At 43.7% G+C, this 71224-nt stretch overlaps 2 protein-coding genes and 2 long non-coding RNA genes across 15 annotated transcripts; 3 read left to right on the forward strand and 1 right to left on the reverse strand.

Annotated features, from left to right (window-relative positions):
* Window positions 1-10183: 10183 nt before the first annotated feature.
* On the forward strand, window positions 10184-23377 carry Cd5l (CD5 antigen-like). Its single transcript, NM_009690.2, has 6 exons — window positions 10184-10332; window positions 13179-13214; window positions 18093-18413; window positions 19844-20182; window positions 20752-21072; window positions 22507-23377. Exons 1-6 carry the CDS (start codon window positions 10305-10307, stop codon window positions 22518-22520), a joined length of 1059 nt encoding a protein of 352 aa, NP_033820.2. The 5' UTR covers window positions 10184-10304; the 3' UTR covers window positions 22521-23377.
* Window positions 23378-25251: 1874 nt separating this feature from the next.
* Gm31940 lies at window positions 25252-29906 on the reverse strand. 2 transcript variants are annotated; one of them, XR_867410.3, is made up of 3 exons: window positions 29390-29906; window positions 28363-28447; window positions 25252-25564 (listed from the first exon to the last, which is right to left on the reverse strand). It is a non-coding gene; the product is annotated as a predicted gene, 31940 (long non-coding RNA). The 2 variants fall into 2 exon arrangements; XR_001783871.2 differs by lacking the exon at window positions 25252-25564 and having other exon boundaries at window positions 27867-28447.
* On the forward strand, window positions 28656-56270 carry Fcrl1 (Fc receptor-like 1). 11 transcript variants are annotated; one of them, XR_001783682.2, is made up of 12 exons: window positions 28656-28828; window positions 34064-34084; window positions 36891-37172; window positions 37340-37618; window positions 37954-38082; window positions 39049-39073; window positions 41643-41725; window positions 41899-41970; window positions 42533-42564; window positions 53512-53554; window positions 54730-54870; window positions 56116-56270. XR_001783682.2 is itself a non-coding variant. In XM_030252566.1 (11 exons), exons 4-11 carry the CDS (start codon window positions 36938-36940, stop codon window positions 43592-43594), a joined length of 933 nt encoding a protein of 310 aa, XP_030108426.1. In that variant the 5' UTR covers window positions 28660-28828; window positions 33628-33692; window positions 34064-34230; window positions 36891-36937; the 3' UTR covers window positions 43595-44070. The 11 variants fall into 11 exon arrangements, 10 of the variants coding, with proteins under 10 accessions (XP_017175030.1, XP_030108429.1, XP_030108426.1 ...); XM_030252566.1 differs by lacking the exons at window positions 53512-53554; window positions 54730-54870; window positions 56116-56270 and adding exons at window positions 33628-33692; window positions 43517-44070 and having other exon boundaries at window positions 28660-28828; window positions 34064-34230; XM_006501337.3 differs by lacking the exons at window positions 53512-53554; window positions 54730-54870; window positions 56116-56270 and adding exons at window positions 33628-33692; window positions 43517-44070 and having other exon boundaries at window positions 28660-28828.
* A 7442-nt stretch (window positions 56271-63712) lies between these two features.
* On the forward strand, window positions 63713-67090 carry Gm40084. The gene is made up of 3 exons (XR_867411.1): window positions 63713-63863; window positions 64082-64153; window positions 66597-67090. It is a non-coding gene; the product is annotated as a predicted gene, 40084 (long non-coding RNA).
* Window positions 67091-71224: the final 4134 nt, after the last annotated feature.

The following is a 71224-nucleotide window of genomic DNA, read 5'->3' on the forward strand; positions in this document are numbered from 1 at the left end:
TTCACCTGTTTGGTTGTGTTTTCCTGTAATTCTTTAAGGGTTTTTTTGTGTTTTCTCTTTGAGTGTTTCTACTTGTTTACCTGTGTTTTCCTGTATTTCTTTAAGGAGGTTATTTATGTCCTTCTTAAAGTCCGCCATCATCATCATGAGAAGTGACTTTAGATCCATATCTTGCTTTTCTGGTGTGCTGGTGTATCCAGGACTTGCTATGATGGGAGAATTGAGTTCTGATGATGCCAAGTAACCTTGGTTTCAGTTGCTTCTGTTCTTACACTTGCCTCCCACCATGTGATTATCTCAAGTGCTCCTTGCCCTTGCTATATCTGATTGTATCCTGTCCTTTCTGTAATCCTGGTTGAGTCAGAACTCCTCAGAGTTCGGCTTTCTCTGAGATCCTGTTATTCTGGGATCCTGTGATCCTGAGATTCTGGGTGTTCCTGAGAGTCAAGCTCCCTCTGAGACCTTGAGATCCTGGTGTGACCAAGCTTCTGAGATCCTGGTATCCTGGAATCCTAAGATCCTGGGCATGTTAGAGCTCCTGGAGTGGAGACTCCTCTCCTCTGGGCACCTTGGGACTGTCCGTTGAGATTGCGCCCAAGGTAGAGCAGCGCTGACCAGAAGGAATCTGAGCCACTGGTTGGGCGGGGTTCCTGCTTCCCTGGAACCTGCTAGTCCCAGTTACTCCTGGTGGTGTTGGAGCATATGTTGTGTTCCACTCACTAGTGCTCCTAAGATCCTTAGTATGTTAGAACACCTGGGAGTGGAGACTCCTCTCTTCTGGGCACCGTGGGACTGTCCACTGAGATTGTGCCCTTATTTTATTTTTTAAAGAATAATATTATGATTATTTGAATTTCTTCAGTGCCTATTGAAATGTCTCCCTTTAATCTCTAATTTTATTTGTGTGAATCATCTCCTTCTTTGAGAGACATCATCTTACATAAAAGGTATTCCAAACAGATGAATCTAAGAATCAAGCTGGTGCAGCCATCTTAATATCTGACAAAATAGACTTTCAAACCAAAATTAATCAGAAGAGACAGGGAAAGATGCTACTTATTCAAAGGAAAAATCTACCTAGACAACATTGCAACTCTTAACATCTATGCACCAACACAAGGGCATGAAAGTTCATAAAAGAAACACTATTACAGCTTAAATCACATATTAGCTCTCATGCAGTGATATGTTCAATTCAGTACCCCATTATTGCCAATAGACAGGTCATCCATACAAAACTAGAGAGGAATTCTGGAGCTAATTGATGAGATAAACCAAATGGACCTAATAGATGCATATAGAACATTTCACCCAAACACAAAAGAACATGTATGCTTCTCTGCATCAAGTAGTACTTTCTCCAAAACTGACCACATACTTGGACACAAAGCAAGTCTCAACAGAGAATAAGAAAATTGAAATAATACCTTGAATTCTATCTGATCACCACAAGTTAAAGCTGGAAAACATCAACAATAATATAATATAAAGAATCAATAAAAGAAAGAGTTGGTTCTTTGAGAAAATCAATAAAAATGACAAACCTTGTTCCAAATTAACTAAAAGACAGAGAGGGAAGATCCAATTTATCAAAATTAGAGATGAAAAGGGATGGGGCATAGCAACAGACACTGAGGAAATCCAGAGCCATACGGACTTTGAAAACCTGTACTAAACCAAATTGGAAAATCTAAATGAAATGGATAATTTTCTTGATACATATTGCTTATAAAAGTTAATTCAAGACCAGATAAGCAATTTAAAGAGAGCTATAACCCCTAGTGAAATAGAAGCAGTAATAAAAATTCTTTCAGCCTTGACTGGGCAGCACAGTAGAGCTGGCTCTGGTGTCCTGAGTGTGGGTAAGCCAGCTGTGAAGGCATGAGAGCATGGGAGAGCTAACCCTTGGTATCTGCAGCACTGAGTGAGCTAGCCTGGGCAGTGCTGGAGAGCTCGCCCTGGGGATGGAAGTGCAGGAGAGCTGGTAGGCTGACCAACTCAGTTACCACCTAGGCCTAGAGCCAAGGCTTTTGAGTTGTCTCACTTCAACATCTACTTCAACTGTGAACTGCTGAATTTTGTGAAAAGTCTGTTCCTGCAGATTCAGTGCTGCAGGATCTCCATGACACCAGGCATCAACAGGATATCCTAGAGGAGTCCCAGTGATGATCCAATATTGATAGAGTAGTAAAAGCCAGAGGCCTTGAACCAGACAAATGATTCATTACAATGAATATGTGGAAGTAGGGCTGTGTGGGCAAAAGGGTGTACTGCAGGACACACAACTACACACTGACACAACAGTTTCCTAGATGAGGTGTTCTTCAATGCTTTGTTTTGTTTATTTGTTTTTTGTTTTGTTTTTTTATTTTCATTTGGCAGGGAGGTCAAAAGGGCAAAGGGCTGATAGAAGGGATGGGGAGATGAGTGAAATTGGGGTCCGTCATGTGAAACTCACAGAGATTTTTAAAAAGATTAAAAAATAAATTGAACAAATAGATCAATAACTAGAACTAAGTGATGAAAATTGATATCATTAATGAGGAGAATGAAGAATCAGATAAAGAGGAGTCTCAGCACACATAAAAATGCAGAAACACACCCTTGCTACGAATTGACAGGGGTCAGTTGGAGTAAAAACAGGAGACATCTTATAAACAGAAAGGAGACTCTGGAAGAGCAGCTTTGAATGCACCAGTGATATAGGGAGAAAAGAAAAGAAAAGAAATGAAGGAGACGCAGCTCAGCTGACTGACAGGAAGGAGACAGGGCAGGCACATGGCTACTGACTGGTGCCGCACTGGGCTGAGGAAAGCAGAACACCATGAAATATATTATTTGGTGGCCCCAAACAGGTTCAGAGCCTCTGATATGGCATCTCCTTATCCCATTTCAAACATCCAGTGAATAGAAGACCTGGGAGAAAGGACATCCTTCTCTCTTAGGCCTTGTGCAGCAGGAATGCTGCAGACACAGAGAAGGCACATGGGCCCCAGAGGAAAACAACTTGTCCTTCTTGGCCACACAGGTCAAAGCAAGCCATCCTCTGTTTGGTGAGAAAGACTGGAATTGGCCAATACACCATTCCCATGTCAGGTAAGAAATGCCCAGAACAGAACTCTGTGTGTATGTGTGTATGTGTCTGTGTGTGTGACTTTTCTATCATGACAATGTCCTTCATGGAGGGCAGCTCAGTACAATGATGGCCAGCCATGGTGAGGATTCTTCCCAACACAGCAGGACCTCCCTAGATAATGCCCCTTTCCTCTTTCCTCATGACATTGTGCTGAGCTAGTCAGAAATCGTCAGGTGAACGGCCTTTCATCAAGGAAATTTGTGTCATCACAAGGCCTAGGGTAGATCAAAGATGTCCAGGAAAGCAGCCTTGGGGCACAGAGGACCAGCTGGCACTCTGGCTGGCCTCCCCTCTTGCTGCTTCTCTGAGGAATCATAGGGATACCCTCTTTGCTGTCAGTTTTGAATCCCATTGAAAAGAGGAACATGAGTATGGGTTAATGAAGATCAAGTTACTTAAGTATTTGTTACCTAATGCAATGCAGAAATGAAAAACTGATCATGCTAGCAAAAAGCAGGTCAAGTCCTAGCCAACAAACTGCCCCAAAGGGCTATGGCATCTTGCTCATGATTGCATGGCTGGTATGTGGCTGAAGGGAGATGGGTTGAGCATAGCCCTGGCTCTTTGCCTCTCAGCTGTAATGCTTCATTTTAGGGGCAGGTCCCAGTGAGTCCAGGACAGCTCTGGTAGAGCACACTGGGAACATAAAAATGTTGGGGCCAGTTTGGGGGTCAGCAGGGCACAGCTGGCCAGTAGATGCTGCCTAGGCAGCAGGCTAGCAGGCTTCCTCTGTGGAGGCCTCTCTTGGGCTGCCAGCTCCTGTCTGCCGCCATCTTGGACCTCTCACTGCGTGTACCTGCAGAAAAGGAGACTGCTGTGGCTTTGGTGTGACCCCAGGGGAGGCCACAGCCTTCGTGCCCTGTGTATTTCTCAGCTGTTATGGTTTCCCAGACCATCAGGACTACTTCTGGGGTTTAAACTCTTTGGGCGTCTTTCCTGTGTGTGTTTAGAGTGGTGTTGGTTGGTTGGTTGGTTGGTTGGTTGGTTTTTTGGTTTGGGTTTTTTGGTTTTGTTTCCTCAAAAATAAACTTATATTAATACATTTAAAAATTAACTAGAGTTGGAAATAATCATTTTGAATGAGGCAATGTAAACCTTGAAAGTCAAAAGCTGCATGTTTCTCATGTGGGCACTAGCTTCCATTATTTAAATATGTGTTTAAATTGGAGTGCCCATAAAAATTAGGAAGCCATGAAATTTTAAGGGAGTGGGGATAGAATGGAGGACATATGAGGGTAGAAAGGTGAATAATGAAACAGAAAGGGTTATATGGTGTGAAGGTCTTTGAAAATGCCATATGGAAATCTAGATGTTTCCTAAAATACATATACATCCAATGGGGATTTCATAAAATTAACCTATAATGGGGTGTGATACCTACTGCAGATACCATAGCTTATCAATGGTGATGATGATGATGATGAATCCTCAGTGACAGGTATAGGTTACCTCTTTTTAAGTGGTTGGCCAGTGGGTTCCCTAAACAGCCCTTCTCAGACATTATAGACTATTACTATCGGTCTTGGTTACTTCCCAGAGCTTAATGAACAGACCTTGTTGCTGAAGATGCTATATGAGTTATAGGACACAGAAATCAAGCTTTATTCCCACTAGGTAGGTGTCATAGTACTGGACATTTCCATGCACATTATTGGGGTGGTGGGGGGAGCCATCAGCAGCCTTGCCCAGCAGTAAACTCAGCAAGCTGTACCAAGGAGCCTTGAATGATGGATGTGCTGGCTAGAACAATACTTGCATGACCCATATGAGCATAACCAAGCACTTCTGACTGGATTAAAGTCCTGTTCTGCAAGACAGAGCTGGTGCCTTTAATTAGGCCAGTTTAATCCATGGTTATGTAGGTCATAAGTCCTGGGAGAGAGCCTAATAGTATTATTCCGTTAAGTGGGCTTCTATTGCTGTGATAAAACACTACAACCAAAAGCAACCCAGGGAGAAAAGTGTTTATCTTCGCTTACAGTTCTGCATTACAGTACATCACTGACGGAAGTCACAACAGGAACTCAAACATGCAGGAACCTAGAGCCAGGAACTTATGCAGAGGCCATGGAAGGGTGCTGTTCACTGTCTTGCTCTTTATTTCTTCCTCAGCCCACTTTCTTATACCACCCAGGACCTGGCACCACCCACTGTGAACTAGGCCCATTCATCTCAACCATCAGTCAAGAAAATGTACCACAGGCTTGGCTGCAGGCCAATCTGGTAGGGTCATTTTCACAATTAAGGTTCCCTCTTCTAAAATGTCTCCAGCCTCTGTCAACTTGACATAAAAGTCAGCCAGCACTGTGCAAGTAGTAAAACTGCTTATCTCTGTACCCATTACCAGTGAATCTCTCAACCCCCATCAGAGCTTCCTTCTGCAGTGGATGCCAATTAATACAGAGATCCATACCTGACCAGTGCACAGATAATAAAAGACTGTGCAGTGTTCTGCTCTAAATGTGGCATTTATAGTATATCCCATAACCCTATCCCTCAAAAATCATTATGTCATAAGAATTAAGAAAGATTTGAACTTGCATCCTCTGGAAGAGTAGCCAGTGTTTATAACTGCTGAGCCATCTTTCCAGCTCACACAGTGGCTGAACAGTCCATATTGCTCTTCCCAGTACCGCATCAGGTGACTCACAACCACCTGTAACTAGCTCCAGGGAGATCTCTGACTTCTTCGGACAAAATACACTCAGGTATACATGCCCATATCCCCATTAATTAAAAAGAAAATTAAATTTAAAGAGCAAGGTTCATAACAGTACAGAATCTTAAGGGGCCATTTGAAAGGGAAAGAAAGAAGGAAGGAAGAAAAGAAGGGAGGAAGAGAGGGAGGGAGGGAGGGAGGGAGGGAGGGAGGGAGGGAGGGAGGAAAGAAGGGTGGGAGGGAGGGAAGGAGGGATGAGGGAGGAAAGAAGGAAGGAAGGAAGGGAGGGGGGAGGGAGGGAGGAAAGAAGGGAGGGAGGGAAGGAGGGATGGAGGGAGGAAAGAAGGAAGGAAGGAAGGAAAGAAGGGAAGGAGGGAGGAAAGAAGGAAGGAAAGTAGGGAGGGAGGGAGGAAAGAAGGAAGGAAAGAAGGGAGAGGAAGGAAGGAAGGGAGGGAGGGAGAGAGGGAGGAAGGGAGGAAGGAAGGAAGGAAGGAAGGAAGGAAGGAAGGAAGGAAGGAAGGAAGGAAGGAAGGAAGGAAGGAATCGATTATAAGAGTCAGCGGTAGAATTCTCCTGTGGAGTGGTATTTGCTGGACATGACAGGGCTTTTGCATACATAAACTCACAGCATCTGTGGCAGCGTAAACAAGACTTGCACAATATCAAACCAGCCAGGATCTCATTGTGGATGGAAGAGGGGCTCGTGAAGTCCCAACCTTAGTTGAGGAGCTATTGCAATCCAAGGCTCCTGGGAGAGGGCGAGTCAGTTTCCTCAGGAATGAGTTCTCTGAGAGTCTCTCCAGGTTCCAACAGGTGGTCCACACCGGTGCATACACAGTAGGTGGATTCAGTGGGCTTGGGAACAGATCACAGGAACTTTGGAGGTGAAGTGGCTGGGGGAACAGAAGAGGAGGGAATTTGAGGAGATTTGGTTAAGACACATTGTAGGCATGTATGAAATTATCAAATGATAAAAAGGGAGTAAGTAACAGGGTTTAAGTAGGCTACTTGACTGTGGTATGGACAAGAGTGGTCATAGACAACCCCTCTCATGCGCACACAGACAGCCTATTTTCTCTTTGGGTGTTTTTTTTATCTCAGAAGTATAAAAAATTTTCTCTAGCCAAATGTAGTAATGCCCATCTGTAATCCCAGCACTCGAAAGGCTGAGTCAGGAGAATTATCATGAGTCTAAGGAAGGCCAGCCTCAGCTACACTGTGAGCTCCAAGCTAGCCTGACTGTAGAGTGAGACACTCTAAAATAAAAAGTCTAAAAATAATACAGTCTAAAAATAAAAATTAAAACTAAAATAAACCAGAAGTTTGGTTAGCAGTTAAGGACAATTGCTTCTCTTGCAGAGGACCCAGGTTCCGTTTCCAGCACCCCCAAGGAGGCTCAAAAATCATCTGTAACTTTAGTTCCTGAAAATCCAGTATCCTCTTTTGCCTCCAAGGTACACATGTGGTACACACACACAAATGCTGCCAAACACTCAGACTCATAAAAGAATAATAAACATTTAAAATAAAGTAATTTCAGACCTTTACAGCTTTCTACAAGCTCGCAGTCTAACGTGGCCTTCCAGACTTAAGATAAACACTTTACCCATTTTGGCCTCTAACCCAAACACTGAACTTTCTGCTCACATTCTTTTCTCTTTGGACTAGGTCAGTGGTCCAGTGTGCTTGTGAACACTCTTGCTGTCTCTCTGTGTGTGTCTGCTCTCTGTGTCTATCTGTCTGTGTGTCTGTCTGTCTGTCCCTGTCTCTCTCTGAGACAAACTGGACTTAGACTTGTACTCCCATTTCAGCCTCTGGAATGCTAGCCCAGGCCACAGCTCCATGCCGTGTTCTAGTAACAGGTCTCCAAGACCCAGGAGTGGTCTTCTTCCCTTCTGATTCTTCCTGGCTGAAACCAGAACACAAACTCTGAAATGCCATTGTGGGAATTTTTCCTGGAGTGACAAGAACTAATGTCTATTCACCCCAGTTAGGGCACTAGCCCACAGATCGAAGTAACATCCAATCCAGCCCACTGAAGCAATGAGCTTACTTGGCTTGCCCACAGGAGCATGGGTGACCCCCAAATAGCTCTGTCACTGCAAAGTCGTACTCCAGCATGATGTCCACATCTCGGCAGCTCTGTGGATGGAGTCTCTCCTCCTTTCAGTGAATGTTTCACCTCCTATAAAAACTACAACCTGCTGAGACCATTTCCAGTTGTGGGGTGTCCCCACTGGGGTGGGAACACAGGAGGAAGTCCTAGCTGTCATCTCAGGTGAGGCTCTAAGGACCTGCCCACTCTCACCTCCTCTCAGGGAATGTACACAGGCAGAGCTTGTCCAGGGCCTTTCGGGTAATTCTGGCTACACTCATTAGGAGTCTTTCTGCTTGAGGACAATCCACAACAGATACACCATACCATTAGTAGCTGCTTCTGTCCTGTGAAATAATGTCCCTGCTGACTGACGAGCTTGATTTCCTTTCTTTATCTTCTTGATCGAGCTAATAAAATATTTTATTGGGAAAATATTTTGTCTTCCCCCCCCTCAATTTCTTATGTGAAATATATTCCTGAATCACAAGTCTGTGTTCTCCAGGATGCTTTTTGCCCACAGGCTGAGATTAAGACTTTTATTTTTCAAGGATAAATTCTGTTGTTTGTGTCAGGGTCTGGAAGGATTGAGGAGAACACAGAGCATTTTAGTTACAATGTATCCCATGGCCCTAGCACACCAACTCCTGCCTTTTTGCCCTCCCAGGCACCCATCTGCTGTTGATAAATGGACAATTGTGCTTTTGTTGGCTTGTGCCCTACCAAGCTCTGCTACTCTCAGTTCTTAGCCCCTGGTCACCACCTCAGGCAGACGTAGTCACTTCCTACATTGTGTCCTCAAAATTCTTCCATTCCCCTGTCTTACAGCAGATTTTATGACTTATTCTTTTGGGGTTCCAAGCCAGCCCTGGTCACTCTCTTCCTTCAACACATCCTCTGGAGATTCAAGGCTGCTGAAAACTGTTTTTGGAGAAAACGATTGTTAGAACATGGGCCTGCACCTTTAGACCAGACCCCAAAGCCTGTATCATGTAACGCCATGCAGCTTTCTCTGGGACAGGGTTAAGAAACAGTGTGTTCTGTGACTTGACAGCTTTCCATGCCCTTTGTCACCTCTGCTGTGATGAACTAACTCATGTGATGTAGGACTTCCTGCTACTCCTCAGAGGCTATAGAATGATAGACCTTTCCTTTGTTCTTGGGGTGGGCCTGAGCCTCCTCACAAGGAGTTTCTCATAGAGGTATTGTGCAGGCTCCTTTTGCCTCCTCCCACCATGCCCTGTCAGTGTCTCAACCCCGCCCCGCTCCCCCACCCCCAATCTCACTCATAATGGAACTTCTCCAAGTTTTAAAGGGAAACCTCTCCTTCACTGTAAGGTTCCATCAAGTTTAGATCCTCATATGATTGTTTCGAATGTTCTCCCTTCCACCTCAAGGCCCCTTCGTGGTCTTAGCATCTTCTCTTTTTAATAAACTTTCCATCCAAAGGAAACCCTGAATTATGTGTCGGCTTCCCATTCTGAACTGACTGACACTATTATCTTCTTTTACTATTTTTTTAAATAAGTAAACAAAGAGATAAAGGACTAAAACTAAACCCCATGGTAAACCAAGTTTCACGCTAAGTAATCTAAGCTATGCCACCATCGGGGAAAGCTTACTTTGCTAGAAAGAGCCAAGGTTATATCCATGCTTGAAGCTTTATGTGCCACTAAATTAGCTCTTGAAGGGCAGGTGTGCTTAATAATGGAGGACTTGAGAGGGCTGAGCATCCTGATGGATATGCGGCTCAATTTGTTTTTTAACATAATTTAGACTGGAAGAACACCTGAGTTTAGTGAAGGATGTCTGTCCCTCACCACAGGGATTTGTGGCCATCCAAGTTGCAAAGATGGGTACAACTAGCAAACCCTAGGAGAGCAAGCAGACTATGTGTTAGGCTTCTGACCAGCACTCGGGAAGCTGGTTGAAGGTAGGAAAGCCATCCCTAAAAACAGAGATAGATGCCACAATCGTGACTTACATTTGGAAGTCAAGTCATTGCCCCACAGACCCTCAATGGAGGCTAAATATGGTCTAGGCTTCTAATGAAAGAGGACTGTACTGGGGTATCTACCTTCCCTTAGGAAGACTGTTTCTTCATTAACATAGAGCAGAAACTAAAGCAGAGACAGGTTGAGTTAGGCTTTCAGTATGATGAAATCATGATAAGAAAGCCTCCCTCCACCCACATTTTTTCAGGATCTTGGCCACTCAGTCACCTCCCTTCCTCTGGCCATGCTGAACTCAGCACATCTGGCTCTATCAGTCCCACCCCCTGGGCCTTTGGTCATTTGATAAAGCTCCTACTGCACACAGGACCTGCCTCTCTTCCTTATTCTAGTGTTCAAACCAAATACCACTGCCTGAGGCCTACAGCCTGTCTCACCACTCCATCGTCAGCTGCCTGGGCCATGGCTCCATTGTTCAACTTGATGCTGGGTGAGTGTCCCTGCTTCTGTGGCTAATCTTGTCACAGAGGAGGCAAGTGTCTGGGGCTTTCTGGAGATGTTACTAGGAGGATATTCTCCAATCCTGATTCAGGCATCTTTCAAAAGCAGTTTTCTATATATGGTAACTTATTCTAAACCTTAGAAAGCCCCCTAAAGCCATATTTGGAGTTTGCCTTGATTGTCAGATTTCTGTCTATTTCCTTATATCTACACAAATTTTCCTTTGACACACATGTACAATTAAAAAAATGACTGGATGTTGGGTAGAAGTGAGGTAGAGCAAGGAGAGAAAGGACATCTCTCAGGGGATCTGCTTGGCTAGCTCACAGTTACCCCTTGAGAGTATTTTGTTTCTTGTAATAAGACTTTGACAACATCCTTTCCCTATCTTTTTAAAAGTCTTTATTGAAAGAAAGAAAGTAGAGTTGCAAAATAACCATCTCTCATTAGTCTATTAATCTAGCATCCTCTGGAAATGATTCACAGGGTTCTCTAATTTTCCCAAGGTCAGTCTAGATACTGGATAATCTAGAGTTTTGAATTGCAAAGAAACATGTATTTTTAGTCATGGCTCTTAACTGAATTTCTAGGTTACCATACTTCACTGAAGTTTTGCTCTCTAAAGTAAAGATGAAGTTAAAATCCTAAAAAGTTTTAAAAAGGATTTTGTATGTTGTCTGTGTGTTTGTGTGTATAACAGAGGGAAAACTTGGGTTGCTGGTTAACCTTATTTTGAGACCATTCCATTGGCCCGAGTTGGCCAATCAGTCTAGGTTGGTTGGCCGATGAGCACTGGGGAGTCTCCCTCCTCTGTCTATCCAGTACTAGGACTACAAGTTCATGCCCTTCTAGAAGCCTTTTAATAATGTGATTAATATGTGATAGCCAGTGATGTCTGCTGATCTGCTACCCTATAAGTGTCATCCATTTTTAGTATCTTGATTACTGAAAGCATCACTAAAGCCTACACTGTTCTTTCCGCTTCAGACATATATGTCTGATGAAGGGTCTTTACCACATCTTAAACATCTCTACAACCATGCAGAAACCAACACTAGCCTTGCCTCTTGTGGATTACTGTTGAGCCTTCAAGGTCTCACCTGAAGTCTCATTTCCTTCAGAAAGTCCTCAGATCTGTGACAACTGCCCTCATCCCTCCAGTCAACATCAGAAGGCTCCAAGTCATTTACTCACTGTGTCATTTCTGCTCCTGTGTGTCAGCTTGTTACACTCCCTTTCCTTTTAATGTTTCCCTGTCCTGTGTGGGAAGTTACACCATGCATATACATAGTGTAAGTGAGTTTTAGAAAGTTGTAATATACAAAGCCTCAGACTGAGAGTGGCTTCACCATGAAGATTAAGAATTAGAAGGTCCTGAAAACTATTTATAGAAAGAAGTATTTCAGAATTAGTCACTGAGCTATTTGGAGCTATTTGAAAAACTCTAGACTGTTCCACCTATAGGGTTGCAGACCCCTTCAGCTCCTTGGGTGCTTTCTCTAGCTTCTCCATTGGGGGCCCTGTGTATATCCATCCTATAGATGACTGTGAGCATCCACCAGTACAGGGGAATGCCAGGGCCAAGAAGTGGGAGTGGGTGGGTAGGGGAGCAGGGCAGGGGGAGGGTATAGGGAACATTCAGGATAGCATTTGAACAGTACCCCCTGAGCTTGTGTCTCTAGCTGCATATGTATCAGAAGTTGGCCTAGTCGGCCATCATTGGGAAGAGAGGCCCCTTGGTCTAGCAAACTTTATATGTCTCAGTATGGGGGAACACAGGGGCCAAGAAGTGGGAGTGGATGGGTAGGGGAGTGGGGGGTGGTCGGGGGACTTTTGGAATAGCATTTGAAATGTAAATGAAGAAAATACCTAATTAAAAAAAATAAATAAATAAAAGAAAAAAGAAAACCTCTAGACTGGTCCAAAGATATTTGCTCTATTGGGAAAATCCTATAGCATATATGGTGGACAAATTACACAATTAAAAATCCTTGGCTTCTTGGACAACTTAGGGCTACCAGGCTTCACAGTGTGAAGGTGACAGAGAGTATGACTATACACAGATTGTGTAGAAGGAAAAAAAAGTCTCATGTTCCAATATGCCAGATTGGATTACACTAGAATTTTGAACTAAATAAATTGTTGCTCGTGGCCTGTTGATCTGAAGTAAGTGTCAATGAACCACAGTGGACAAGCTGTGAATGACATTTATACTATTAAATGGTGGAGGAAAATCAAAACAAAAAAAAATGCCTGAAATTTAAAATGATGTAGATAAAGAAAGATTTTTGGGAATCTGGCAACGCTCATTTGTCCACGTACACTTGGCTCCTCTCATATCTCAGGGGCAGGGCTGAGCAGTTGTAACTGAGCATGCTGCCTACAACATCAACAATCTGTACTATTGGCTCTGTACAACAGGATTTGCCTACTCCCATCTAAATGCAGGGCCAGAAGCCATAACGGATTATGCCGTTCTGCTTTGCCCACCAGTGACCGTTCCCTGGCCTCCAGTGCTCTTTTCTGACCTAAAATCCCACTGTAGGCAGCTTCAGTTGATCGGTGTAAGTGACAGTGGTAGATGCTGCCTGGTCCCATGCCTGGGGGGGGAGCTGCAGTCACGTGGAATGAACAACTAAGTCAGTAGTTTGCTAAAATTGGCCTCTGTGGTTCCCATGGTGTTCTTTGAGGCTAGTGCCAAGAGAAGGTGGCCCTGAAAGGATGCCCTTGGAGGCTTCGTGCCTTCCACTTTCCCTTAAGAAGTTTGGCAAGGACCTTCTACACATGGGTAATTTGAATGAGGACTTTATAACCTTTCTTTTTTTCTTTTCTCAGCCATCTTGAGCATTTTTGTTGGATCGTGTTTTTCAGGTAAGGATTTTTTTTGGGGGGGGGTCTGCCCTTATTTTGTTTTGTTTCCCTGTTTGTTAAGTTCTCAAGAGGCTTAGGACTCTAGGCTTAGGACTGAAGAAAGTCTGTGGCTTCCTTGGCTGTGTAAATGTTCAATCCAAGTCTAGAGTCTACATCAGCCCATCAGCCTTGTGTGGATGGATTTTCAACTCCAGAATCTAGATGCCCTCAGGGTGATATTCCTGCTAAAGATTCTCTGTGGTCCTAGAAGTTCATCCAACATCCAAACAGGATAGGTCCTCAAATCAGGTCCCTTGTGGACTTGCCCAGAGAAGAGATTGCTTTTGTCTTTCCAGGTTCCCCCATCCATGTTGTTTTCCAGCCCTTTTGGTAGTCTTGAAATAGAAATGCTTCTTCTATGCAGCATGTGGCTTGAATGGCGAAGGGAGCCTGAACGTGGTGATAGCAAGAGCAGAGAGTGGGGAGAGGGGGGAAGAGGGGAAGGTGGAGAGGAGGAACCACAGACTATGATTTCAGTTTCCTTTACGATATCTCTGCATGCTCTACTTTGCTGGATGGTAGAGGCTTCACGAGAGATAGCATCACACATTATATGATGAGATATTCTGCCACATAAGTGCACTAGATGTATTGGGGTGCTAACAGTGTGGTCCTCTGCCACATAGGAGTAACTTGGTGTTTTGGGGTGCTGATAGTGAGGTTCTCTCCATTTAGGTATAACTTGGCATATTAGGTGCTCAGCCAGATGCTGAGCCCACTTCATCTTTTTTTCTTAGTCTCAATGGTTGTTGCCAATGCAGGCACTACCTGCTCTCTTTGCAGTCTCCCCTCATGCATGTGAACACGCACACACGCAGGTATGCACGTGTGCAACCTACTTTCAAGCCTTCGGCAAATAAAACTGAGTAAGGGCACTGGCAGGAAGGCAGGTGCCTTCTGTGTCTCCTCACTTGAGTTTAAATTTCCTCAGCTCAGATATACGCATTCAAGTCTCCACTTACCCCTACTGCACTCTTGGGTTATGTTATCTTTTCTGGAAACTACTCTAGCCTTCTACTTCATAAAAAAAATCATAAAATGAGAATTTTATAATCCCAATGAACTTACTAGCAGCTTTTTCCTGCTATGCAAAATAATGCCAGTCTAGACTCTAATCTTAGATCCAATGACCTAAAGATTACCTCCACATAACTCTCTTGATTTATGTACCCTGATACATAAATGTGACATTCAGATGTTCAACAATGGGTACTTTCTTAGTTTTTTTTATTTTTAAATAAAGCATCCTTCATTTATTTTCTTACAATTCCATATTTATAAACTATGTATCTTAATAATATCCATTCTCAGCATCTCCCTCCCACTTCCCCACGCACCTTCTACATGCCCCACTTCCTCTTTCATGTCCTCTCCTTAAAACAAAAGCAAACCAAGCAGATGGACAATATTCAAAACATTAACAAAAACAAAAACATGCACTGAGTTCAATTAGTGCTGCCTATTGGGCTGTTAACTGATATCGCTGGCTTGATCTTGTGTAGGTCTACTGACCATAGCTCAGAAGACAGCGCTTCACAGCGCTCCTCTGGCTCTTGACCTCTTTCTTCTCCTTCTTCTGCCACCATGGTTCCTGAGGTGCAGATAAGATACCTTATCCAGTGATTACCAGCCGTGCACGGGTGCCTGCTGCAGAGAGAAGGTTCTCTGGTCGAGGTTGAAGGAAGCACTAATCAATGTATGCAAACACAAATATTTAGAAGGCAATTTGACAACATGTCCATTTACTAAGACAATAGTAATAGGTTGCTCTCTCCCTAGTCATGGACTTTTGATAAAGCTTACAGGATCAGGCAAGAATTCCCTCTTGGAGCAGGCCTCAAATTCAACTGGAAAGCAGTTGATTATCCACATAACTTTCCTGCCGCTCCTGAACCAATTGGCATATTTTGCATGGTAAGTCACCTTGTAACAGGCAAGGTCCCCACTAGTATACCATAGATGGCTTTCTCCCTCCTGGGGCCCACATTGTGCCTTTAGGGACCATGAAAGCTAGCAGGGAGGAACTCTTCAGGTCAGTTGCAGCTTAATTTCTCTATATTCTGCGAACAGAGTCTGATGTGATTTCAGCAATACGTAATCTTACTTATGGTCAGTAGTCAAGAACAATGACAGTAGTCTGTGTTGTTCAGGAGCCTCTGGGAGCTTTCTAGCCAGTGACTCACAAGGAGGTATCTCAGACCGAATACAGATTTGCATGTCTTCTAGGGGGAAGCATTATCTACCCGTGCAGGGTACCTGTGTTCAAATTCATCCTTCTTTCTAAAAAGTTGTATTTTTAATTAGCCAGCAAAGTAGCGGATTTCCATAATGGTTCTTCATATAGCTTTGGTTTTGGTTAACCTACCCCATGCCTTCCTCTCTTCTGTCTTCAAGCTCTTAACTTTACTTAAACCTTTAGTCTCCAGGATCCTTCCTGCTTCTACTTTTATTCTATCCTTATATCCCTTCCTTAAGACATCTTCCTCTTCCCCTTTCATGGGCCTTTTTAGCTTTCTCTATAGACATGCCAAATTAAATATACAAACATAAACATCTTATGCTAGGGTAAGAGAGAGAACATGTGGTGTTCATCTTCCTGGGACTTGGTTACCTCAGAATGATATTTTCTAGATCATCAGTTTTCCAACATATTTCCAACATATTCCTTACACAGTCTTTGGCTGGGGCTCATCTCAGCAGATAAAGATCTATTGTGTATATGTACCACATCTTTATTCTTCATTGCTTTGTTGGTGGACATCTAAGTTAATTCTATTTCCCATCTTTTCTTAGTTTTTTTTAATGATTACATTATTTATTTATTTTTTAATTTATTTTTTTATTTTTCAAGACAGGGTTTCTCTGTATAGCCCTGGCTGTTCTGGAACTCACTTTGTAGACCCGGCTGGCCTAGAACTCAGAAATTCGTCTGCCTCTGCTTCATGAGTACTGGGATTAAAGGCGTGCGCCACCACACCCGGCCTTACTTCCACTTTTAAACCAGCATCTCTCTCTACCCTTGGGTCACTTCATAATAGAGAGTTTTAAAAAAACATACCGACAGTATAGAGCACAATGTCACACTTGGAGGAAAGCTCCTGTATTGTGGCGAGCACAGACCAGAACTGATCACGCAGTCAAACTCACACTGCACTGTAAAATATTGTTTCACTTTTCCTGGGAACACTTTCACTGTGAATTCAAAATTACATGTGGATGTGGACACACCAAAGGTCAATGTAGGATATTGAAAATGGCTATTGATTTTGAGGACCGGTGATCCTACACACCCTAACAGTGAAAATTGTGGCTCATCCTAGCCTTTCTCTCTCCGATACTCCTCCTTCCTCATTATACGTCTCACTCTCCCAGATAAAATTTGTACGTATTTTTGTTTTTGTTTTTTTAATTTATATCTTTAGTTTCAATTCATGATATTGCTCCCCCCCCCAAAAAAAATAATAGAGCCAAAAAAGCTAGGCAAGTCAAGCTGGTCTTAGTCAACCATGCTATTCCCAAGTTGGTTCTAAGTTCTGGAGTTTGTGAAAAATTGAGACAGTAGACAGTGGAAAATGTAATCCTCAGGAATTGGATTGTGCCCAGGCAGGCAAGCATATTGGCCTCTTTTACGGTCTCAGTCCTACAAACAGCCACAGATGACCAGTCCAAATGTGGTCTTATCTAATATGTTTGACCTCTCAGTTGATTTTCTTATTGAATGAAGATGTCCCTAACTCAGTTCTCTGCTCCATGACTCTGAGGCTACAGCAGACTTGGCAAGATTGTTCCAAGCAGTCACAAAAGCTCTCAGAGGGAATAAATCCCATCTTGTTCCTCATTCTTTTCTGAGTTGACAAAAACAATCCTGGAAGCATAGAATTGCTCAGTGTTCAAGTCTGATAGACTTGGTTTTGGTTTCCCCAACTGCCTTCTCTGCCCTACTCCCTAGTGAAAGAGAGATAGTTCATGTTTTTATACACAGAGTTTTAATAAGGAGATATAACTAAGTCCTTGATTCCTCAGAATCTATGGAGAGGAGGCTCTAAGGTGCCTCCCTCTTTCCCATAGACCCCTAGCCAATCCAACAGGGTTTTAAGCCTTTGAAGCTCTGACTGTTTTCCTGCTAGATCTCTTCTGAGCTAGGTTTTTGGAGAGGAACAATGTTGTAGGAAACAGCAAAGAGAGGGAAAGAGGGGAGCAGGAGGAGGAAGGGGAGGAGGAGGAGGACTAGGAAGAAGAGGAGGAAGAGAAGGCAGAGGAAGAGGAGGAGGAAGAGGAGGAAGAGGAGGATGAGGAAGCAAAAGGGAAAGGGGAAGATAGCAGAAAATGGGGAAAGATGAGGAAAGAAGCAAGGAAAGAGAAGAAAGTTAATATGCTAACCTCAAATCCTGTTTCACTACTACCTCAGTCCAGCTATCACAAGAGAAACTCAGGCAAAAAAAAAAAAAAAACTGTAAAAATCGCATCCTTACACAGTCCTGGGCTGGGGCTCATAGTGAGCCATTACTTCTATGAGGAAGAATTTTCCTTATCTATGAAATTGTGGGTAGACATGTATTGGCCCTCTCATTCTGACCACTTCAAGTCTTCAACCGGCTTCTTTGTCTCAATCATCAATCTGAAGAGGATATCAGCATCTATACATCTTGAAATGGCCATTCTTGGTAGCATACAATTAAGAGCATAAGCATATCCAGAAGTTTCTTTATGTCTCCTATTCTGATTCCAGCTCCCCATGCTGTTCGTCAAAGGTATTAAGGGTCCCAAACTGACCGCATATACCCCCATGCACCCCTTTGCTTCTCTGAGGCCTCCAGCTAATATCTCATCCCTTTGCAGAGTCTCCAACCAAAGTGCAGCTAGTGGGAGGTGCCCACCGCTGTGAAGGGCGAGTGGAGGTGGAACACAATGGCCAGTGGGGGACTGTGTGTGATGATGGCTGGGACCGGCGTGATGTGGCTGTGGTGTGCCGAGAGCTCAATTGTGGAGCAGTCATCCAAACCCCGCGTGGCGCATCATATCAGCCACCAGCATCAGAGCAAAGAGTTCTTATTCAAGGGGTTGACTGCAACGGAACGGAAGACACGTTGGCTCAATGTGAGCTAAATTACGATGTTTTTGACTGCTCACATGAAGAAGATGCTGGGGCACAGTGTGAGAGTAAGTATGAGAGACTCAAGGGCCATTTTCTAGTATCCTATGCCCCAGATGGTCATTTTGCTAGTCTTTGGTTCCTGCCGTGGACTTTCACACAGTTCTACGATGACAGCAACACCATCCTTTCCCTTTACATGTTACACGTTCTTGATTGCAAGACTTGGATATAATAATAGCTACGATTATTACCTGTATTGCTTCTTCCTTTCTTTCCAGGTATACATGAGATTCAATTTCTCTTATTCGTGGACATGCAAAAAAATCAGCACAGATATGTCAGCCACTGAACATTTGTTCAATGTGTCTGTGTGGGGCTGAGATGGGGTTATGGGAGAACTCATGAGGTTTAATAAGTGCTTTTGTGAACATTTCAGTTCTCAAGTTCTATCAGCTTAATTGAAGAGGGGGAAGATACTGGTGGGAAGTCAAAGCAAGCTCGCAGATAGATGGACACAGGCATATAAATGTGCAATCAATGCAGACACACAAATAGATGGACACACAGACATGTTCCTTCACTGTCCTACATAATTAGCTCCCTATGAATTAATGTGATGTGTGTGTTTTCTCTAAAGGCTGCGATTTAACTACAAGGCTGCCTCTGTCCCCTTCTTTTTGTGTCCCTGCAGGATTTATCATTAGAGAAAAGATGAGCTCTCCCAATGTTAAAGTCTCCCAATGTTGTCATTAGAGACAGATGAGCTCTTCCAGTGTTGAAGTCTCCGATTTTTTAGAAAAGTCAAGGTTTGGGAACATTAGTAAGGGATACTTGATTTTTGCCAACATAGAGCCAAAAATATATTTTGACATTTCTGTTAATATGTGTATTTACTAATATTTGGTGCTTTTTCAACATTAATTTATATATAATATAATTCCATATAATATACATAGATTAATATAATCTATATTATATAAATTACATATAACATATTTTATATTAATTTGTAGTGCCTTTAACTGTCTCTTGTGAGGAGAAATTAGAAGTTGAATAGCGGTTCACACTGTTAATCCCAGCACTTGGGAAGCAGAGGCAGGTGGATCTCTGTGAGTTCAAGGCCAGTCTGGTATACAGAATGAGTTCCAGGACAGCCAGGGCATAGAAAAACCCTGTCTAAAACACACACACACACACACACACACACACACACACACACACACACACACACACACACAAATAGAAAAAGAAAAAGAAAAAGAAAAAGAAAAAGAAAAAGAAAAAGAAAAAGAAAAAGAAAAGGAAAAGGAAAAAAAGAGAAAAAGAAAAGTCGCTACGGAAGTGAGTATGATTCTGGTGGGGGCCTAACCACCGTGTACTATGTGGTACTTACAACCATAACAGCCAAGAACTGAGCCATGTGTAATCAGACTCCCTTTTCTGAAAAGACCATGTTCTGGCATGGAACAAACATTGCCTCTCCTTTTCTTTCCAGACCCAGACAGTGACCTCCTCTTCATTCCAGAGGATGTGCGTCTAGTAGATGGCCCGGGGCACTGCCAGGGTCGAGTGGAGGTGCTCCACCAGTCCCAGTGGAGCACTGTGTGTAAAGCAGGCTGGAACTTACAGGTCTCAAAGGTGGTGTGCAGGCAGCTCGGGTGTGGGCGGGCATTACTGACCTACGGAAGCTGCAACAAGAATACTCAGGGCAAAGGACCCATCTGGATGGGCAAGATGTCGTGTTCTGGACAAGAAGCAAACCTTCGGTCTTGCCTTTTGAGTCGTTTGGAGAACAACTGTACCCATGGCGAGGACACATGGATGGAATGTGAAGGTAATGGCAGATGACCCTGCATCATTTATCAAGTTTATTCACAAGTGCGGTTAAATGGAAACCCAGGCAAACCATACCTACGAAGAACTACTCATGCACTGAAAGGCCATTGCAGAGTTATATATTTGTATTGATTGCCAATTATCTTAAGAATAACTCCCTTTGCAGAGGGAAACACTTAAAAATTGTGTATCGTGCAATCATACTATGGACTATGACAGAGAATGCCGTAAATACGGTATAACTTCTGAGTTCTTCCACCTTTAATAACCACTAGAAATTCATTATATACCTCTAAATAATATATATTTATAAATAAAAATATATGTAGATATTAAATTTAAAAAAATAAAATGAAAGTATTCTAGTCAGGAAAACAGACCTAGCCACGGGGATTGGAAATAGATGAAGTCTTATAGAAGGAGCAGCTGTCACCAAAACACATGGAGAATTTCAAATGTGCTGGCAGAAAGTTTTGGTGATCACGTACATAATCTTATTTTTTTTCTCTCTCTCTCTCTCTTTTCCTTTCATCTTTTATGACACTGCCTTCCTCCTGCAACCTGCAGATCCTTTTGAGCTGAAGCTGGTGGGAGGAGACACCCCCTGCTCTGGGAGGTTGGAGGTGCTACACAAGGGTTCCTGGGGCTCTGTCTGTGATGACAACTGGGGAGAAAAGGAGGACCAAGTGGTCTGCAAGCAACTGGGTTGTGGGAAGTCCCTCCATCCATCCCCCAAAACCCGGAAAATCTATGGGCCTGGGGCAGGCCGCATCTGGCTGGATGACGTCAACTGCTCAGGGAAGGAACAGTCTCTGGAGTTCTGCCGGCACAGGTTGTGGGGGTACCACGACTGTACCCACAAGGAAGATGTGGAGGTGATCTGCACAGGTACATCCTACTGACCTGCTAAAGTCGCACTTCAAAGGGATGAAGTAGGAGGAAAGGCAGCGGCACTGTGGGTCATGGGAATTCCTTCTGGGCTGCAGAGCCAGTGGCGTCTTTACCTGCTCTGTACAAATCTCAAGGGATAGGACCCAGGGTCCTAGCCTTAGTTTTGTGTTTCTTTGGTATGGGGGAGAGGTTGGTAATGGGTAAGGATATGTTTTTATAACACAGTCGTTGAATGTGAGAACAGGAGGATCCATGTCCTTATAGTAAACTTGAGAAAAGTCAGTTAATGTAGAGTTTTCCAAACCATAAAAACAACTTTTAAATCATACGGTAGAACCTAATTGATTGGTCTTCGCTTTCAGTCCCAGATTAGTTCTCTGACGTGACTCCGACCTTCAAATCCTAAATTTGAGCTAACTGTAGAAGGCAGCTTGACCGTACTGTTGCTACTTCCAAAACCTTATTTCTAGAGTGGATATAGGGAGCCCTGGGGCTGGCAGGAAGCTCTTTTAAGAATGTCTGAGAGCATTTGCCAACGAGTACAGAATGCCAGCCCTGAACCATTGGCCTCCTCCCAGAAGCAAAAGAAGAAGAGCAAAGGAGGAAGGCCAGCGTGAGAGGAAGTCAGTGTTACCCTGATTCTAGCTGTAGGGCTGCAGCCCGACTGTGGGGTTAGGAGGGGGAGGTGGCTGTGCAGAGCTCCTTGCTTTAAGCGACTAACTCTAAAGTGAGCTGAGAACTGACTTTAACCAAAAAGGTGGAGTGGGGGGAATAGTTAATGCCCAGAAAACAATAGATTTGGCCATGTTGAACTGTGTACTCTCCAAAAATCTCTGAAATTCAGACAAAAAGACTCTTGTCCCATTAACCTCAAAGGTTTTTGCAAGTATATAAGGCTAAGACATAAATAGAGTCAACCATCTTTCCCCCTGCGTTCTGCATTTATGGATTCAGAAGTGTCTGAGAAGCAATGCTATACCTGTACTGAACACACAGAATTTCTTTATTGCTATTCCCTTAATAATGCAGTGTGACAGCTATTTATACAGTAGTTGTATGGCATTCAGTGTTATAAGCAATCTAGAGATGATATAGAAGGATGTGCTTTGGCTTTGTACAACTGTATGGGAGACTTTTGCTGTACCCGGGGATTTTGGTGTCCCTGGAGATGCTGGCACCAGTTATATATCAGTGCAGAAGGCGACCTGTACTGTTTGTGACTCACAGGGTACATAGCTGTTGTTCCTTTGTAGTATAATAACTCCAGCTTTTGACCTGTCTCATATCATTGTGGAAAGAGTTACACATGTGGTTTAGCTCTTTCCTATTCTGGCCCTTGATCTGCCCCCTTGGCCAGTTTAGCTTGAGTGGAACTAACCTTTCACGAGGTTCTAACTTTGCCCTCACTGCATTTTTCTCTTCTCTTTACAGACTTTGATGTGTGAATTGGATCCCTGCTTGTTCAGTGGGCCCTCATTCTCCCAGTGGTTACATCAGGCTGTGGGCTTTAGACACCTTTCCCTCAGCCTCGAAAGAGTCTGAACATTGTGTTCCTATCTTGATCTCAAGGCTACACGCCCCCATAATCACCTCAAGACATGAGCTGCTGAGCTCCCTTGCTGACCTTTCCAGCTGCCCTAGGCTCACTGTTCACTCCTTGGTGAACAGCCCCCACCTTTACTGTCTCTCCCCAGCCTGCCTGCAACTCTTGGGCCTGCCAGAGTGAGCAGCTGTACAGGCCAGGACTAAGACACAGCCTGTCTGTGAACACCACTGAGGATGTGACAACATGAGGAACACTTGAGAGGGAATGTGGGTAGACAGATTCTTGGAGGCAGGAGAGATAATACAATTGTTTAAATGCTTTTTAAACTTTGTAACAAGTGAAGTGATCATAATAATAACACTTCACTACTCTGCTTCTCTCAGAGAAAGCAGCAGGGTGGTTTCCTGCAGCCCTCAAATGTTACCTGTTGAGTTCTAGATGTCTACCCCAAACCTCCATGTTTAAAGTTTGATGTCTAATGCAACAGTATTCTGAGGTGGGGCCTTAGGGATCCAACTGCATCATGTGGTTTGATCCCTCAGTCTTTATGAGTGGATTAATCACTGGTGAATCCCCTGGGAGATGGTAGAGACTTGAGGAGTTGGGACCTCGTTAGAAGAAGAAGGTCGTTGGAGTGTGCCTTTGGAAGGGGCTGTTTTGTCCACAGCTTGACCACCTCCCTGTGTAGATGGGTCACTTGCATATCTTCGCTACTGTGTGTGAATTATGCTACAATAAACATGAGTGCTCAAGTATTTCTTGGTGTGTTGATTTTATTTTCTTAGATTGATGCCTAAAAGTCAGTAGCATTTTTATACCCACTTTTCATAACCATGGAAAGATCTTTCCAAACTCTGAACAGTTCAGTCTTGCCTACCCAGTCTCTGTGGGTAGCTCCTGCTGTCCCTGAGGGTTAGTTAGCACTTTCTAGGGATGAGAAATTGTGACACAAAGTAGATTGGTTTTTCCAGGTAAGCAGATTTCTACAAGTTGTTCTGGACCTGGGAAAGGACATTTCTCACATGTGACAGAGACCAGAAGATCAGAAGAAACCCTTCCATGGAGACACTCATGCATAGACGGTAACATGTATGAGGCACACCAAGGTCCAGAATTTGGGATCTAATGGCATTCCAGACTTCATGTAACAAACTGCCATGTAACCATAGTAAATTTTAAAAACTTAGTTGCCTGGTATTGGTTTTAGTACTTCTAACCAAAAGAACCCAAAAATAAATGAAATTTATTCATTTCAAGTTAATAAAGTGATCATTCACTCACATTTCATGAGGCTGATTAGATAAGCTAGTTGTTGGCAATGCAGAAATTGTCAATGCATTTCTACAGCCAAACTCACAGATAAGATCTCATGGGGACCAACTATAAAAGGATATCACTCCAAGGAGTTGAACATGAGTGCCCTGGTTTGCCTATTGAATGCTTAAAAGCTAAAATTCACATACAGTATTTGCTTTAGGGGGTCTGGGTTACCCCACCCAGGATGATTTTTCTACCTTCATCTATATTTTTTGCTAATTTTATCATTTCTTTCTTAACAGCTGAATAATATTTCATTGTGTATTTGTACCACAGTTTTCTTATTCACCAGTTGATGGACATTTACACTGTTAACAATTTCTGGCTATTTTGAATAAAGCAGCAATGAATATGGTGATTAAGTATCTCTATAGCAGGATGTAGAGAGTCCTCTGGGTATATGCCCAAGGGTAGTGGAGCTGGATCTTGAGATAGATCTATCCCCAACTTCCTGAGGAACCGCCACACAGATTTCCCGAGTGGCTGTACAAGTTTGCACTCCCACCAGCAATGGAGAAGTGTTCCCTTTTCCCCATGTCCTCACCAGCTTGAGCTGTCGTTCGGTTTATCGATCTTGGCCATTCTGACTGTTATCAGGTGAAATCTCAAAGCAGTTCTAATTTGCATTTACCTGATGGTTAAGGGTGGTGAACATTCCTCTAAGTGCTTCTCAGCCACTTGTGTTTCATCCTTTGAGAACTTTCTGTTTCCCGTTTTTAACTGGGTTGTTTGATTTTACTTCTGTATACATTTCAAATACTAAGCCTCTTTTGGATGTCTAGTTGGTGAAGATCTTTCCCCATCCTGAAGCCTGCAGCTTTGGCTGAATGACAGTGTCTTTTTCAGTCTAAAAGTTCTTCAGTTTCCTAAGACCCCATTTATTAATTGTTGACTTGAGTGCCTATGTTATAGGCGTCCTGTTCAGAAACTCTTTCCCTGTGCCAATGAGTTCAAGCCTGTTCTACACTTTTCTATCAGACCCAGATATCTGGTTTTAGGGGCCATTTGTCTATGGGAGGGTTACTTATTTTTCTGTGTTAATTTTGTATCTGACTACTTTTTTCCTGAACGTGTTTCTTAGCTGTGTAAGTTTCCTGGTGTTTTTGTTTATATATAAAATCCTACCATCTTTAAGTAAAAGTACTTGGACTTTTTCCTTTCCATTTCATTCCCCTTCATCTCCTTATACTTTGGCTAAGACTTCAAGTCTATGTTGGATGAATGTGGAGAGAGGAAAGAAGGCTGAGTGGGAAAGGAGGAGTCCACCCCGAGTAAGAGAACAGAGGAAAAATCACAGATATCATACAGCAAGGTCATTTTGAGAAACAATAAGTAAGATTTACTTGAGAAGAATTAATTTTGCTTGCTTCCTCTTCCCTAATATGCCAGGAGCACAGGCACAGTTGCCTCGAAGGCTGCCTGGGACTTGTGTTTTAACTGTAAGGGAAACTTCTGATTGGAGTAAGGGTGGTCGGAAGCCTTCAACGAGGAGACATGGTCTGCTCGTCCGTGACTCATCTTATTCTCGCCAAGATTGTTTTGAAGTAGACCATCCTCATTTTCCTCTACATGCTGGAAGTCTTAGCTGGTGCAACCAGGCAGGAAAAGGAAAAACAAGTATACAAGCTGGGAAAAGATTAGAATGTTTTTATTCACAGCTATGACCAAATGTAAAAATCGCAATGGACTCTACCAAAAAAGGACTTCAACTAGCAAGACTTCCATATACAAAATTAATTGTATTTATATATAAAGCAACAATTAAAACTTGAATATTTATAATATAACCAAATATGAAAGACCTAAGGACATATTTAGCAAAAATGTAAACCACCTACACATTGAGGAATATTGTTGATTATCTACAAACTTTTCCTGCCTGAAGGAGAGGATTTACTAGACACAGAAAAAATAACATAAATAATAAAATAAAAATGTATAAACTTGACCTCACTAAAATCAGAAAATTCTCTTTGAAATACATTAATAAGAAAATAAAGAGTAAACTCATAAACTAGTGTAAACTGCCAACCATCTATAGTTCTCTGACTATATCTCAACTTAGTAATAGGAGAAATAGCTCTGGCTATAAGTAGAAAATTAATATGAAGAGACACTGTAAGACAGAAAACACATGAAAGTCTTACAAGCACAGAACACTTGGCTTTCTCTGCCATCTGAGCATGAGAAAGAAAGTGGTGTGTCTGAATGGCTGAAAAAATACTGAGGTTGTAGGGGACTTAAATGGCTGGGGGAATGTAAAATCACTTGTGGAAATAACTTGGCAATCTCTTTAAAAGTTAAATATCTCCAGACTCAGCAATTCCATTCAAATATTTGCTCAAATACATGTATGCATGAGTGCTTACAGCTATTTTATCAGGCATGAATGGATCTCAGAAATAATAGGCTAAGGGAATGAATTTAGAAACAGAATAAATATTATATATTTTAGTTTTTATAAAACCACAGAGACTAATCTAATCTATAGTAACAGGATGCATATTAACAAACACACGCACATGTGCACACACACACACACACACACACACACACACACACACACACACACACACACACACACACCACGGCTGCCTGGGAGAAATGAAACCCTGGACTCTAAGACTCTGAAACTCCTATGGGATTTTGAAAGTGGAGGACTGAATGACGGAAGCCCAGAGCCAGTCAGACAAGGAGCTTGCCTGGAAAGTGATTCCACACAGTTCTAACCTGTGTCAGTCCACCTTACAGGATGTTACAGGGCGGACTGAAGCCCAGACAGGGATGGGTCAGTGGTGGGCAGGACCACACCTTGACCAGGATTTCATAGATGTGCTCCTCACCTGCCCTCTACTTAAACTTTGACCTCATTTTGAATCCCTAAAAACGGACTGGGGAGGTCAGTGTTTCTCTTATCCCTCCTAATATGGGCACATTGAATTAAAGTTCTTTTTCTGCTTTTTGCTTTATATGGTTGTTTTAAGTGACTTACTGAGGGTGAGTGGCTGCAGCTGACTAGCATTTTCTAACCAGGAATGTAGCAAAGCCAGCCCATCCCCCGATCTCTGAGAGACAATGGAATAGGGACTCTCTGGCTGAACCTGGCTTCATAGGCTTGTTGAGGAAGGAAAGAGATCCTATCTCAAAGGAATAAAGAGATTGTTTTCTGGAGTGAATATGAGCAATCATGGCTCAGAAACACAGATTCAGATTCTTTCTCCAAATACCATGCTCCAACAAGGTATCAATTTCATTAACTTTTTATAGGAACAGCAAAAAAACCGTAAAGTAACACACTTTCAAATGCATCAGGTAGGCGGGTTATAGCAGAGATGGGAAGCCTGATAGAATTGTTAGCTATTTTGTTGGTGAAACATTCTATTTGTACATTCCCAAAGGATTTACATGATGGTGACAAAAGGGGTTGGTTCATGTACAAAAGCAATCAGTAGGTTGTTATTAAGAGGGATAAAGATGCCCAAGATAATTTGCCCCTGGATTTGGAACATTCCAACCTCTCCACATCACTGAAGGTCTAGTCAGTCAATCAGCATTTGAGGCACGGTTTCTTTCCAGCAATTCTCATTCACAAGGTGAAGATTGTGATCCCAGGGTGTATGCCGACCCTAGAGTGCAGACAGCAACACCAGTGTGCAGTCTGCAATCCCTGGGTACAAACTCTGACCTCAAGGTGCAGATGGAAACCCCAGAGTGCAGACTGTGACCCCAGGGTGCAGACAGCAACCTCAGAGTGCAGACCGTGATCCCAAGGTGTATGTTGTGGCCCCATGTTTAATAACACACACACACTCACTCACTCAATGTTGAGATGATGCAAATAATGTAGAACAATTACTATGATTGCATTTGTATCAGTTTACCTTTGTCAAAAATCATCTTAATATTAGATGATAAAAGATTCAAGAAATGGGAAAAATAAAATAGTTTATTCCCCTGTAATCCATAATGAGACTCACATACAAGCTTCAGGTGACAGAGAAAGGGTGATATAGATGCTAAAGGAAGCAACAGCAGGAATTGCCTACCCTTGACTGGGGTAAGGGAAGAAGGGTGTCACACAAATACAAGAGTTAGTGATGACGGTGAGCCTTTTCCAGTACACAGAGGCTAATTGGTGCATATCCAAGTCTTCCATTTTATTCCAAACTCTTCCACTCTATGACTTCCTATGACTTTTTAAAAAGTGGCTCATGTCATTTATTGGAACATTGAAATTTTAAACATGGGGAAATATCTATATGAATGGCTGGACCCTATATAAATCAGAATATACAATAGCAGCAGACACGGAACATAACCTGCGAATACTCCCTTCCATTCCTGAGTCAGACACAGAGAGACCACAATAGGAGCTTGTGAGAAAGACAGTGCATTTGATCAGATAGTTAAATAGATATCCTTACCAAAGATGGCAGTGTGTGGTGTGAAATCTGGCAGGACTCAAGCTCAGTGAGACTCTTTAAAGCCTGGATCATCTACTGGAAACCCCTGAGATACATGAATATTCATATTTTAATAATAAAGTATTAATCAAAGTTATAAAATGAAAGCCCGCATCTCCTGATACCCAAAAGCTCCAAGTCATGAAATTGAGTCATGCCATAGGAAGGAGTGTCTTCCATTCTGGGGCCTTCCTGGAGGAAGAACTGAACACTGGACAAGGTTGCTTTGTTGTATTTCTGTAAACTCGTGCTGAAGGTTAACTTCCGACCACGACTTCCTCAAACCTCAGAGAAGCTGAGGGCAGTTATCTGTGACACCTCTGTGAGTAGTCTGGTTTTGCTTTTTTTTCTTTTGGTGAGAGGCACCTTCAAGTTACCATCCCCAGCCTGGTCCTCATGCTACCTTGGCTCCTGCTACTGATCTGTGGTAAGTTAGACAACTTGGAGTGGGGTCTGGGAACGGGGATCTTAAAAAGGATAGAGAATTCGACGACTAAGTTTCTGCCTGGTGATGCTCGTGGATTCATGTAGTCTGTCTCTCTGTCTCTGTCTCGTCTCTCTTTGTGTGTGTGTCTCTGTCTTTCTGTGTGTCTCTGTCTCTCTGTCTCTGTCTCTGTCTCTCTCTCTCTCTCACACACACACACACACTCACAAAATATAGGCAACAACTTGGTCCCTCAGTTCCTTTTTCTTCTATCAACACCACTTCCTTTTATTCACATGAGAACCTTAGTGTATCACCAGCCCTCCTCATTCCCCTGTGGCCACACTCTGGTTTCTCTGGTGTCACACACCAGAATGGCAAGATTATTCCTCCATTATTAATCATTACACTTGGAAGGCTTACTCATCACTGACACGGCACAGACTCTGCAGCTCATCACCACAACATGCCGGCGGATGCTCTTTCAACTCTCTCTCCCTCCTGCACTGCCAGATGATACACTTTAACTGTGTCCAAACAATGGGACTTTAAACAAAGGCTCACCTGGCACCTTATCATCACGTGACGTGGAAACCGAATCGCAGATGTTCTTCGCATCTGTTTTCCCACTCATGCGTGGGAGCCATTGTTTCAGGTCTTCTCGTTTCTCCTCAAACTTAATCCTTTTGGGCCCCATTTTATAACTTTGATTAATAATTTATTTTAGAAGTAATAATGGCAAAAAGAAAATTCTCCATTTTTCTACTCCCATGACTACCAACTACCTGTCTGCCTTCTTCTTGCTCTGTAAATACACCTTGTCATTCATTAACCTTCTCCTCCACTCAAATGTGTCTCCATTCCAACCTGTTCCCATACATGCACAGGCATGCTGGGAGAGCTTCCCTCCTCGTTCCCGCACTGTTTCTCTTTCTCCCTTCACTCTGTGCTGGCTTGGTTCACTCTGTGCTCTGTTCACTCTGCACTGGGACAGGGTTCACTCTGCGCTAGCTTGGCAACTTCACTTTGTCTCACTTCCCTGATTCTTTCTTTAAAACAAAACAAAACAAAACAAAACAAAACAAAACAAAACAAAACAAAACAAAACAAAACAAAACAAAACAAAACAAAACACCTTCATTTTTAGTTACCTGCCTTTCTTAAGCTCTTGAAACCTTTCCCCCAGATGTCAATCAAAGCTGGGAACATTTCTATCATATCAAAGATTGCTTCAAGCTCCCAATCTTGTCCCCTGAGCTCCTCTCGCATTCTTGACCCAGGCAAGTGTTCAATCGTTTCCTTTTTTGGTGAACTCACTTTAATCAACCTTTTATCCCCACCTCTCCCCAACCTCACCCACCACTTCACCTTCGCCTCACACAGAGGTCATTTCCGGTTCCTACTCCTTATCCTCTGGGGGCAGAGCGGTGGATGATCACTCCTGCAGGGTGCTTTTAACTTGGTTTCCAGAATGCTGTTTGTCTGTTTTCTTTCTGCTTCATATCTGCTGCCCTGCTGCTTCTTTGCTGGGTTGAATCTGTACTCAGCATGTTGGCAGCTTGGAACGGATGCCTAGACTTCACCTGTAGTTTCTTCTCCAAACGTACACACCTTTCTCATTTAACGTGACACTTTAAGTCTAAACGTAAGCTTATTTCACCAGCTTTGATTACTTAATAGCCAGTGGCTACCAGGTGGCTACTAGGTGGCAGCCAGGAATCCTAAACAGCTTTGTTTGATCTCTGTCTGTCATTTTGCCAGTACACCAAACTTACCCAATTCCCCCACAAACTATCTATCTCAAGAAATAGTATTACCATTTTTCTGGTTGCTCTGGGAAAAAAAACTTAGAAATAGTGCTTAATAACTCTCTGTGTGTGTGTGTGTGTGTGTGTGTGTGTGTGTGTGTGTGTGTGATGCTCTCTCTGTATGTGTGTGTGTCTCATGCTCTCTCTTCCTCTCCCTTCTTCACTCCCCATCCCTCTTCCTCTCTCTCCATCCCTATCCCTCTCTTCTACTTCGCTCTCCTCTCTGTCCTCCCCCTCCCTCTCCCTCCCTCCCTCCCTTCCTCTCATGCCTCTCTCATGCCCGCCCTCCTCATGGTTGCTGCTCTATGCCAGGAGGGCTCTGAGTGTCCAGACGGTCTGAAGCTTCAATACAACTTATTTCTCTGCTTCATTTTTCATCCAAGCACTATTCTCTGAAACAATGTTCTATTTTTATCAAAAATTAAATTAAATATAATTATATCACCTCCTCCTTCCTTGTCCTCCCTCTAGCCTCTCATGTCCCTACTCCCTCTCACATTAGTAACCTTTTTTGATTACTATTATTTCCATATATGTACATAAATACATAACCTCAACCTGTCAGTCAATTTAGTGTGGCTCTGTATATGCAATTTCAGGGCTGATGAACAGCCTATCAGGGAACTCACCCCTGGGAGTTTACTGACTAAAGCAAGGACAGATTTGGAGCATTCGTTATACAGGATGCCACAGTTCCAGGAGACTAAGTTTCCGGGAACTTTTAGCTTCGGGACTTGTCCAGGCTTATGGCCTGTCACGTGGGTCACTATTGGAGTAGATGTAGCAGTTAAGAACAGGTCTTCCCATATCCAGAACCATCCAGGCTTGAACATTTGCCAATCTAATGACTCTGGTCTGTTTTTTCAGTTTGGAAATTTTATGATTATCAATTAACTGATCACCTTCTAATATATTTAGGGGCTTTCAGAGTTTTTGTTTGTTTATTGGAGCCTCTATGTTATATATTGCCTATAATATTCTTTGTCTGTTTTGCTATTGAGATTTCTGTTTCCCTTGTTAATAAAGAAGTATTCTTCAGGTACCCTGAATAGTCACTTTGGTTTTTTTGGTTTTGTTGTTGTTGTTGGTTTGGTTTGGTTTTTTTGGTTTTGTTTTTTGGGTTTTTTTTTTTTTTTTGTATTTTTGGGTTTTTGTTGGTTGGTTGGTTGATTGGTTTTTGGTTTTTCAAGGAGGATTTCTCTGGAGTAAGTCCTAGAACTGACTCTGTAGACCAGGATGACCTCAAACTCAGAGATCCACCTGCCTCTGTATCCCAAGTGCTAGGATAAAAGCCATGTGCCACCATCACCCAGCTGAATAGTATCCTTTTTAGTCTTTAATAGCAAGAGCATATAAGTTCTTCTATTCTAATAGCTCTTAAGATTGTCTGCTACAATATCCTTCCCTTTTTAATTAGATATTTTCTTTATTTACATTTTAAATGTTATCCCCCTTCCTCATTTCCCCCTACAAAAACCCCCTTTTCCACCCCCCTCCCCCTGCTCACCAACCCTCCCACTCCCACTTCCCTGGCCTGGTATTCCCCTACACTGGGGCATCGAGCCTTCACAGAACCAAGGGCCTCTTCTCCCATTGATGACCGACTAGGCCATCCTCTGCTACATATGCAGTTGGAGCCATGGGTCCCTCCATGTGTACTCTTTGGTTGGTGGTTTACTCCATGGGAGCTCTGGGGGTACTGGTTAGTTCATATTGTAGTTCCTCCTATGGGGCTGTAAAACCTTCAGCTCCTTCAGTCCTTTTTCTAGCTCCTCCTTTGGGGGTTGGGGGTGGGGACTTGTGCTCAGTCCAATGGTTGGCTGAGAGCATTCACCTCTGTATTTGTCAGGCACTGGCTGGGCCTCTCAGGGGACAGCTACATCAGGCTTTTGTCAGCAAGCACTTGTTGGTATCTACAATAGTGTTTGGGTTTGGTATCCATATATGGGATGGATCCCCAGGTGGGGCAGTCTCTGGATGGTCTTTCCTTCAGTCTCTGTTCCACACTTTGTCTCTGTATCTCCTCCCATGGGTATTTTGTTTCCCCTTCTAAGAAGGAGCAAAGTATTCACACTTTGGTCTTCCTTCTACTTTACCTTCATGTGGTCTGTAAATTGTATCTTGGGTATTCTGAGCTTCTGGGAATATCTACTTATTCGTGAGTATATACCATGTGTGTTCCTTTGTGATTGGGTTACCTCACTCAGGATGATATTTTCTAGTTCCATCTATTTGCCTAAGAATTTTATAAATTCATTGTTTTTAATAGCTGAGTAGTACTCCATTGTGTAAATGCACCACATTTTCTGTTTCCATTCCTCTGTTGAAGGATATCTGGGCTCTTTCCAGCTTCTTGCTATTATAAATAAGGCTGCTATGAACATAGTGGGGCATGTGTCCTTATTACATGCTGGTGCATCTTCTGGGTATATGCACAGGAGTGCTATAGCTGGGTCCTCTGGTAGTATTATGTTCAATTTTCTGAGAAACCGCCAAACTGATTTCCAGAGTGGTTTTACCAGCTTGCAATCTCACCAGCAAGTGATCGGAGGAGTGTTTCTCTTTCTCCACATCCTCAACAGCATCTGCTGCCACTTGAGTTTTTGATCTTAGCCATTCTGACTGGTGTGAGGTGGAATCTCAGGGTTGTTTTGAATTGCATTTCCCTGATGACTAAGGATGTTGAACATTTCTTTAGGTGCTTCTCGACCCTTCAGGTTTCCTCAGTTGCGAATTCTTTGTTTACCTCTGTAGCCCATTTTTAATAGGGTTATTTGGTTCTCTTGAGTCTAACTTCTTGATTTCTTTGTAAACATTGGATATTAGCCCTATCAGATGTAGGATTGGTAAAGATATCTTCCCAGTCAGTAGGTTGCCGTTTTGTCCTTCCTTAATCAAAACTATTACTGTTAATTTAATGTAAATAGATTCTTCAATATTCACCTCCACGTTGTTCTTTTGAAATTGTGTTTACTAGTCCTTCCTCATTCCTAGGTGCTGCACAGTTTTCTGTTAACAACATAGCTTTCTCTTTACAACCAGATGAAATGCTGTGTAAGGTAGCAACTCAACTTATTTTTCTGTGGTTGGTAAACAAAGTTTCCCAGCATCTTCTGAATAAATCACTTTTCCCCTTGGGGAGGGGGTGGGGGTCAGGGAAGAACAGGGCTCTTCATCACGGAGACAAAGGTTACTAAAATTACCTTTTAAGCATAAAAATGACCATGTGCCTTTTCTGGATGATGCAGAATGTGGGAAAAGAAGAAAGGAATTCAGGGAGGGGAAGATGCAGCAGCAGGGGAAGATGAAGGAGATGTGAGGGAGGCACAGGGAAGGAAAGGGTACTTTGGGGACAGCCCTCTAGAGAAGTTGAACTGTGTGTCTGTGGCACTCACTGCTCTGGTCTAACCTGTACTGGTTTCTTTTCCAGCTCTACCGTGTGAACCTGCTGGTGAGTTATACTTCTCTCCTCTTCCTCACAGTCTAGAGGTAGCTTGTCACCCAAATCAGCACGTGAGGCATGTGGATAACTGTCCCAGAAACAAACCTCAGAGACTCTTCTGGACCCAGGCTGTGGCCTGTGTCTGCCCAGCCTAGGTGAGCTGTTCTGGAGCCACCTCAGCACTGGGAGGGAAATATGGTCACACAAAGAAGGAAGAGATGGAAGAGAGCATCTCAGATTTACATTAGAAGGGGTCTGCTCTCCTTCAGAGGCTCCAGGTCTGCCTGTGCTGTTCAGTGGGGAAGCACTGCCAATGGCTGAGAAGATGAAGGCAGAGCCACAGAGCACACAGCCCTGTAGTCAGTCCTCAGCCACACGCAAAACCAACAGGACTGTTGCCTCCTGCTATTCTTAGATCTCTCTCTCTCTCTCTCTCTCTCTCTCCTTCCTTCCCTCTCTCGCTCTCTCCCCCTTCCTCCCTGTCTCCCCTCCCTTTCCCCTTCTCTCCTCCCCCCCCCCCGCCTTGATCTCTCTTGGTCTCTCACTTGCTCTCTGCTATATGCAAATTTAATTGATTTTCTTGCCACAAGGAATTTTTCACGGTGAAGCATATGTAAATCTACCATGCATGAACTGATCTCTTGCTCACAAACTACTAACCACAAGGTTAAAAAAGATTAGGGGTTGGAGAGATAGCTCAGTGCCTGAGAGCACTGGCTACTCTCCCAGATGTCCTGAGTTCAGTTCCCACCAACCACGTGGTTGCTCACAACCATTTGTAATGGGAGCTGATGCCCTCTTCTTATGTTTGCAGACAGCTAGAGTGTGCTCATATACATAAAATAAATAAATAAATAAACCCTTTAAAAACCTCATCTTAAAAAAAAAAAAAGATTGTCTGGTGCACCTAGCAACACAGGACCCGAGATCCCCATGATCAGAGGGAACAGAAGGATCTGATCTTCTAAGTCCATCATTGATATCCAAAGTTAAGTCATGACTGTGCTAATGCTATGTGTGCCTTTTGTTTGATTTCTCCTTTTCCTCTAAGGCCAGGCACTCAATCATAGCCTAAACAGAAATACAAACCCACATCCAGGACAAGGAAAGAGTTGCTTTACATGTTTCTATGGAAATCCTTGATGCCTGAGAATTCTCTGACACAAGCCTTGGACTACAGGACAGAACTCCAGACTCCTGCTGTGTCTGCCTTCTTTCTTCTTGCTAGGTTGGCCCCATCAGGAGAGAGGGTTGCAGGTGCCTAGCCCCTCCCTTTGTCTGCTCAGTTCCAAATGCTGAGAAGTTATAAATCCAATGGGGATTACAGATGTCTACTGAGAGAAGATGTAGGGTAGTTCATACACGAGCAGTTGCTAACTGTAGGTGTAACTGGTATCTAAAAGGATTCTACAAAATTGTAGGAAGGGTCTGAGGTTATACACACTGAACTAGGACTCCCCAGAGACCCAGAGGACTCAGTATTTTCATCTGGCAAATGTTTTCATTCCTAACAGGGAAACTATTAAAGTCTCCCAAATTGAGAGGTTATCAGGGTTAAGCAAATGCCCAAAGAGACTGTGGAACTCATGGGCTGATGGGACTGTGAGGAGGCTGAGGGAAGCACCTACATCGAAAGAGACACGAAACCCCAGAGCACGCATCTGTATGACTTAAGACATGTGCTAGACTTTCATTTCATCCCACATACTCTTAAGAGGTTTGTATAGATGTTCTGAGTCAAAGGACCTGGAGTGTGTGGGTGATGGGTTCAGGGCATTTCCAGGCAAGTGTGCCCCACCCCCCTTTCTCCATCAAGAACTGCTACAGGAGGCTCAGGGAGGAGGCAACAGAGAACCAAGCCCTGATATTGTTTCCCTACCTCCTGACTCCCCCAGATCCCCTGTTGTGTCTTTGAAAGTGATGCTGTGTGTCTGAGATGTCAGGGAAAGTGGAACCTTTGTTCTGATGAATATGGTTTATAAAAAAATAAAAATAAAAATAAAAATAAAAGCGGTGGGCTGAGTTTTAGCTTAACGGTAGAGCACATGCATAGCATATATATGGATTGATTCTTGGTATTGCCAAAATAAAGGAGGAGGAAGAAGAGGAGGAGGAGGAAGAGGGAGAGGGGGAGGAAGAGGAGAATGCCAACAAAAGGAAGAGGAGGAAGGGGGAAGGAGAGAAGGAAGGAGAGAGAGGGAGAGAGAAGGAGAAAGGAGGGAGACAAAGACAATTTACAGAAATGTCAAGCTCCACCATACCTTGTGACAGTCTTCAACATACCTACAATAGCATAACTTTAAAAATTATGCCAGAAATTTTAAAAATTAAAATAATGAGATCTAAACCACCGGTGAAGACTGCCTTCTGGAAGCTGATTCCAACACATGGGGTTAGGACATACCAGAGGGATCAGGGCAGGTTCACAGCAAAGGGAAATTCCTGTCTATGAGGGAGGTTGCAGGAGATGCTGTGGATCCTACCGGCTGAGAACACAAAAGATGTCTAATCATGAATACTGCCCTCGAGTTTGCGTTTATGCCCTATCTAGATCTGTGTCTTAGCCCTGTGCTGAGTAGAAGTTATGTCATCATAGGATGGGAGATGACATCACATTCTCTACGGTAGTGATATAATGCTTTTCTTACCCTGAGACTATCAACCAAACCGAAGATGATTCCAACTCAACAGAACACCAGCCCCTACTTAAGCTATAAGAATCAGCCAGCAGCCTAGGCTCTCGGGACTACCACACCAACTCCTCTCTGAAACAGTCCCTACTCAGAGTCCTCCTCATCATCTTGTGTTCCCACAGGAATCTCTGATGTGAGCTTGAAGACACGGCCCCCAGGAGGATGGGTGATGGAGGGAGACAAGCTGGTCCTCATCTGCTCGGTTGATAGAGTCACTGGGAATATAACTTACTTCTGGTACAGAGGGGCCCTGGGTTTCCAACTGGAAACAAAGACACAACCTTCACTAACAGCAGAGTTTGAGATCAGTGACATGAAGCAGAGCGATGCTGATCAATATTACTGTGCGGCTAACGATGGCCACGACCCTATCCCCAGTGAGCTGGTGAGCATCCACGTCAGAGGTAAGTAACACAGATCCCACATCTCAGCCGCAAGTCTCATCTGAGCTCTGCGCTCCCCGAGCTCCCTTTAGGGCCCTCAGAGGGGTTGAGCCTCCAGAGGACAGGCAGAAAACATGGGTGTGTCACACTCTCAAGGTACCTTTCTCTAATCGTCTACTGTTGATTAGTTCCAGTGTCTCGCCCTGTCCTTACGTTTGGGGACTCTGGAACCCAGGCTGTGCTAGGGGACCTGGTGGAGCTTCACTGTAAGGCCCTGAGAGGCTCACCCCCAATCTTCTACCAGTTTTATCATGAGAGCATCATCCTGGGGAACAGTTCAGCACCCTCTGGAGGAGGAGCATCCTTCAACTTCTCCCTGACTGCAGAACATTCTGGAAACTTCTCCTGTGAGGCCAGCAATGGACAGGGTGCCCAACGAAGTGAGGTGGTGGCTCTCAACTTAACAGGTATCTGCCAGGCTTTGGGAGTTTCAAGGTAGTGTCCTCCCCCCCCGACCCCCCCACCCCCGCGCCTTGGGAGAGCTTCGGGGTTTCCAGGGGTCGTTGTCAGGGGCGGGGCTGTACATGGTGCTGTCCCGATGATGTACATGAAAGGCGTGGAGAATGAAGTTTGAATGTCTACCCTCTTTCATAAGTGTAAGAAGCAGAAGTTCTCTAGATAATAAGGACCCCCTCCCCCCGGCACACACACATACTCATGAGGAGAAGCCCTTGAACATAATTGACACCGGAGATGTCTGTTCTCCAAACCCAATCCCTTCCTTACAGTAGTTTGTGCGCAGGTCTCTCCTTAGTGCCTACTGAGAATGGAATCAGCCATCTCTCCTTAGGACTCACTGGGTGGCTGCTTGGCTGTCTTAGCCTCATCACCATGGCCTTAATATTTTGCTACTGGCTCAAGAGAAAAATAGGTTAGTAACTGAATATATTCATATTTTGCTACTGTAACCTTTTCCTCCTAAAACAGACTGCATTTGTGGTACATGGCCTGTGGAGTGAAGTGCATGCCCTAGCTACCTTGCCTAATGGATCTTCTCATAATCTTTCACAGCCTGTAAAAGCACCATTTTAGGAAAAATCATTTATGTCTTCATATTTCACCAGCTGATATCTTTTTCTTCTGTGATTTAACTTTTACATAAAATGTAACTATTTTTTAAATCCAGTCAGCAACCAGGGAAGAGGAACACTCGGCTGCTCACCCCAGCCCAGCTCTGGTTCTGACATCAGTGCAGCAGTCTTACCCAAGGGTGCTATCAAATGCTTTTCCTTCTCCCTGAAATACAATTCACATTCCGACAAGCTCTGACCATTCCTGCATCTTTCCTACTTTTTGGATGAAATATTACCCCCACCACCACCACCCTCCCGGAGGTCTCACTTGGTAATATAGCCAATGATTGTTCTCTATTTTGAATTTTAAGTTATTTACCTTCCCCATTTATCCCAACACATAACTTAATATGTAGTTCTTTCTAACCTATTCTCCACTGAGCAAGCTGAAGATGTGTCAGTCAAGGACTGTGTGCAACTATCATTTGATTTCCACACCTTTCCAACATCTGTGGACACCTTGCCTCATCCCACCTGTAACTTGACCATGTCAGCATCTGGATCAGACTCTGGGCAGGATAAGATTCATCAGGGTGGTTTAAAAATAAAAAGCAAAGAATGTAACAGGTCCAAAAGCCTGTTTCTGGTACTTACGGGCTTTGGGAAGTTGACTTAACTCCTCTGGACCCGAATAGCCTTAATTGTGACATGAAGATCCCATAAGTGCCTCCTTGGGACACAGTGCCATCCAAACTGAGCACCACCAAGGCAGGAGGGCGGTGAAAGCCCCCACTGATGCCTGCTCTCACTTTTCTGTCTTGCAGGAAGACAATCAGAGGATCCAGTCAGGTAAGGGCTCTGTTTTCTTCTATGCATTGATGATGCCAAAAATCTACTTTTTAAAAATTATTTTTTGAGTGTGTAATGTAATTATATCAATTCCTTTTCTCCCTCCAAATATTCCCATATACCCTTCCCTGCTCTTTCAAATTCTTGGTCTTTCTTTTCTATTGCTGTTACACACACACACACACACACACACACACACACATATATATTTCTAAACCTATACACCACCTGCTCAGTCTGTATATATTGCCCGTGTGCTTGTTTCCAGGGCTGACCATTTGGTATTGGATAAGCTACTGGTGTCTCTTCCCTGAGGAATATGTCTCTTCTACTCTCAGTGTTCCTTAGCTGCCTGGAGTTCCTTGTGTACAGACTTTCTTTCCCCTGGCCACTTTAGTATGTCTATTTTTGTCATCTTTGTTTAGAAAGTCATGTTGGTGAGACTTTAAGGCGGTAGCTTCTAACATGACTGGGAGTCACAGTCTTGCAGCAAACTTTGGATCCTCTGGCTCTTACAGTCTCCCCCTCCCCACCCCGGCCCCTCCTCCGTGATGTTCCCTGAGCCTTTGGTGTGAAAGTGTTTTGTAGATGTATACACTGGGAATAGACTTCACAATTGTGCATTTTAATTGGTTGTGGCTTTCTGTAGTGGCCTCTGTCTGTTGCAGAGAATTTTCCTTGATGAGGGGTGAGGACTACACTTACCTGTGGGTGTCAGGACAAATGTTTAAAATGGAGTTAGAAATCGTGCAGGTTTAGTAAACTGGTGGTTGTGCGATCTCTAAGATTGACGACATCATTAACCCTGATCACTGCACCCTCAGGGGGTCATGCCACACTGGTGGCTGTTGTGGTTCATAGGTGTCATGGCTGAGCAGGTCTGTTGGTGGCTTCCCTTCTCATGGATGTGCATGGTGCCTTCGGCTACCATGGAAACTTTTAAAACCTTGCTATCTTCTCTCATGAGCTGCCTTCCCTGTTTGACCACAACTAAAACTCACTCCTGAGTTTCTCCCATTGGCAACTTTTGAGCATAAATTTGCCATTTCTCATTTACTAATTACTTTAAACCATTTTGCCCTGCTCTCTGTGGCTTCCTCCCAACACCTCTGTGATCTTCTTCGATTTCTTTTGGTCTTGTCACTGGTTTAGGCAAGCAGTCGGCCTGCTTACAGTAGGGAGCTTTGAGTGAGTGGGAAGACCCTGAGATTCTAGAGGTATTTCAGGCCAGGTAAGTGGTATGAGCTGTGTGTCTCTGAAATGTAGGACAGACAGCAAGAAACACACTGAAAACACTGTTGGAGCTTAGAGGAGTAGAAAAGTTCTAGAATACTTGCAGGCTCCAAATTTAGTTTGAGTACCTTCCACATCAACAGTTAACCCTTGTTCCATACCCCGGAGGTGTAGCATGTGCGTGACCATCTTCCTTTGCTCCTTATTCAAGTTGCTTACTTGAATCCATTTTTAACTGAGACGAGTCACTGTTTCTTTACTTAGCATCCTGCACTGTTCTAAGGGACTAGGAGTTAGACTACCTGATAAGGAGACAGATAAGGAGAGGGATCATGACTAGGTAATGAAGCAGGTGAATTTCCAAGATGCAGGCTTCTTCACCACCCTCCTGGCCTGAGACAAAAGCCTGGCAGCTTAAATCAAAGGCCTTGTGGGATTTTCCTCTTTCTAGTAGTGCCCTGATGATAGACAGGCCCAGCAAGTTCAAGATCTTTCTAAAAACAAAAACAAAAACAAACAAAAACTATTTCTTTATTTGCATATATATAGATGTTTTGTCTGTTTTGACTGTATATCATGTATGTGCAGTCCCCGTGGGATCCCCTAGGACTCCAGTTATATATGATTGTGAGCTAAGCTGCCATGTAGGTGCTAGGAATTGAACCTAGATCCTTTTGATGAACGGTCAGTGCTCTTAGCTGCTGAGCTACCTCTCCAGCTTCCAAGATCCTATTAGGACACATTTATACAAAAGTTGTGGGTCAATCAGTCTCTCAGGATTTTTTTCAACTGATCAGCCAAAGATTAGGAGAGGAGGATCCTTCAATGACTTAGAAACAACAACAACAACAACAAACAGGCCTCACAGAAAAGTTAGACCTCAGCTTTTCAAGACTGGCCATCCCCTTGCTTTGCTGAGGGTCTTCCTCTGTGTGCCTGCTGTCTGTGCGTGTTTCCTCAGCCCTAGTAAAAAGCCTTTCTTCCACTACTGGTTCTGTCTTCCGCGGTCTGCTGTGGTCACAATTTCTCCGCTGTTACCTTTTGCCTGCAAGATTCTTCCTGCCTTTGAACTCTTTTACTAGCAGAGAAAATGAATAAGACCCAGATCCCTACATGGTAACAGCTAGATGCGTGGGCGATATCAGAGAATGAGTGAACAAAACAACCCGTTCCTATGGGACATGTGCAGCCCCACAGAGCCCTGGTCCACGCACGAGTAAGGGTTCTGCTTATACCGCAGAGCTGTACCTTCCAGCTGACCCTTTCCTTCACACTTTAAAAATCTCAGATGAACACATCTGGCACATCTGGGATGCCAAGTGTTTTGTGTTTGCAGGAGCCCTCCTCAGACTGTGCTCCAAGGATCCACCTACCCCAAACCCCCCGACTCAAGGCAGCCAGAGCCCCTGTATGAGAACGGTAAGGCTTCCCAATGATCCGAGCCAACACAACACAAGCTGAGGGGGGGGCTCTACAGGATGTTGTCTGCTTGACAAAGTCGATTCTGCTGTGACCTCGTAGGAGGGGGCTGGGGTATCAGTGGGAGAACAGAGAGAAAGGACTGTGCCAATACATCCCTTCTCTTGTTTCAGTGAACGTTGTAAGTGGCAATGAAGTGTACTCTCTGGTGTACCACACCCCGCAGGTGCTGGAACCAGCAGCAGGTGAGACGTGAAATGGGATGAATTTTTCTCTGACTCTTGTCTGTCTCAGAACCAAGAGGACAATCTGTAGCTCTGCTCCGGAGCATGGCAGCACTTGTCCTTAGGGCTGACTGTAGATACTTGAAAACTGACCTTTGTTCTGGAAGCTGTGTCAAGTAGAGCACAGTGCTTGTCGTTAAGATAGCCGAGAACATGGCTCACGTGGCCTGTTTTAAAAGGTCACTCTAAGATGCCACCTGCCCTCTTAGCGGGCCCCACTCTCTCCTTGCCACCCTTCACTAGAGCTGTAGCTCTTGTCCCATCCTACACATGGCGGCCATGACAAGGACAGAAGTATCGAAGTGTCTCCAGTGGCAAAAGAGCCCGCTTACCTACCGACCCCAGGCTACTCGTTCATCTGTGGACACTAAGAATTGTTCATGTGATAGAAAGGATAGGAAATACTGCTGGAGATCAATCATAGATAACGGGCAGAAGGATCAACCTTAATTAATGGGGGGTTGTAAAAAGCTAAATATGAGTAATATGAGTAGAATCTCACCGCTTATTTGTCCCTCCACAGCTCAGCATGTGAGGACACACGGAGTAAGTGAGGTAAGCCGTCTTCGCTTATCCTCTTGGCTTTCTCTGTTTCCTCCGGAGACCATTCTCACAGTATAGCTGCTTAGGAAAGGAACCATATCCATAGCCTTTATCTGCCAGCCCCGTAGAGACAGAACGCATGCATTTTTAACAATAAAGAATCACTGCATGAGGGCGTTTTGGAGGCTTATGGGTACGTTTCCCGGAGCAATGTGCTGACGTGTAGATCAATCGTGGTTTATACTTATTTTTAAAGTTCTATTTATTTGAAAATCTTTATTCTAAAATACTTTTGGGCTGGACAGCCATCAGCTAGTGCTATATGGTTAGCAATATAAAAGGAACTAAATTAAAACTGAGGTAATGTCTTGTGTTATGAAAAAGTCCTAATTCATAACTCCTGGATAATTCAAGATATCCATGGAGAGAGTGCAACAGTTAAGAGCCTCACTGCTCTTATAGAAGACCAGAATTCAGTTCTCAGCACCTTCATTGGGCAGCTCACAACCAGCCGCATCTCCAGCGTCAGGGGATCCAGTGGCTGCTTCTGCTCCCCATGGGACCTGCACTCATGTGCACACACTCACATATAAACACACACATAGATAGATATGTACAGTTTTTTAAAATTCTAAAGGACATCCATGATGCTACAAAGGTACTTTCTGAAAATTGTACTCTGGCTTTGCTCCACCAAGCAGAACTCAAGTTCTCTGTGGACTCTGGGAGCACAATAGTTTATTTCACTCTGACATCTTTGAACAATGACTGCCCATGGAATTCCTTGGCAGGGACACCTTTGGAATCTTCCAGAGTCACAGGCTCTTTTGATAATGCTGGCAGAAAGCCACAGGCTTCCCAGAGGCTCCTTTTAAGGTGTTGTATGTGCATAAGACAAAATGCAGCCAGGCTGACTGGGAAGAGGCCCAGTGGAAGACTTAGCCTTCTGTCTTCTCTTCTTTAGTCCTTTCAGGTCTCCTCTGGACTCTATTCTAAGCCAAGGATAAACATTGCACATATGGACTATGAAGACGCCATGTAGAATTATGTAAACAGCAACTATGGAGTGCTACATACAAGCCCAAGGCCTGATGTGGCCTCCAAGGATACTGGGGACAGGGATAGCTTGCCAGCCCAATTTCCCCACACACTGCGGTTCATTAGATGGGTCCTTCACCTACCCTGTGTGAAGCTGGAGCAAGTCCTGCAGAAACCACCCAGGAAAACCAACTTAGACGGAGAAGCCAGAAGCATTTGCATCTGGTTGTTGCCCATTCATGTTGGCACACGAACTTTTATTTACAGGAGGAAAATGGTGTGATGAAAGCAACTAAGGTCTTACAGCAGAGGGACAATGCGACTCAGAGAGCACAAAGCCGAGATCAATGGCTTTGCGGGTCTGCTGTGGAGACAGAGCCATGCTTCCTCTGTACACATACCCTAGAGTACTTCTGAGTCACTGTCATCAACTTAGAATTAAAACACAGTTGCATTAAAATGTACTGTGGCGACACTTCATTTTAGTGGCACTGTGTTTTGTTGTATGCAGGCTAGGCTAAACCCTCTTGGGTTTATAATAGTCTTTGAAAGGTTCACCAAGTTCTAAGTTTTGAACTTGATGCAACATTTAGACTAAGCTTTATGAGAATGCTTTGCAGACCAAATTTTCCTAGAATTTGAGATTATCCTGCTTCAGTCTTCCAAGAACTGGGTTTACAGTTGGTGTGCCACCAAATGTTATTTGTTTTATCAGTTTTAAATGTATGGTCCAGGAACATCATCTACTTTCACAACATTTTAATACTTTTGATAACTGACGGACATTAAAGTTGCTTCAGATTTTCATAGGATTAACGCAGTGCCCATTAAATGTCTTCACATTTGCGCTCTCCTGTGAGATTATCTGAGGAGTACATTTGGAAATTGAGCATGACACAATGTTAATAAATGCTCTCAAATTTCTCTCCAGTAAATCTATAAGAATCTACACAACCTCCAACAATATAAGAGGGAATCTGCATGTAGGGGAAAGATAAAGTCGACTTATTTTTTAGGTTAGTTCAGCTGATCATCTGTGCATCAAGTCAGTTATTAGTGTTTTATTATACTAGTTTCCTACATTAAGTCTTTGCCTTTTCATTTTTATTTTATTTTTCAAAGATGCAAATTTTGTCTTTTAGATTAAAAAAACAACAACAGTAAAAGACTTATAAGAATAAATCAGAGGGTTTGGGAATTTGGCTCTGAAATTGAACTTGTCAGCAGGTTCAATGCCTCAGTTTGATCTACAAAACAAAAATAAGCAAAACCCAGAGAGCTAAAGTACTTGCCCATCTTCCTGATTTACAGAAACAGTATCTGTCTAAGCCACTGCATATATTACTTTTAAATATCAAACATCCAAATGCAGGATGAATTTTTTTACCAAGTCTTGATCTGCTAGTATGGACTTCAGTGAGGCAAGAAGAACAATATGTCATGGATGCATCACATTGAAAACAAAAGTATTCATCAGGCAGTGGTGGCACACCCCTTTCGTTCCAGCACTCAGAGGCAGAGGCAGGGGGATCTCCAGATTCCAGGCCAGTCTGGTCTATAGAGTGAGTTCCAGCATAGCCAGGGCTATGCAGAGAAACCCTGTCTCAAAAACAAACAAAAATGTATTCTTCACATTGATAGTATCTCCTTCTACACAGCCTTCAGTAAGACCCTGGAAGCTATCTTTCATGTCTGGGATTACTCTAGCCCAGTCCTCCTGCCTGGAGTCTTTCACATTTTACATGAAAAAGCCTTTATCCAGCCTGTAATATTTACCAGGATTAAAAGAAGTTGAGACTTAGGTCCTCCTGACACGTGTAAAGTCTTGCCATCCCTCTTTTGGAGACGTTTCATGTCTTTGGTACCTGGAAGTATAGGTGCTTATTTGGTGAATTTATTTGTTGATGAACCTGGACTAATTGTTGCATGGCTTCAGTATGAACATCCTCTTAGCCAGTGGTTAGAGTCGTCTGTCCGAGGTGATACATCAAATAGAGACGCTTTGGGATCTTCCACTGAAGAAGTTTAGGAAACAAGAGACACTGGGAGAGATCCCCACCTGTGCTAGTTTAGCTGACACTCTTTCTTTGAGGCCAGAGCTAGCTTGGAGGGGTCCAATATTGGGTTCTCTCAGGAGGCAGCAGGAATTCTTCCCAGAGAACAGGGGGTGTCACATGCTATTACCCAGAGCTGCCCCTTTATACTCGGAGGCAGCTGCTTGATTTCCCCTAGCTACAGGATCTTTCAACATTTGGTGTCCATTACAGAAGCTTGGATGAGAAGAAGGACAGCATCTAAGAGTTTAAGAATTTTCTGTGAATGTTTAATGGTGGCTTCAGTGGTATTTAAAAGGCCACTTTCCCTCCAGAGATTTGCATGGGGGTTGGGGTTATATCTAGTCTATTATGTTCTGAGAGAGAGCTGCTGCTGCAAACAATGTGGATTTTCTCAAAATACCTGTGGCTGCATGTAGAATTAGGAAGGCATGTGTAGAAAGAATCCTTACAGATATTAGCTTCCTTTTACTTGCATAATTCAAGAGCTAGAGTGAAGAGCAAAGGGTGTGATAAGTTGGGCACTAGAATTCTGGAATAGAGGCCTCAAGGCAGGATGCCCAAACTCATAATCAAAGTGCAACCACGTATCTAATCCCGTCCTTGATGAAAGAGCTCCCATGGTGTACAATACTAAATCTGGAGTCTTTGAATATTTCAGTCAAGATGGGTTGTTCAGCTAGTCACTAGGAGGGCCTCTTCACTGAGTGGAGGGGTTCCCCCTCTCCTTCTGGGACATACGTGGAAGAATTTAAATTTTTTAAAAATATTTTTTATTACGTATTTTCCTCAATTACATTTCCAATGCTATCCCAAAAGTCCCCCCCTACCCTCCACCCCCACTTCCCTACCCACCCATTCCCACTTTTTGGCCCTGGTGTTCCCCTGTACTGGGGCATATAAAGTTTGCAAGTCCAATGGGCCTCTCTTTCCAGTTATGGCTGACTAGGCCATCTTTTGATACATATGCAGCTAGAGTCAAGAGCTCCAGGTACTGGTTAGTTCATAATGTTGTTGCACCTACACGGCTGCAGATCTCTTTAGCTCCTTGGATACTTTCTCTAGTTCCTTCATTGGGGGCCCTGTGATCCATCCAATAGCTGACTGTGAGCATCCACTTATGTGTTTGCTAGGCCCCGGCCTAGTCTCACAAGAGACAGCTATATCAGGGTCCTTTCAGCCAACGCTTGCTAGTGTATGCAATGGTGTCATCGTTTGGAGTCTAATTATGGGATGGATCCCTGGATATGGCAGTCTCTAGATGGTCCATCCTTTTGTCTCAGCTCCAAACTTTGTCTCTGTAACTCCTTCCATGGGTGATTGTTTCCAATTCTAAGAAGGGGCAAAGTGTCCACACTTTGGTCTTTGTTCTTCTTCAGTTTCATGTGTTTTGCAAATTGTATCTTATATCTCGGGTATACTAAGTTTCTGGGCTAATATCCACTTATCAGTGAGTACATATCATTTGAGTTCTTTTGTGATTGTGTTACCTCACTCAGGATGAGGATTTAAATTTTGACAGGCATTAAGCATCACTTCATTCCAACAAGAGGGCTTGGTATTTAAGCAATGGTGATTTGATATACACAGATTCTCCATGGAGTTGAAAATACCTCCAATATCATGTGGGGTATGAACCATTAGAGAATATTCAAAGGTAAGCCTTTGAGCGTACAGAATAACAAGTCCCATGGCTACAACTGCCCAGAGATAAGCAAGTGACCCCTTTGCTACCTGGTGTGAGTCTGACTTAGGTAACCCATTGGGTGAGCAGTTGAATTATGTAATCATACTGCTAATTATGTAATCATACTCAAGGCTACCCCCTTCTTTCTGCCACATACAGAGAGAACTTGGACTGAGCTCACAGTCCCAAAGCAGGAGCCTGCCTCCCTTTATCTTCTGAAAAGCATGTTGAGATTGAGGGGTCCATAATATCCCTATTTGAACATCCCTGAGTTTGAGTTTCCTATGAGCCCTTATAAAGAGGCCTAACCAGTTCAGCATACCTAGGATTCCAACTTCTACAATATCAGTAACTCCCAGGAAGGCTCTTAGCTGTTTCAAAGTCTAATGGAGAAGGGAGTTTAAAATACATTGGGCCCATTATGGTCACAAGGTGCCAGTGCCCTTTGTTAAAGTTAGACCCAAGAAGGTACATTGAGTTTGCTGAGATTGCTCTTATCTTGAGATACTTTATCTCCTTCTCTCCCAAGAGATCCCAAAGAAACTCTGTAACCTGGAATATTACTCTCTCAGAGTACCCACAGAAGAGAAGTTTATCCGTATTAGATCTCCCGAAACCCCTGTAGTAGAATGTTCCAGATGACAGTATGGTGGCTGAATAAGAATGGCCCCATAGTTCATACATTCAAATGCTTAGTCTCCAGAGAGTGGAACTCTTCAATAGGAGTAGAAGGATTAGGAGATGTGGCCAGACCCAGTTCTCTTTCTTTCAGCATGTGAATCAGGATGTAGCTCTCAGCATCTGCTTCAATGCCATGCATGGTACCATGCACCCACCACAAGGATAATGGACTACACCTCTGAAAATGTAAGCCAGCCCCAATTAAATGTTGTCCTTTTAAGAGTTGCTTTGGTCATGGTGTCTGCTCACAGCAGTAAAACCCTAACTAAGACACAGATCAACCAGCTCAGAAAGGTCTCAAGGATTTGATCCCCATCTCCCCGCCAGGCTTTAAGCCAATAATTGTTCAGAGAACCAAAGAAGCAAGGGAACATGAGAAGGTATAAACAAGTAAAACAGGTTGTTATTCATAACCACTTATCGCTAAAGAAAACTGCCCAGCCTGACGGGGGAGCACGGGCACCAATTCATCTTCCCGAGAAAAGGGCTTAACAGAGAAACACCCAGCTACACATAAAAGCAAGCTTATCAGAATGATAGCAGGGGAAAAATGACAGCATATTTTTAATAGTATCTTTAAAGCAAGGCTTATTTTGAATGATATATTTCAAGTTCTGATAAGACACAGTTGCCAACCCAGACTATTTTACTTAGCAAAATTTCTATCATAATTGAGGAGAAACTAACTTTTTAACCATGAAAAGAGCAGGCTAAGATAATTGAAGATCACTAAACTAGCTCCACAAAGAATGAGAGGAATTCTTCAAACTAAAGAGAAAAAAGAATACATCCAAGAGAGCAGAAAAATGAATGGAATGTGTCAGAGCAATAGTAAAGAGAATGAGGATTGGGAAAACAAACAGCAAACACTACAAAGTCAGTGAGACAATAGGAAGGAATGGCTCTCAGAAATAACTGTGAATATGAGTAATCTTGATTCTCAAGTTGAAAGACACAGACTACTACATGTTACGTCTAGAAACAGGATCCGTTCGATTGTTACCATCAGAAGAGATACCACCTTAGGGTAAAAGAACAAACAAAGATTACTTCAGGAAATGGAACAAGCAGACTTTACAGTACTACAATTGAATAGATTCCAAACCAAAGCCGGTCAGACACGATTAAAAACAAGAGTAAGACACTTTCACTCACTAAAGGAACAACCCATCAATGAGAAATTAAAATTCTTCTGGTATTTTTGGTTGTTTAGTTGGTTGGTTTGGGTGTTGTTTTTATTGTTGTTTTGTTCGGTTGGTTAGTTTAAGACAGGGTTTGTCTATGTAACCCTGGCTGTCCTGGAACTCTTTTTGCAGACCAGGCTAGCCTCTGCCTCTGCCCTCTGCCCTCTGCCCTCTGCCCTCTGCCCTCTGCCCTCTGCCCTCTGCCCTCTGCCCTCTGCCCTCTGCCCTCTGCCCTCTGCCCTCTGCCCTCTGCCCTCTGCCCTCTGGCTTCCGGCCCCTGTCCCCTGCCCCTATTCTCTGAACCCTGCACTCTGCAACCTTCTCTCTGAACCCTGCACTCTGCAACCTGCCCTCTTGCTGTGATTAAAGGTGTGCACCACCACACCCAGCAAAGACATTCCAATTTTAAACATACACACTGCCATGGCACATGGAAACCTTGCCATCCCTCTAAGCCTGACCCTGAGGAGAAGGCTGTGGCATTTTTCCATGAGGCTTGATCTTCGACATGGCCGTCTCATATCAACAACACACATTCATTCAGGATTCCACACACTTGGGGGCTTCTTATGGTCGCCTCAATGCACACCAACTTTAGGAGCATCCAGTTTCATCAAATTACTGTCTATAAACTTCTAGATTAACCCCAACACAGTGATAGTGGATGATTTCAATATACTCTCACCAACAGACAGATCATTCCAACAGGAAAAGAGAAAAACATCCTATTCAGTGGCGTCCAGAATGGATGAATGGAACCCAGACATCTACATAGAGAGCATTCCATCAAGACACTGAAGAATACACATTTTTCTCAGTATTCCATGAAGCTTTCTCTAAAATAGAACATATGGTAGAATGCAAAGTAAGTCTCAAAAACTTATAAGATTTGAAATAACTTCTTTTCTGTCTGGCCCCCATGGAATAAAACTAGAAATCAATAGTAAGAGAAACTACAGGAATCACAAAACTTCATGAGATTAAACAACCAATTGTTGGAAAAAAAATAGGTCACTGAAGAAATGAAAAAGGAAAATTTAAAATTCCAAGAGTGAGATAAACATTCATTGAAGGATATACCAAAACTCGTGGAATGCAATTAAAGCAGTTCTAAGGGAGAAATTAGGGACTTGGAAAATTAAGAGGAAGCCAGACTCCCAAAGTAGTGTATAAAAAGAAACACTTAAGGTAAGAGAAGAGATTAATGAAATGGAACTGCACATGAAATGGGGGAGATTATCACAGTTCCAATGAAATTCAAAAAAATTATAAGAACATACCTTGGACTCTTATAATCTCATAGTTTGGAAATTTGAAAACAAATGAGCATATTTCTAAACACATAAGACCTCTATAAGGACAGCTTTAACACACTAAAGAAAAAAGATGAGCAAGACACTAGGATATGGGAAAGCTCTTCCATGCTCATGAACTGGAAGACTTGATATTATGAAAATGGCCATTCTTCAAAAGCGACATACAGACTTAATACAATCCTAGTCAAGATTCTAATTCCTAACAAACAATTCCTAACAAGATTCATTCCTAACAAAACTAGAAAAAAAAACAAATTTAAAACTAATATAGATGCTCAAAAGATACAGTACACACACACACACACACACACACACACACACACACACACTAATGGTATCTACAATGATGCAGTGATCACCATTACAGGCTCATCATAACAAAACCAGTGTGATGCTGGCACAAAACCAGACATGTGTATCAATGAAATAGAGAGAACCCAGTTATAAACCCACACAGCTATATCCATTCAATTCTTGACAAAGTTGTCAAAAATACACAGCAAAGAAGATATAACCTCTTTGAAAAGTAGTGCTGGATATCTACAGGTAGAAAAACAAAATCAGTGCCTGTATGTCAATGGCTCTAAATGGATCAAAGACCTTGATGTGAGAGCAGAAACACTGACACTTTTGGATGGGAAGGGAAGATAGAGTTGCAGACATGGCTCTCTCAGAACTCCAGTTGCAGGAGAAGCAAAGATAAAATTTGACAAGTTGGGGGCGGGGGTGAAGGGCTCATGAAATTTAAAAGTTTCTCTGCAGTAAAGGAAATACTCAGATGACTAACAATACATGTCCCAAGGGGAAAAAATGGTACTAAAAAAAATCCTATTTGTGTTCATCAACTGCTCCTCGATCTACCTAGTGTCCCTCCATTGAAGAAAGCTGATTACTCCCTCTCCCAGCAGTTAGTACTTGTGGATAACTACGTGACTATTCATGCCCACGTGCTGTCCTCCCTGCTGGGGTCTTGTCTGGCTTGAGAGTGTATGGGTCTTGTACTTGCTGTCACAGTCTCTGGGAGTTCATAGGCACCTGCTCTGTGGTATCTGGAAAATGCAGTTTCCTTAAAAGAGCCAACCACCTCTGACTCTTACAGTCTTCCTTCTTTCTCTTCTTCATAAATCCAAGCCTTATGGGAGGGGGCCACATAAGATCCATTTAGGGCTGAGAGCTCCAAAGGTTCTCACTCCCTACACGCTGTTTGGTCATAGGTGTCTGGGTTAATTACTATGTCCTGCAAGAAGTATCTCTGGTAAGGATTCAGCAGTGCACTAACCTAGGGTATAGCAATGTGCCATTTGCAGTCATTTTATAGCTATATTCATTTAGCAGAATGATAGTATCAGGCTCTTGGCCTCATTAACAGTATAAGTCTGGCTTCCGTCTCAAGGAGTAGACCTTAAACCCACTCAAAAAGTGATTGATTACTCCCCTAACATTTGGGTCTAATAAATATAATAATTATTATTTCATAGTGTTAATACATACTATTATTATCCTCAAAACTGGATATCCTTTTCTTTTAAAAAAAAATCTGAACATAAGCTAAGACCCTAAATCAAAATAACCTAAACCTCTGGTTCCTTATTCTTGATAAATCTCAGATCAGAAATGTTCAGGGTGCTAAAGCTATATGAGCAATCAGGGTCTCCACACACCACCAAAGAAATAGACTCACCCATGAAGGAAATGTAAGTAAATTCTGTCTAGTGTCAGCAGGGCCCAGTTGGTGCCAGTTGACTCGAACCTTTTTCAAGTCAACTGTGGGACACTTTACAGCACAAGGTTAGTGCTGACCATGGGCATTCACTGACATGGAGGCTGGTGAGAAGCACTGACTCTGTGACTTTCTTCTTCACTGAATTTATTCAAAGCTTCTTTGCTTTCACTTCTTCCTTAAGGCAAGTGCTTTGCACCTCTGGTGAGAGAGCTCTCACTTGATGCTGAGCAGACAGAGCAGCGGTATAGCTCTCTAGTTGGGCTTGCTTTGGCCTCACTGGCTCGTCTCTTGGGGAACATTTTCACCGTGATCATATATTAGTTCCAATTAGGAAATCTATCCCATCACCTAAATGAAACTGGGGTGTATGTTTCTGAAATCCCTGCTCAAAGAGGCGAGTGAGAGTCAGTTCTTCCCAAGGTGCTCCTCTGCAATTACCTGATGTTGTGCCCTTTGGGCATCCATAGATTCATTAGGCACAGTTCCTGTAGGACATAGACAGGACCTGCTTGAACATCTGAAGTATCTCTAGTTTTCAATGTCTCTCAGTAATTTCTTAGGTATGTTTCACGTGTCATCCCTCTGATTTGCTCCCTGGACATGGATGCAGAGTAGGATCTGGGGTGAGTGGTGCAAGGGGACATCTGAAGCATCAACAGTGTGGGGCTAGATCCTATTTGGTACTTTGCGGCACACAACAAATTTTATCACCCCAAAATATTATCCTGATCACCAGTTCCTACAAAAGTGAAAAGACATTGGGTGGGGGATGCTATGTGCTTCAACTGTTTCAACCATGACTGCCTGGGCATAGTGGCTCCAGGTTCCCTTGGGCCAGCACTCCATTTCCCCACATATATCATAATCTCCATGAACATTTAGTGGCCTTCATAGTACTCCTTATTACTTTTTTTAGATCAATGAGTGTGGTCCTGCTTTTGTAGAGACAGCTACTAACCTTTGAGCAAAAACATCACAACTTTGTATCATACTCTAAAATCACAAACCATATTCCCTAAGGCTTCATGCCTTGGTGCAAACTCAGAAGTTAAGTTTTAAAAGCCCAATATCATCTGTTCAATCTAGAAAATGTCACAGTGCATGACTAAAACCCAAGGCTAAGAGTCAGAGGGTCTGGTCATATCAATAGCCTTCCCTTGTAAACATCCATGTGTTCACGTGTGTCTTTGCTCATTTATTTGTATTTATTTCACATGTGAACCTATGTGACAATGTTTGTTTCTCTGAGAGTTTGCTAATTCTAGACTCCTCCTAGGTCCAGGGAGGGATAGCCTGAAGATTCCAGCTTGTATCAAGAGGTAAGAGCTAAGCAGAGCCTGCTTCATTTTTCCTCTCTCCAATTTTAAAAACCAGAAAAGTCGCTTTGCTCATCTCGGTATGAAATGAGTTCAAGCAGAAGTGAAAGGGGGCAGGGAAGACAGGCAAGGGAACTTCATATTTTGCACCATAAAGAGAGGTCTGTACTCTTCACTGTGGGCTGCTCAGAGTTCACTGTTAGCAGTTTCTTTAGTCTAAGTTAACCCTGCCTCCAGCCCCCACCCCAGAGTCCAGATGGGGCTTGAAGGATGTAAGCTTCAACATCCTTGATAGGCATCTAGACTCCACTACACAGAGAGACAATAGCAGGGAAGCATGTGAGAGAAAGGAAGGACGCTGACACCACAGCTCTCACGTGCTCAGCGCTTGAGAGGGCAGGACTGAGCTCGGAGAAGGTTGACTGCCCTTACTTCCTTTCCTTCTGCCAGCCACAGATGAAATACACTTTCCTGTATTTCACAGATGAAATATTTTAGGGTGTTAGCCCTCACCTTCTTACATCACCAGCTCTCGAACAAAACACAACCTAAAGATTTAATTCCTTCTCTGCCCATGGAAGTATATGGTGACGGGCAGTATACGGTCTGGCATTTTCGGTTGCAGAAGGAAATCCAGTCTGGAGCACTAGCGACCATTTAACACATGTTCTTCACTAATTTATTCATGCAAATTAAAAGTGAGGATTCTCATATTTAACAAACAAATTCACCACTTCTGTTTATATTTGAATTTCAGTAACCAATGGCTTTTTTAAAACATGAGTATATTTCCCAATATTACATGGCATGTTGTTGCAGTAAGAATTATTTGTTATATAAAATCAAAACCTAACTAAACACTCACCATTCTATTTAGAAGCCTGGTTTTCAATTCAAAGCCCTCTGCTGGGTGCTAGGTCTGCAATATAAGCAAAACACAGGCTGTGTTTAACCAGAGCAGGAACAGATGTGATAATGAGGTCGCAGGTAGACAACAGGTTCAGAATGTTGTCTTCTGAGCATCTCTTTCCAACCATGCGAACCAACTGCCAGCGATTATCGTCATGTTCACTGTTGACCATGGAGTGAGCTTGCATTGATTTATGTGTGGAATTAGTGTGACTTTGGCACACTGCTTGTCAAAGCTATATTCATCTGCATCTTCCTTGTGTTGACAGCCATGGTAGCTACAGAGAAGCCAGCCATGAACCATCCTTGAACAGCCACTACTTTCTTTTCAGCATTCAGATTGCTGAGGAGTGTCTATCTTCATCAAGGGTGATGCCGATCTCAAAAGGGCAGAGTTGACTCTTGAGAAGGTGAAAATCCTCTTACTCTTGTTTAATGACTAAAAGATGCTTTGGGTTGCAGTCAAACATGTGGTATTAAATTTTGATAGAAGAAGGGGTCAGATCTTTTAAAAAAATGATGTCTGAGAAGAATGACCATGTGGGGCAGTGGATAGCGCCACCAGACAGAAGAACTCGTATGGCAGTAGCAAAGATCAGAACCCTGATAAAACTCATAACTGAGAGTGGGTAGGAGTCTGAATTAGCTCCTGACCAGATTCTTGTCCATGACACCCACTAAGAGGACCGTGTTGGTCACGTAGCATAATCTCTGGTTCACCCTGAGTAAGTTGTATGCATCTTCATCCACCATGAATAAAGCAGTTTGGACAAGCAAGGACAGTCTCCTTCATCAAGGACCACCATGGGGTTGGGGGAAGCCTTTGTCATACAGAGTCACGCCTAAGTCTCCCACAGAAGACCCCTCCACATACCTGGCACTCACACTGAGCTAAGTTGGATTTCCCACCGACATCCACACCCTCAGGCCCTGTTCCCAACTCTTCACAGTCCCCAGGGCGGGGTACACAGAATGATGGGAGCCCCATTCTCAACTCCTTGTGGTTCTCAGCAGCAACTGACTACCCAGAAGTTTGAGAACCACAACCTCTGTCAGACCCCTATGTTAGACTTCGTTTTGCTTCCCCTGGGCTCTCAGGAGCACAAGTCTGGCACCCAATTAGCCACATTCCAACACCCCAGTGGTGAGACCCACATGACCATTAAAAAAAAAAAGATTGAGAAACACTGGTCCAAAGTTTCCCAAGGCCCATTAACAGACCTCAACAAAATATAAAATTTATAAGACAGACACAAGCCCCTACATGCTACTTTGGAGAAATGAAATGGAAAGAATATAAAGAAATAGTTACAAGTTGTGGCAAGCACGCAGAGGAAAGCTCGTAGGGGCTGGCCCTGAATTACTAAATGCAAGTGTGATTTCAGACAGGTTTGTGAAACTTAAGATGTCTTCGTTGCTCTCCAGCCCTTGTTTCTGTAGACTTTAAGTTGGTTTTTGCACAAGATGAGAAAGGTCTTCTTATGCTTCTTAGTAGCTCCAAACGAGTTTTATTCAGAATCAACATCTGCCTGTTTTAATTCTCTTCTCTCTGGGTGTGTGTGGGGGACCTCTTAGGTGAAGGTCAGGTTCACAATACCAAGGAAGCTGAATGGCAGGCAGGAGTGATCCATGCTTGCAATCCTATCGCTCCACAGACGTAGGAGGATCACAAGCTCCCGCCTTAGCAATACAGCACAGCCCTCTCTCACACAACTAAAGCCAAGAACACCTAAGGGACAGAAGAACTCTCTTGTGAGCAAGTCCAACATCGGCTCAACCCCAGGATATAATTCTTCCTGATCGTCAGTTTAAATAAAAAGGAAAGAAAATAAAAGAAAAATGTGTTGTTGTTGTTGTTGTTTTTTAAATAGGGAAAAGCTGTACATTTCCTACAATCAGCCAAATCTGAATATATATTCCTGAGTAGTCTGTGTGAGGCTCATGGGTGATTAAAATTCTCACTGCCATATTGGGCACTTAATTGAGAAGCTGCGTCTCAGCCCCATAATGGACCCCAACGAATCTTATTCTTGTGTGAGTGTGTTATCCGATGTGGGTGTAAACACATGCCACAGCACGGCAGGAAAGGACAGGTCTGTGGAGTGAGTCTGTTTTCTCCTTCCACCTTCATGTGAAATCAGGCACTGAACTCAAGTCACCAGGCTTGTACAACAAACATTTGCCATCTCACCTGCCCCAGTTTCATGATCTTGAAACTTTTAAAGACAGTAGGCCACTTACATTGCTAAATGTTCCCATTTTGGATTTACCCAGTGTTTCCTTAAAAGTTGAATCCAGGTTGTACAACTTTAACAGCAATATCTCTGCAGTGACTTGCACCCTCCCAGATGGAACAGGATTTGAACTTGTTTCTTCATTGATGATGGTTCTTTGATCACTGATGAGTGTTGCTTTAATTTTTTCAAATCCTATTTTTAATGATAGTTCTTAAATGCTTTAACCTTCCTTTTAGCCCACCAGAAGTAGTGGGAAAGGAAGGATATGGGGGAAATGGACCTGTTTTAAATGGTTTTTAAGAGCCACCCCCATCTGCATTGTCTGGAAATCAGCAGTCCAGTTCACAGGTCAGCAGCAGCAGCTCAAGCCACTCGCAAACACTTCACAGATACACCAGCAGTCCAGTTCAGTAGAGTTGGGATAGCAAACGTGGATCAGCAGTGGTGACGCTACCTAGCAGAGACAGCCAGGCCTCAGCCTCCGCACAGTCAGCAGGAGGGACAGGGCCAACAGGAACATCAGGAAAAGTTCTTTCGCCTGTGCTTCTCTCAGCAAAGAGAAGATCAAGTAGAATACAAGACCAACAAGCATTTAGCTATGCAAGCAAGCCAAGCTCAGCTCCATCACTGTCCATCGAGTCCTTTTTGTGCTCCCTCCAAACATCACATGTCCTCCACAGGTCTTGCCTCAGCACACACTCCTTCTCATGTTTGCCTTAGCAAAACACCATCTGACTTTCCAAACAACCCTTACGTTTCCACTTTAGATGAAGTAGAGGAAAAAAACTATATGTATGTATGTTGTACACACACACATATATATGTATGTATGTATGTATGTATGTATATATGTATGTATGTATATATATATGTGTATATATGTATGTATATATGTATGTATGTATATATGTGTATATGTGTATATGTGTATGTGTGTATGTGTGTATGTGTGTATGTGTGTATGTGTGTATGTGTGTATGTGTGTATGTGTGTATGTGTGTATGTGTGTATGTGTGTATGTGTGTATGTGTGTATGTGTGTATGTGTATATGTGTATATGTGTATATGTGTGTATGTGTGTATGTGTGTATGTGTGTATGTGTGTATGTGTATATGTGTATATGTGTATATGTGTATATGTGTATATGTGTATATGTGTATATGTGTATATGTGTATATGTGTATATGTGTATATGTGTATATGTGTATATATGTATATATGTATATATGTATATATGTATATATGTATATATGTATATATGTATCATGCAAGTACAAGGACCTGAGCTCTGTCCCCAGATGCCACGTGATGTAGCACACTTTGTAACCCCAGGCACTCAAGCTTGAACTCTTCCCTCCATAGGAGTGCACACACTTGTACACATGCGCCTATTCCCACACAAGAGCCTATGCAAACATGCATGCATACATATGCAGTAAGAGCATAGCTTATTGTTTTGCCTTTTATTATTTTCTGGGGAAGTAAACTGAAATGCCCCAAGTCCCCATGTCAATACCTCATTCCTGTTAAGCCTCTCCAGTGTGCCCGTTTACTTATATATACCCCATAGACATGGTTTCTCATTTAATTCTTCTCAAAACATTATAATAAAATTGTTGTGAACATGAAATGATCCCAAATTTGGCCAATGAAAGCCTGTTTGGGTTAGTTTCTCCATCTTTCTCTTCTGTGCTTGTCTCGTGACTTCCCTGTGCTAACTCTGGAATCAGCCATTTCTTTAGTAATAGGAGAGGAGGGAGAGGAGCTGGCGTCGAGATGGAAAGTGAATAAATATATCAATTAATTAATTAATTAATTAATAAAAAGTCTCTTCAAGTCGTATTTACCTTTTAGATCTGAAGCTATATTGTTGAGTTTTTTCTTCCTCATCCTCTCAGTTGTCAGAAGGGGAGGATATAAATGATGTGAATATATTTGCATATGTTTACATCTATAATTAGCTTAGTCTATCTAAATATTTACATATAAAATGGGGCTATTACAACACTTGATTTGAAAATGTGAATCTGTGCCTGTATAATGGACAAGAGGGAAAAGTACAACAAATTTTGTGTTTACACAAACAGATTTCAATTTTAAAAACAGTCCGCAAAGCTGTCAAAGAATTATTTTTTTTAAAAATTCCAGAATTATATCTAGTACATAATAATATTTATATTTAAAACCAATGATATATGTATATACAAATATATTTACACATTTTTATGTGTAAATCAATACAAAGAAAGTAAATTATAGCATGGGAAATTCTCATCCAAAAAGGCAACTGTTGTGGAAGAGAAATTTGTTCTTGGCAACTATTGGTGCTATTTGCATATTTTGTGAAACTATTGTATGTGTTCAGATAAAATACATTTATATAGGTTAGAGAAGCTTTTTTAAAAAAAGAAAAAAAGATAGCCGGGTATGGTGGTATATGCCTTTCATCCCAGCACTCAAGATGCAGAGGCAGGTGGAACTCTGTGAGTTCAAGGCCAGCCTGGTCTAGAGAAAGTTCCACGACAGCTAGGGCTGCAGAGAATCACTGTCTCATAACACCAAAGAACAGAGGGGGGGGGAGGGAGGGAGAGAGAGAGAGAGAGAGAGAGAGAGAGAGAGAGAGAGAGAGAGAGAGAGAGAGAGAGAGGAGGGAAGAAGGAAGACAGATAGACAGACAAGCTGAACACAGAAAACTGCACCCAGTCAAACAAGACAGCACACAAAATACAAACATGTGTGGATGCATGTACATATAGTGCATGCAGTATACACACAATACATACACACACATACACTCCTTTAAGATCTACCAGCTATATCAGTTTGTTTTGTATGTACCTCAGCTGATGCTTCCTCTTTGGCTTCAAGCCACCCTCTGTGATGGTTCCTTGTCACTGTCAACTTGACTAAGTCACCTGGAAGACACACCTCTCAGCTTACCTGATGCGGTGCTTTCAGAGAACATTCACTGTTGGAAAACTCACCCAAACTCTCATCACTGTGCTTTCAGTTCCTTGGAGGAGTGGAGCTTTCAAACCATGAGCCAGCATGAGCCCTTCCTCCCTTAAGTCCCATTTGTCATGTGTTTTGTGACATCAACCTCAAAATAAGTCCAAAGTTGTGATACTCCTGATACTTACGTCATAGACACAACTTTAGGTCCTTTGCTAGGTAAAGACCCACATTTGCTAACCCTTGAATCCGTTGTCCATAAACTGTACTGCCATGTGTAACAGTTCCCTGTCTCAGACGCATGTGTGTGTCCCTGATGAAATATTTGAGTTTTGTGTTCCAGTTTTGGTTTTCAATAAACTCTTGATTGTCTTGACTTTCTATGGCATAACAGCATTTACTGGGTCATATGTCACAACAGAACTGACACAATTCAAAACTCAAGGTCATGCAACTATATCTCAAGTCCATCACCGAAGAATTGTCGACTTTTCTATAGTGGAGTCCATTTCTTCAGTATAAATCCTACTGATCTGATTATAATTATTTGATGATTCAAGCTGTTTTACATAGCAGGGTCTCTCATCACTAAAATTGCCCCAGTCTCTGTGAAGATAGAGCCTTATCATCCACATTCAGGCCTGCCCTATATGATGAATGCTGCTTCACCCAGGATTTGGCTCTCACAGCACCATGCTGATGCCTACCTACATCCTGCCCTGCCCAACTTGTAGGCTATGTAAATGAGTGTCTTATTAAAAGAAGAAATGGAAAGGGGCAAGAAGGCAAAACAATTACTTGGGGGGGGCGGAAGAATAAAAGATACTGACATTACCTGGGGATACTTTCTCTTGGATTTACATTGTAAAATAAGTTATTGTATATTTGTTCCTTTCAAGGTGAATGTGAAATTTTCCATCTTGAAGAGTAGTTGTAATCACCTGCAGCTAAGCCTCGGGGGCCTAGGAGCACCCCCTACTGGAGGGAGGGGGTATTTCATGTGGCTCACCAGCCTTCAGGAGCTCCTCCCAAAGCCCCTCCCCTTCCTAAAGTTACACAAGAGGTAAATAATCTGCTGAGCTAACACTGCCGCTGTATACAGCTCACAGACGCTAAATGACCCAGGCAGATCGCAAGCATGCTAGCATACCTGACACCTGAGGGATACACTTTTAGGATAATACATAGATGGAGCCTGTCCAAGAGAATCACTCAAAATATTCTTAGGCTTTATACATATATTTAATAGAAATGACAAATTTATGTGAAAAGTACTAGAAAAAAAACTATACATGTGATTTCCTTAAAATAAAATTAAAATAATCAAACCGAAAAGGAATCGTCTTTGTTCAGTTTTGTCAATGTGATACAAACCTAGACATATATTGAAAGGGGATATCTTGATTGAAATTAAGTGGATTAAACTGGTCCAAACTGGATTAGACCAGTCTAAAGTGGATTAAACAGGCAGGCTCTTTTTTTTATTATTAGATATTTTCTTTACTTACATTTCAAATGTTATCCCCTTTCCTGGTTTCCCCTCCAAAAACCCCCTATCACATTCCCCCACCTCCTTCACCAATCCACCCACTCCCGCTTCCTGGCCTTGGCATTCCCCCACACTGGGGCATAGAACCTTCACAGGATCAAGGGCCTCTCCTCCCATTGATGTCTGACTAGGCCATCCTCTGTTGCATATGCAGCTAGAGCCACGAGTCCCTCTGTGTGTTTTCTTTGGTTAGTGGTTTAGTCCCAGGGAGCTCTGGGGTTACTGTTTATGTCATATTGTTGTTCCTCCTATGGGACTGCAAACCCCTTCAGCTCCCTGGGTTCTTTCTCTAGCTCCTTCATTAGGGACACTGTGCTCCGTCCAATGGATGGCTGTGAGCATCCACTTCTGTATTTGTCAGACACTGGCAGAGCCCCTCAGGTGACAGCTGTATCAGGCTCCTGTCAGCAAGCTCTTGTTGGCATCACAATAGTGTCTGGGTTTGGCAGGCAGGCTCTTAAACAGGATCAAGCTAGTCCAAACTAGTCCAAGCCTGTCTAAACCTGTCTACATCCTATTAAACTGGATAAAGCCCATCCAAACTGTAATAAACTAGTCCAAGCAGGTCCAAACTGGGTTGAAATGCTCCCAAAGGCAAGGGCACAGATTAGGATATGACCAGGACCTTGACAATGGACAAGCTGGGGAAAGGATGAAGTTGAGTTAGGGCTAAAAGTGAGAGTGTAGGTTTGGTGAAGAACTGAAGGAGATGGAAGCTAAGGGTGACTCTTACATTTCTGATACAGTGGCTGCACACTTTTCTTAGGAATTCTACAGCTCCTCTGGATGACTAAACATGGCACCGCAGAGTGGCAAGGTCTTCTCTAGTCTGGACTGGTCTGAACCAGTCTGGGCTATGGAAGTCCTGAGAATCTTTTTAGAGTCCCTTTCAGCTTTACAACCCAGCTTCTGCCTCCTGCACACACAGCCGGTGCTCATTGATTCTTAGTTTCTTGGTCTCTGGACCCGAATGGCCTCCACTAAAAATGGACCCACAGCCAACCCCCTCCCTCCTACCCTAGCAGTGTCCCAGGTGCACAGCCTGGGGCCCGGGGGTGGGGGGCAGTGCATGCAGAGAGTCACTGGGCATTCCAAAGCCCCAGCAGGTGCCACTCATGCCTCAAGGCCAGAGCAACCTTCCTGCCCCACTGCTCCAGGACACAGTGTTGCCAGTGAACTACCGGAATTGGATAGAAAGGGAAAGCTGAACCTAAGAACTCATTTTTTAAAACTTGTTTTTACATTTACTTGTGTACTGGGGAAAGGAGAAATAACAATGCCCTTGTGGAGGTCAGAGGTGAACTTGTAGCATCAGTTGGGTTTTCTCCTTCCTCCCTGCGTGTTTCCTCTGGAAACTGAACTAGTACCTTTATCTGTTGAGCCATCTCTCCTGTCCAGGGGAGCCCTCCCCTGCTTTTAAAAACTAAGAGTCATGCACATGGGTGTATTACTCATATAGATGTGTGTGTGTGTGTGTGTGTGTGTGTGTGTGTGTGTGTGTGTGCGTGTGCGTGTGCATGTGCGTGTGCGTGTGCGTGTGCGTGTGTGTGTGTGTGTGTGTGTGTGTGTGTGTGTGTGTGTGTGCCTGACCCTGTGTAGAAGCCATAAGAGGCAGGGTCTCTCTGTGAAGCCAAGGCTGAGTTTTCCAGGCCAGACTATCAGTCAGCAAGCCTCAGTCATCCTCCAGTCCCTGTCCCTTACAGAGCAGTTTGTTACTAGAGCACAGAGCGTCTGAATTCAGTCCCATGATCGCATAACCATCATCTTACCCTCTGAGGTGTCTTGTCATCCCAGGACACACTTGAAGGAGGGGGCAACTCCAGAGCTTCCCAACATTCGACTGCCTTTCTTCCTTTTTTATTATTTTTACTCCCCCACCTCCCCCCGCCGCCCTATCTGTAGTGCTGACTCAGCTCTGAGACCAGAGAAAGGGAATTGGGTGTCTTTCTTTGCCACACTCTGTCTTATTCCCTTCAGATGGGGTCTACCACCTGAAGCTGGGCTACTAAGTTCCAGGGATCCTGCCTCCACCCAGTTCCATGTCTGGCTCTTTATGTGGTGCTAGGAGGTTGCACTCAGATCATAATGCTCTCTTAACACCGAACCTCCTTCCTCTCTCTCCTCATTTACTTATTATCTACTCTTTTACTTTGTGAGTGCCTGTGTGTATGTGTGGGGGAGCGGGATAGTTGTAAGGGCGGGGATTGGTTACGGGGCGGGGGGGGGGAGCGGTATCAGAGGGGAGGCCACTAAACTGGGCGATTCCTCCACACACACAGGCTCCTGATGCTGCAGGAGACAAAGTGGAGGGGAGGCAAGAAGTGGGAGAAAGAGACCCACAACGCAAAAAAAGCTTGCTGGCCATGGGGTACTAACTAGGGTCCCCTCTAAGTCTCATAGCCTCGCCCACAGCTCAGTCCAGGTGAGTCTCCCTCGCGGCCGCCAGGGGGCGCCCAACTCACCTTGGGAGGGCAGGGACCAGGACCAGGACCTGGGCTGCAGGAGGTGCAGAGATGCAGCTCCAGAGCTGCCATCTGCTGACCGAGGCTAACTGAACAGGGCTCTTGTCAGAATTGGGGTGAGGGACCCCAAGGAGCAGGCAAGTTCGATGGGGCGAGCGCACTACGGAGCCTCTGCTGCTGGAAGCTAAGATACCCAGAACAGGTATCAGAGTGCCTGTGCCTATTCTCTGCATCCAGCTGCGCAGGTTCCTCTGCTGGGGGTGGGGGCACAGCATGAAGGGAAAAGTGGGGTCAGAGTGTGACAACCTGCCTCTTCTTTTCCTTTTTCTTCTTCCCCTCCCTTGCTTTCCCCCTATTCCTCTTTTTTCCTCCCTCCCTCCCCTTCCATTTCCTCTTCATCCTCCCTCCCTTCTCACAAAGGTGCACAGCTTCCCTCAAGCATCAGGCCAGCAAGCAGTTCTAGCCTTCACCTACCAGCTGCCAGGTACAGAGGTAGGAGTGTCTTGCTGGCCAAGTGGCTTGGGTGGATGGGGTGCTTCAGGCCTGGGAGAGGGAACCAAGGAGAGAGGGGTGGCCAAGTCACCAAGAGAGAGACCAGAGCCCAAGATCCTCTCACCCTGACTAGTGCTCACTGGGTGAGTGAGGGTGGGGTGAAAGGGGGCAGGCAGCTCTGGGTGAACAGGGTTTTCCTAGCCTGCAGCCAAGGAGCAGGTGGGACCTGGTATGGCAGCTCTGAGTGGGACATCACAGGGGCCACTCTGCAGACAGAGAGGTAGGAGAATGAGAGAGAGAGAGGGTCACTCTCCACTCAGGTCTGTACCCAAGGCTTGGGGGTGTTGGATAGGCTTCATTGCTGGCCCATAGCCTGGTTCAGGGCAAAGGCCTCTCTATGGAGCATGGGGCGACAGATCATCTGAGAAATGGTGGCAGGAAGACTTGTTTGGTGAACTCTTACGTATTCTTCAAAGCCCGGATCATAAAACCCATTCCTCCTCAGGGACTGATTCCCTAGGCACCCAGGACAAGACCAGTTTCCACACAGGTGGCTCTCCCTCCTGGCTCTTTATGACTACTATATGAGTTTCAGCCTCAAATTCTGTATTGGACAGAAGTGTGTTTGGGGTCAGAGGGATTTGAAGAGGGAACAGGGGAGACCTCTTGCATAAACCCAGAGGCAGGAGCAAGGCCAGGCCTCTGTCACCTTCCGGAGTCCTCGGCAGCTTTTCTCCCCAACCCTCTGGCCCCTCTGGCCTTTCATCTGCCTCCAGCTCAGGACCACCCAGACCTATGCCCCTCTTCTTCAGTGTCTGTGGGGACGACAGGGTGGGACCACCCAGACCTATGCCCCTCTTCTTCAGTGTCTGTGGGGACGACAGGGTGGGACCACCCAGACCTATGCCCCTCTTCTTCAGTGTCTGTGGGGACGACAGGGTGGGACCACCCAGACCTATGCCCCTCTTCTTCAGTGTCTGTGGGGACGACAGGGTGGGACCACCCAGACCTATGCCCCTCTTCTTCAGTGTCTGTGGGGACGACAGGGTGGGACCACCCAGACCTATGCCCCTCTTCTTCAGTGTCTGTGGGGACGACAGGGTGGGCCACAAGAATGCATGAAGAGATTAAAGTTGGTCTTCTGACCTTAAGTGAACTGGATTATAAGTTAGTCTTTTCTACCTCAAATGATCTAATTAACTAAACACACACACACACACACACACACACACACACACACACACACACTTGTGCCCAGTGACTTGCATTTTTAGTTAGTCCCACATATAGTCAAGTTGACTACCAAGTATACCCATCACAGTTGGGTTATCTCTGTGTAATATTTGTTATTCTTTCCCTGGAGAGCCGTCTACACCATCTGGTGTAATTGTGGGTGGCTGCACAGACATTGAATTGTCCCCACACACCTGTTTGTACAGTTTACACCATGACAATTCCATTACAGATAAAAGAACCCACCTCAAATGGTTCTCAGAGAAAGTTTTATTTTGTTTTTGTTTTAGGATTTGTATTTTTTTTATTTTTAATTATGTGGGGGTGGGGTGCCCACTTGTGAGTGACCCCAGAAAGAGTAACAGCTCCCTTGGAACTAAAGTTACAGGTGGTGGAGAGCCTCCCAGTAGGGGTTACTTGGAACCAAATGTGGGTCCTTTGCAAGAGCAATCCATGCTCTTAACTGCCAAGCTGTCTCTCCTGCCCAACAACAAAATCTCTTAAAAATATGTAGCACTTCCCCAAATTACCAGCTAGAGATGCAGGCTGTAGCCTGAGCTCCCGAAAGCAAAACGTAAATATAGCAAATGTCATTTGAGGGGGAAAAGGGTTTAATAATGAAGAGAGGAGACTAAAACAAAATTAAAAGTTATTCTTCAAATCTAACTTTGCATTGTAAAAACCAATATAAACTCATGGTAAGTAGTTTTAAATCTTTAAAAATAGATGTTTTCTGAATCTTTCCCAGAAAGGGAAATAAAATAGGTATCTGACATGGATGGAGGGAGGGAACTGAGGGGGGGGGGCTGGGCAGGAGGTGAGGATTAGGGGAGAGAGAAGGGAAATTGGCAAGGTGGGGCAGGGGGGGGGGGAGGCAATCTCTAGGACATGCCAGAGATCTGGGATGGGGGAAGTCCCAGGTGGCTTGTGGGGACGATGCTAGCTGAGACTCCTAGCAGTTGAGGATATGGAATCCTGAAGTGGCCATGTCCTATGGCCAGGCAGAACTCCCAGTGGAGGGAGAAGGACAGCAGCCTGCCCACAAAACCTTTGGCTCAAAATGTGTCCTGCCTAAAAGATGTGCATGGACAAAGATGGAGCAGAGACTGAGGGAATGGCCAGCCAATGACTGCCCTAAATCAAGACCCACCCTATGGGCAAGAACCAATCCCCGACAGTATTAATGATACTCGGTTATGCTTGCCGACAGGAGCCTAGCATAACTGTCTTCTGAGAGGCTCCACCCAGCAGCCAATGGAACAAATGCAGAGAAAGACTCACAGCCAAACTTTAGATGGAGCTCAGGTGTCTCACGGAAGAGTTGAGGAAAAAATTGAGGAACCCAAAGAGGACAGGTACTCCACAGGAAGACCAACAGAGTCAACTCACCTAGACCCTCAGGGGCTCCTAGAGATTGAATCACCAACCAAAGGGTGGGCATTGGTTGGACCTAGGCCGCTGCCCATATGTAGAAGATGAGCAACATGATCTTCATGCTGGTTCCCCAACAAGCCCCGCCCCGAATCCATTGCCTGCCTGCCTGCCTGCCTGTGGACCCCACTCCCCTAAAGGGACTGCTTTGTATGACCTCAGAGGATGCACCTATTCCTGCATCATTCCGGTGTGCCGGAGGGAGTTGGTACCTAGGAGGGGCTCCCCACTCTCAACGGAGAAGGTGAGGGTGGAATGGGGGAGGGTCTGTGTGAGGGGGTACCGGGTGGAAACAGACAAGGTGGGGCTAATATTGAGATAAAGTGAATAAATAAACTTAATAAAAATTAAAAATTAAGTACAATAAATGTTTTCCTAGGCTTGTCCTCTGAAAAGGCCTAGGAATAATTACCAAAAGTCAGCCATGAACAAGCACCCCATGCCTAGAGATGGTCTCTAAATACTATTTCCTGCTCATAGGCGTGCAGGCAGCAAACTGCAGAAATACTATGGAACAAATGACTCCATCTCTTCAACGAACACATGGAGAAAGGAAGGAGAGAGGGAGGAAGTGAGGGGATGGGCTGGAGAGCACGGGAAGGAGACAACAGGGCAGGGTTCAGTTGGGTTTGGTTGGGTTTTAGGAGAGCAAACCCTAGGCTGGAAAGAGTAGGCATACATTTTTTTGCAATCTACTTTTAATAAGGGTTCAATCTCTCCTCTAGCCCACCACTCAGCAGAGGGAGTGGTAGAGGAAAGTTATTAGGATGTGGGGGAAGTGGACCTGCTCATCAGTGGTTCTTCAGGAGTGATCTTGATCTTCTCTGGCACTAGTTCAGGCCCATAGCAAATATGACTTAGCAGCTGCAGACCAGTCCTCTAGGCAGGCAGACACCAGGCACAAACCAGCAGCTACAGTCCAGTCCTTTCAGCAAGCAGACACCAGGCACCAACCGGCAACCATAGTTCAATCCTGAAGGACCCACAAGGCTCCCCAACTGGCCTGAGGCAAGCTGCCACTGGGACCTCAAGAGCAGTTCTTGGCCGAGTGTCTTCTCTCAATGACTGTGTTACCACAAGCTGAGCCCAACCATGCTATGGAACCAATACATTAATGTCTTTAGTGAAGAATAGCAAGGTGGAGCAAAACAAAGCTCAGTGCTCATCTCCCATTGTCTGTGGGGTCATATTTATACTCCTTCGTCAAGATGAGTTCTTTCACGTGTCTGCTATAGCCAAGCATCCTTTCACCTGTGTCTGCTTCAGGAAAACAGTCTTTCACTTGTTTGCTTTATAGTAAGACATCCCTTCACCTGTGTGCCCCAGGAAAACATCATTTGATCTAACTTTCCAAAGAACTAGAAGTTTCTACTTCAGGAAAGATGTCCCAGTGGTTAGAGCACTGGCTGCTCTTGCAGCAGACTTGAGTTCAGTTCCCAGTGCCCATGTGGCCTGTTAGAACTGTCTGTAACGTCACTTCCAGAAGAGCCAATGTCCTCTTCTGCCCTTATCAAACAGCAAGCATATAAGTGGTGCACTAACATATATATCCAAGCAACACACACACACTAAAAACCAAATCTTTAATTTAAAAAAAAACTGAAGCGAAAAGCAAAGAAATCACAGAAGGCAGGATATCATCAGACATTATTTTAGTCCTTTCTCTGCATCCCTGCTGCCTTTCAAACACATGAAAATGTGCTTGCTTATAATGCTTATTGTGTCTCAAGAAAAATTTCAACCTTGGTCTTTGGTTTACTAAGACATTTCAAATGCCTGGAACTATAATGGCATATAGTGTATACTTAATATGTACTTGGAGAATGGTCTCTATCAGTGAGAAACATTGCCCTTCCTGTGTGGTATGGGACCCAGTGTGAACGATCCATATGGAAACTACCCAGAAGGCATCCCGCACAGTATGAATGACAGCTTTATCCCATCTGTCAGATGAGGGAACTTAGTAATGCTAGAGAGACCTTGGGAGCAAGTGATTATATAAATGAGCCCAGATATAGCCTTCCACCAACCCACTGTTTTTCCAATCCCTTGGAGCAATTTTCTTGCAGTGACAAGAGGGAAAAAGCATCAGGCAGGTTGCCATGTTCCTCCAAACCCTGAGATCCTTCTCCCAGGAAAGCCATGGGCAAGTATTCATCGAAGACACAAGTGTTTCCATCCACTGACTGGGTTTATTCAGAGAAATCCACCAATAGAACGTTCCCTTAATCTCCCATCTTCTTTTCTATCCATGTGACTGCACTCACTAGCCCCTGTTCCTGAACTCAGGTAGCTCTGCAGCCTGGCCATGCCACCCAGGCAAAGTGGAACTGTCCACACTTTACAGTCCTCAGCACTGCATGGCCAACTTCAGAAGATGCTGCCATATCTAACCCAGAATCTTTCTTTCCTTCCTCTTCCAGCTGGTGATGGAGGAAGCTTCCACCTAGCCATACTTATTTGGGAAAGGGATGCAAAAAGCATCAGAATGTGATACGGTCACTGTTTATTCTATTCACTGTTGCTTTCGGGTCATTCTGGGGCAGGCTCTTGTGTACCCCACATTCATGTAACAGTAGTGATATTCTAGAAAACACGGGGCTTTATGGTTAATGGAGCAGAAACTTCCAGTACATAATGAAAAACTCAGGTCTCTGATACGCTGTGTTCAAGTATTCAGTGACTGTCATGATTCAATTCTAGCCAAGAATTTTCTCAAAAAGAAAAAAATAAAAAATAGCTTATACATATTAACATACATATACAGATAGTTATCTGAAGAGAGTGTGCAGCTTTGCTTCATGACTCTCAACTTAAAGCTTGCTACAGATTTCACACATTTTGTTTAACCATGGCATTCTTAGGCCTTTTTTTTTTTACACAAAAGTGGGGGAAAGGGTATTCTAACAGCCAAGAACAAGTTTAACTGAACTGTAGGTTGCTCAAGGATGCACACACACACATGTAGGATTTTTGCTGGCTGCTCTGTCGTTGAGTCAGAACAGAGCAGCCAAGAAGATATGGATGTTTCTAATACCTTCTAACTAAACTTCCATGTGCTGAGCTGCATTCCTGGTAGAACAAGAGCATTGACCTAACATTCTTAAAAGTATTATCCCAGTATGCTACAAAAAGACAGTATGCTAGCTAGTCTTGATTGTTCATTGGGTTAATAAACAGCTAGGAAATTAACAAAGCACACCTCTGGCCATGTCTGTGATGGTCTAGATCTAGATGATCTAGAGAAGTTTAGATCATGGGAGTTCTGGTATAACAAAGGATGTCATCGGTTTATGAATTCAAGCTTTTAAGATTGCTGGAGGTTTGGTGTCTTTCTGTTAGCAGTTGGTCACCTATCCCTGGGAGTTATATCTTGCCCTGGCCCCTTTCTATGGCTTCCTCAGTATGTTTTCTGACTCTCACAAGATAATTACTCTTCCACCTATTCCTGTCTCTGTGGTCTTGCACCCAAGTAGTCGAGTGAAGGCTTAGCTCTCTGAAACTGAGACAAAACATCTCTTTTCTCCTGTAAGTTAATTTTGTCAGATATTTGGGTCACAACACCACAAAAGTAGCCACCCCTGGTTTCTTTACCATGTGTCTCTCTATGTGTCTTTCTATGTGTTTCTGTTGGTTCCGTTTCCCTGTTGGCTTTCTCTGGAATGAGGACCCCCCCCCCCAGCTTAAGACCTCTGTGTTCTTGTTAGAGACCTGAATACTTTGGTTCTGCCAGGTATAAAGTCTAATGGAGGTAAAACTGTCAAAGCAGTTCACTATGCATGACCCACTCACATACACCATAACTGTTTCCTAACAGGACGTTCCTTTCCATACAACATCTTAATGCTTACTAGTGAAACTATAATCAGAGAAATTTACTAGTGAAACTTACTAGTGAAACTATAATCAGAGAAAGCCCCCAAACCCTGCCTGTCCCCACTCCTGGAGTAGGTGCTTGTTTCACCACTTGGCTTCTGCTCATGTTCCCAGGGTTGTCCCTATCCCTGTGTAGAAGCAGGGAGAGTCCAGGCCTCTCATCCAGGGACCGCTGCCATCCAAGCAGAATGCACACACCCAGGGCTTTCTCTTCCTGGTGCCATGGATCTGGATGTAGGACTCTTGGCTTCTTCTCCAGTACCACTTCTACCTGCATGCCACCATGCTCCCCCCACCCCCATGATGAAAATGGACTAAATTCTGAAACTGTAAGCAAGCCCCAAATAAATATTTTCTTTAGTTATTGTGGTCATGGTGTCTCTTCTCAGCAATAAAACATTGACTAAGACAGGTAACCTAGTGACCTGCCAGTTACCCTGGAATACACTTCTGGATGTGAAGAAACCTGAGACTTCTGATCCCCATGAATCTGATTCTTGCAGGTAAACAGGTATACACCATCTTGGATCT

Source organism: Mus musculus, chromosome 3 (genome assembly GCF_000001635.26).
Source record: "Mus musculus strain C57BL/6J chromosome 3, GRCm38.p6 C57BL/6J".
NCBI classification, from domain to species: Eukaryota; Metazoa; Chordata; class Mammalia; order Rodentia; family Muridae; genus Mus; species Mus musculus.

Bases quoted from the DNA above. Each gene is read 5' to 3' on its own strand.
- Cd5l (NM_009690.2), top strand. From the start codon at position 10,305: ATGGCTCCATTGTTCAACTTGATGCTGG. The intron at 18,414-19,843 runs GTAAGTATGAGA...TTTTCTTTCCAG, and splicing joins TGCTGGGGCACAGTGTGAGA to ACCCAGACAGTGACCTCCTC. The intron at 20,183-20,751 runs GTAATGGCAGAT...TGCAACCTGCAG, and splicing joins CACATGGATGGAATGTGAAG to ATCCTTTTGAGCTGAAGCTG.
- Fcrl1 (NM_153090.2), top strand. From the start codon at position 28,798: ATGCTACCTTGGCTCCTGCTACTGATCTGTG. The intron at 37,173-37,339 runs GTAAGTAACACA...ACTGTTGATTAG, and splicing joins GGTGAGCATCCACGTCAGAG to TTCCAGTGTCTCGCCCTGTC. The intron at 39,074-41,642 runs GTAAGGGCTCTG...TTGTGTTTGCAG, and splicing joins CAATCAGAGGATCCAGTCAG to GAGCCCTCCTCAGACTGTGC.